The sequence below is a fragment of the Tachypleus tridentatus genome, chromosome 4 (genome assembly GCF_004210375.1).
Source record: "Tachypleus tridentatus isolate NWPU-2018 chromosome 4, ASM421037v1, whole genome shotgun sequence".
Classification (NCBI taxonomy): domain Eukaryota; kingdom Metazoa; phylum Arthropoda; class Merostomata; order Xiphosura; family Limulidae; genus Tachypleus; species Tachypleus tridentatus.
Window position 1 is genome coordinate 102,458,913 of NC_134828.1, and position 60,948 is coordinate 102,519,860.

Here is a 60,948-nt window from a genome sequence, read left to right on the forward strand (position 1 = left end):
TACCCAAAACAAAGGTTAATGAGAAATATTTAAAACAACGTCTTTGTGTGATAAAACTTACCCAAAACAAAGGTTAATGAGAAATATTTAAAACAATGTCTTTGTGTGATAGAACTTACCCAAAACAAAGGTTAATGAGAAATATTTAAAACAACGTCTTTGTGTGATAGAACGTAACCAAAACAAAGGTTAATGAAAAATATTTAAAACAACGTCTTTGTGTGATAGAACTTACTCAAAACAAAGGTTAATGAGATATATTTAAAAAGAACGTCTTTGTGTAATAGAACTTACCCAAAACAAAGGTTAATGAGAAATATTTAAAACAACGTCTTTGTGTGATAAAACTTACCCAAAACAAATGTTAATGCGAAATATTTGAAACAACGTCTTTGTGTGATAGAACTTACCCAAAACAAAGGTTAATGAGAAATATTTAAAACAACGTCTTTGTGTGATAGAACATAACCAAAACAAAGGTTAATGAGAAATATTTAAAACAACGTCTTTGTGTGATAGAACTTACCCAAAACAAAGGTTAATGAGAAATATTTAAAACAACGTCTTTGTGTGATAGAACTTACCCAAAACAAATGTTAATGAGAAATATTTAAAACAACGTCTTTGTGTGATAGAACGTAACCAAAACAAAGGTTAATGAGAAATATTTAACACAACGTCTTTGTGTGATAGAACGTAACCAAAACAAAGGTTAATGAGAAATATTTAAAACAACGTCTTTGTGTGATAGAACTTACCCAAAACAAAGGTTAATGAAAAATGTTTAAAACGTCTTTGTGTGATAGAACTTATCCAAAACAAAGGTTGATGAGAAATATTTAAAACAACGTCTTTGTGTGATAGAACTTACCCAAAACAAATGTTAATGCGAAATATTTGAAACAACGTCTTTGTGTGATAGAACTTACCCAAAACAAAGGTTAATGAGAAATATTTAAAACAACGTCTTTGTGTGATAGAACGTAACCAAAACAAAGGTTAATGAGAAATATTTAAAACAACGTCTTTGTGTGATAGAACTTACCCAAAACAAAGGTTAATGAAAAATGTTTAAAAAACGTCTTTGTGTGATAGAACTTATCCAAAACAAAGGTTAATGAGAAATATTTAAAACAACGTCTTTGTGTGATAAAACTTACCCAAAACAAATGTTAATGCGAAATATTTGAAACAACGTCTTTGTGTGATAGAACTTACCCAAAACAAAGGTTAATGAGAAATATTTAAAACAACGTCTTTGTGTGATAGAACATAACCAAAACAAAGGTTAATGAGAAATATTTAAAACAACGTCTTTGTGTGATAGAACTTACCCAAAACAAAGGTTAATGAGAAATATTTAAAACAACGTCTTTGTGTGATAGAACTTACCCAAAACAAATGTTAATGAGAAATATTTAAAACAACGTCTTTGTGTGATAGAACGTAACCAAAACAAAGGTTAATGAGAAATATTTAAAACAACGTCTTTGTGTGATAGAATTTATCCAAAACAAAGGTTAACGCGAAAAATGCAAGCACTTCTTTGTGTATGACGAAAGTTGCCTGAAATACAGGTATGAAAAATCTACACATTGAATATAATAGTAAAAATATTAATATTAAAGAAAGCTTAAAACTTAGGGCATGCAAAGTTCTGTGTCGTACAAACTGACTTGATAATTTTTAATAGCTCGTGAAAGTAATGGAGTATATCCATTTGAATCGGGAAACTAAGGGGTAAATATAAGTATGCGCCCTTACAGGGCTGCAACAATTCTTATCAAGTGGTCTTGTATTTCTCGATGTTATGACAGAATTTCCTCATTGTTACTAGGACTGTACTCAAAATGTATATGGATTTCAAACTTGAAGCCAGGATTTTTTCACTTAGTTGGAGTAACGTCCCTCTATCTTAAACTGTTCAAAAATATAATATTTCCTCCGGACAAAGTTACTGTTGAGATAATTAGAGCTCACAGTTTCATCAACTTGCCTTATATCATACATATGTATTTAATACAAAGGGAATACACAGAGTACCTTTGTTGACTGGTATTTTATGTTCAGACAGAAACAAAAGAAGTGGATAAACAAAGTAATATGGAATGACTTTAGACATCAGGTCCATCCCTAAATAAAATATACCCTAGACGTGGTAAGCAAAGTGCAATAAATGAAAATCCACAAACGCAAAATTCAGTTGAGAAACCCGTCCATGCGTCCAAGGGAAGACGACCAAAGAGGACCTCCCTCTGGAATCTAAACGAATAGGGTATGGGATCACTAAGAAAGCATCCAATCATAACGTCGCAAACCTCAAGCAAATGGAGAATGAAATTGCTCTTAAAACCCTATCGAGAACAAAAATATTACTGTCACTAAACCAGAAAAAGGTAACTGTATTATTATAATTAAGGAACAAAATAGTATATTAAGAAAACGAACAACCAACTCGGTATCTTTTGTAAATTAAACACTGACTTACTGTCTCCAACTTTTAAAACAGAAAATATGAATAGATTTTCGCAAGACCATTAAAGACCAAAAATTAACCCTGAAATAACTTTTCACCCCATTACCCCGTACGGTACAAAACTTGGTATTTTTAAACTACCCAAAATTGGATACACTTTCCGTCCTCTTTTCTCAGCCCTGATATCCCACAACTGAAACCTCTGTAAATTTACTGTTCTTGTACTTTCACCTCTAAATTTGAACAAGTTTTACTATTATCGATAATTTCACTTTTGCTTATGAAATCTCTATGATTTCCTCTACCGATGAAACTTCATCGTAGACCTTTTCTCAATGATTAGTATCTCAATTTCACTCGATTTTTCTTGTTACTTCTAAGAAGTTAAACCATTTCCTCTTTAAAAACGTTATACGTGATTAGACAGCTGGAATCGCCATGGGATCCTCACTGGTTCAAGGACAGACAGATTTTACACAGTACCATGAAAACAATAGACTTTAAGACTAACTGCCTGAACATAAACGTGTCATGTCTAACTGTGTTGTTGAATTTTTTTTATTCTTTCGACAATCTAAAGACGTTACCAGCTTTCTTATTCACCTAAATTCTCAACATCTTAATATCAAATTCACATCTGAATTCGAAGATACATTTCCTTCACATCAGGGCTCGTTAAAGGAATTTATAGGTTTTAACAGTTTTATCTCCAACCTTTCCAAAGGAAACCTGTTAAAGTTGAATTTTCAACAAATTTAATAATTGCCTTAGAAATTGTACTTTGGTTAGGTATAATTCCTGTGTGGTTGCCATATTTTTAAACACTTTACTTTTTGAGTAAAAAATGAAATAAAATATGCGGGTCCTCGAACTCAAGTTTCTCTCGGTTTTCGGCTGTTTCCGTGACGTTTTACAACTATGACGTAATAGTTGCCAAACACGCTTCGTTGCGCGCCGACCATTGTGTTCCTTTCAGTGCTGGTGTTTTATGTAAATCTATCGGTGCTTTTTTTGGATTACATACTTTGTGAAACTATTTTTTGTCTTGATATTACTACTTTATGTTTGTTTTATAATAACATGATTTACTGTGTTGCTTATGGTTGTAAAAACGGTTGGCATCGGGAAAAAGCTTCTTTTCGTTTCCGTGCAAGGAGAAGGAACCGGTAAGGTGGCAACAGTGGGTGCGGATGGTTAATAGGAAGAACTGGATACCTTCACACCATGCAAAGCTTTGTCAAGATCACTTTAAACGCATCATGTTTTGTGTCGGATCCTACTGTTTTGATTTCCGTGGGTTTCAAGCCAGGCAAGTTGAGAATGAAAAAACATCGGCAGTAGACAGGATCGTCCCCACCATCTTTCCTTGTGTAGAGCTGAGGACTGCTCTCAGCCTGCTGCGTACAGGTTCCACCCCTCTGAAGCCATCCCTTGCCATCACGGAAAGAACAAACTTAAAGGTATATGTGCAGTATAAAGCGATACACAATAACTAGTATAATATAATAATTTAAAAAGTACAAGAGTTTGAAGAACGTAACTAGACGTACACATTTCACATTCATGAACGTGTTTAGCATTTGTGGCATCTGAAAGTCAGTAAAACCTTGATTTCCTAGTCTAGACAGTGGACAAATCTACCCCAAATAGAGTATATTTCAAGTTTAAAAGCTGGTAGATCATTCTGTAGATGTTTTTGTATCATTTTATGAAAAAGTTTAAATAATTCCGTTTTTCAAATTTAATATTTCAATATAAATTGAAATAAGACTATGTCTTGAACATGTTGAAGTAACCAAGTACATGTTATGTATTTAAAAAAAATGTAGGCTTGTAAAAAATCAAATATAAACTCCATAACATATTTCCATAACTCATCATAATAAAATTAATCTTAACACAGTACTTTGACATTGTCATGTTAAATGTCAATCTCATAAACCTCATAAAGCATGTTATTTTAACATATAATCTTATTTCTTCAGCTTTTAGAGGAAAGTGCTGCTGATGACACAGTGCCTACTTCTGCAAAGGAGGTTGTGATTCAGTCCACCACTGATGATGACTGCCAAGACTCTAGAGCTGACTCATTTCAGATTGTGTCTGTTCAGACTCTTGTAAGTAGATCATGACTGTTAGATTAAACATTCATAAGTTGCAATAATTGATGTACGATTTTATTTATATTAATTTGAATCTAACCGTGAAAGAATGTTATTATTTCAATACCTAAATAAAAACCTATTGTTTTAGCCTATCCCAAGTATTCCAAAAGGGACACAGACTGGTATTCTGTTTCCAGAGGTGTACAGGTATTCCCATCTGGCTTGAAGACTGTAGCTACCCAGACAGAAAATCTTCTAACAATAGATTTTGCTTGTGGTACTGGTAGGTTAGTTTGAATCTGAATATGACATTTTTATTCATCATTTAACAATATTCAATAGTCAGATTAGTCTTGTTAATATTATTTTGATTATTTATTATAAAATATTGCTGGTAAACAGTACATTGTTTATATACATGTAATTCTTTCACTGATTTTTGTAGAATCATCACCTGCTGCTAAGAAGTCCTCTGTATCACAAGCGACAGATGCTGATGATGTTCATATGAGTGATGAAGATGCTGATCTTGACTAGAACTTGTCAGATCTGTGTTAAAAGTAACTGTTCTAGGTTCGTTCAGAGTAGGTTCGAATTGATATGGTGCTACTCAACACTATTCAGAACACTAAGTCAAAACAGACTCCGCCTCTGTTTCTCCGTATGCACTGGCCATGTTTATTTACATTCAACGCGCTGACGTTGGCGGTTTATTTGGCAACTATTACGTCACAGTACTTTTCCTAGCGGCAAACATAAAAACTAAAACATTCGGATGACGGCTCGGAAAGGACTCTTTCTGCACTAAAAAAGTTCTATGTTTCATTTATTAGCACATTTTTTATAAAAAAAATGTGAACCTGCAAAATTAATCAGTATGAGTAGTTCTTTTGACTGCAGTTTTTTTCTGTAAAATTCACCTTTAAGTAGAATTCTTAACCTTTGCAAAACCACCTGTTACACAATAGCCACTCGATCGATTTTTTTTTAACAAGAATTATTCGCAAACAAAAAAATTACAGTTACTCGCTACTTTCCACGCAGTCTCAAAATTTCCCTCGTTATCTTCAATCCTTTTATAGACTCATAAACGTTAAAAATTAAGACCAATCCTTTTCCTTAATAAAAAAAAAAACTTTTACTCTAAAGACCAGCTCAGGCTGGTCTATACAGATAGACTTTCCGAATTAAACACTTCAATATAAAGATCAAATACCATCACTTCTACGTTCACGGCTTTAAGTCACCTACATAGACTTAAAAAAAGCCACTTAAAAACCACATTCTGTAAACATGTAGTGGTATATGGCCGTCTATACATTATTTAAATTCAGTCAGTCAGCTACTTGTTCGCATGTTGAGACCCCAGATCAGAGTATCTCGCATAACGATTTATCTATTACTATTACTTCTAATCTTTAACTCTGCATAAAAGAAAGCTTAATTATTACAAAGGTGTACCCAACTTTTACGGTTTGCAAACATCCTAGACCTAAGACTATTCTAAACAGGCTTACTTAACCATCAGTCATATAATTGTAATTTGAAGTCCCGTGTAACTTTACTTCCTTCTGCTTACCACTTCCATAAATACTGTAGGTAAATTAGTTATTAAAGTTACTACTGCACAAGTTAAATATGGCTATATTATTTTCAGATTTCACTAAATATGTGTAATCCGAAACGTTCGAAGCTTCTGTAAATAAAATTTTCTTGTCTTCCACCGCCACCTCGATTGTTAGACTTCAAGTCCGTTTAAATACTTAACAAAATAAGCTACTTTTGACCATTTCAAATGTCTCGTTAAATATTAATCTGTAAAATGAATATTTTGAATATGAGAAAAATTGTCGTTAACTACTAGTATCTACTAAATGGAGTAGCTTTCGTTAGTGTTTTTATCCTACTATTATCATTTTTACAATACTGTGCACACAAATATAATGAATCCCTAAATTACATCAAGTTTATCGCGAAGCCGCCAGGGGGCGAATAGTTCGTTCTTATTTTGAAATGACATACAAGAATGAAGGCAAGCTAACTCACTTCACCCACTGTCAACACCAAGGGCTACTTTACGAAAATAGCGTGGTTTGATTGTGAACCTCATAGCGCACTATTCTACCGTAATAAGTTGCGAGCCACGAAACCTCGAATTCACAGTCCAACGAATGAACAACTAGACGTCCAGCCCTTGAAAGTAAAGAAATTATTATGGCGTTACACCAAATATTTTACTTCAAACATCCTGGAAACGTGTTTTAAAATAATTAACTGTTACCCTAGATTGGTTTTCGTATAAATAAATACCTCTTGCAAAACTGATTCAACACACCAATTTTATTACCAGCAAAAGGGGTACACACAATTCGCAATGCGTGAACACACATCTAATTATGCACACACCATATTACTGGGATAAATACATATCTATTGTGTATACACCACAGTAACATACTATTGTCTTAACGATGTAGAGAACTTTGAAATATTCTACAAATATCCTACGTTTTACATAGTAATAAAACAATAAAAGCTTTGCTAATCAGAAAGAACAGACTTTCACTCTGTGCACTGTGTGTGATGAATAGTAACACCACTACCACAATAAACATTTTAAACGTTTACTACTTAAAGTACACACGTCAGTCTAAAAAACAAATACCAAATAACTTACAGGTTTCTAACAAATTATATAAGCTACGTACGAATCAGTTGAATATTTAGTACTACGAGAACACTTACTTTTGTAATCATATAACAAGTTTCAAGTTCCATGGGGGAGGAAAAGAACAGAAATTTTTTTACTACGTATATATATGCTGGTGTCCAAGATTGATACATCCAAACCACAGTGACTTCACACAATTAGTTAAACTCACTGCTACGAGATGGCAGCACTAACAAACCAGATAAGTTTGATTAATAAACTGACAAATTTATATGCAAAAACGGCTCGTTTGGGCTGAGAAAACACTTTTACATACAAGAGCGAACAACGTTTCGACCTTCTTCGGTCATCGTCAGATTCACAAAGAAAGGGTAACTGACCGGAAGCTGACCACATGTTTGAAAGGGGTTGTGTAACTGTGTGTCGAAATGTAGAGGGCGGTATTAGATGTTTGAATATATAATTTTATTTATTTTATTTTATTAATATAGGTATAAAGGCGTTCCTTTATATTGGTTTATTTTGGGTTTAAGTTGCTGTATAAGTAAGGCTTCTTTAATTTTGCGTTTGTTTATGTTTGTTTCTTTATTTAGTATTTGAGTGTTTTCTATGGTTATGTTGTGTTTATTTGACTTGCAGTGTTCGAAAACGTGTGAAGGTGACTTTTATGTTCTTTGAATCTGGTTTCCATTTTCTACTTGTTTCTCAATATAGAAGTCGTGGCAGTTATCACATTGTATTTTATAAATAATGTTGGTGTGGTGTTTGTCAGTGTAGTTTTTACATAGTATAGACTTCAGTTTTGTGCCAGGTTTTTGAATAAATTTGGTGTTAATTGGAATGTCATATTTTGTTACTAATGGTTTCGTGGTTTTTTTTGCCAAATGTTGGTTATTTGTTTGCTGATGTCAGGAATATATGGTATACAGCAGTATATGGTTTCGTGGTTTTTTTTTTGATTCGTGAGCTGTATTTACTTTAGTTGGTTGATTTTGCTTTGATGTCTAGGTGTGTGCGTATCCCGCAAATTTTTTCTAACGGTTTGTAGGCCATTTGTTTGGAGGAAACTTATTGATGTTGGTGAAGTATTGTTTTATGCTAACTGGGTTAGTTGGAACTTCATGTTGAGTTTTGATATAACATATGAAACTGGCCATTAAGGCTTTATGATTAATTTTTGATTTAGATCAAGTCTGAAATTAAAAAAAATTAATCATAAAGCCTTAATGGCCAGTTTCGATGTTATATCCCTTTACAGAAGTTCCAACCACTGAAGCCTGCAAGATAGCCTTAGAACTCTATATCCGAGACCCTAACCCAACTATAGAAATTCCCAGTAACCAGTTAGCAACCCTCATAGAATTCACCACGATAAAGACAAACTTCATGTCCAACAACCAAAACTATATACAAACAAATGGCCTAAGCATGGGCAACCCAGTATCACCAGTTCTAGCCAATATTTTTATGACACAGTTTGAAACACAAGCAATTAACACAGCATTACATCCACCACTATACTGGTACAGATATGTAGATGACACGGTTGCGGGATTCAAATCTACAGAACACATACTTAAATTTTTCAATCACATTAACTCTATACATCCCAACATCAACTTCACATATGAACAGGAAGAAAACAATCAAATATCATTTCTTAACCTCAAAATTACAAGAACTGACACACAATTCAAAACAGAAATCCACCGAAAAATCACCCATACTGGACTATACATTCCTTGGGACTCAGCACATGAAACAAAACAAAAACTCAACATACTAAGAAACCAAATAAACACAGCCGTAAAACTATGCTCACCAGATAAAATTAACGATGAATTAGACAAAATAAAACAATACTTCACCAACATCAATAAGTTTCCTCCACAAACCGTAGAAAAAATTATACGCACACACCTAGACAGAAAGCAAAATCAACCAACTAAAGTAAATACAGCTCACGAATCAAAAAACCACGAAACCATATACTGCTGTATACCATATATTCCTGACATCAGCAAAAAAAATAACCAACATTTGGCAAAAATTAGTAACAAAATATGACATTCCAATTAATACCAAATTTATTCAAAAACCCGGCACAAAACTGAGGTCCATACTATGTAAAACTACACTGACAAACACCACACCAACATTATTTATAAAATACAATGTGATAACTGCCACGACTTCTATATTGAGAAACAAGTAGAAAATGGAAACCAGATTCAAAGAACATAAAAGTCACCTTCACACGTTTTCGAACACTGCAAGTCAAATAAACACAACATAACCATAGAAAACACTCAAATACTAAATAAAGAAACAAACATAAACAAACGCAAAATTAAAGAAGCCTTACTTATACAACAACTTAAACCCAAAATAAACCAATATAAAGGAACGCCTTTATACCTATATTAATAAAATAAAATAAATAAAATTATATATTCAAACATCTAATACCGCCCTCTACATTTCGACACACAGTTACACAACCCCTTTCAAACATGTGGTCAGCTTCCGGTCAGTTACCTCTTTCTTTGTGAACCTGACGATGACCGAAGAAGGTCGAAACGTTGTTCGCTCTTGTATGTAAAAGTGTTTTCTCAGCCCAAACGAGCCGTTTTTGCATATAAATTTCTCAACAAGTGGGTTTCTCGTCATCACTGATTAATAAACTGACAACTTAATCGCAGTGTATCAGATATTGGACTATGAATAAACAAGCGTTCTTAATTTACTGTCATATTCTACTATACATAAGTCAACAGCAAAGTTAACCATTTTATACCAATAAAAGCAGAAAATATTACAATAATATCTTAACTGTTCACTGTACAGCTTTCAAATAACTAAAATAAAACTTAACTGAAAAAAAACAAAATATCTACCAATAAAATGTAAAGTACTAAAAACAAGTTAAATTCTTTATTTTGTAAAAATATAATTCAGTTTTTAGAATTATTTTTTGACTAACGGATTTAACTGAAACTTCATTGTAAATAAAATTAATGTTTAACAACGTCTTTCCTATTTAACAACCAGTATGCAGAGAAAATAACAATCATCACTTTAATTTTTGGTCTACTTTATGTGCAAATGCACTAAGTTATTTCAAACCAAATAGGACAGAATCCTTCAATTTGATTTAAAAAAAAAAAAAAAAAACATGTTCTGGTGACCAAAAACTAAAAAGATACAAGGGTCACTTTAACTCGCAGAGTTTAAGAGACAAGATCAAAACTGATAAGGAATAATACACATCCAACAGTTTTCTATCTAATCACTAATCTGAGAGATAAAAACATGGAAGTTAATTGCTACACAAGTCTGATCCTAATATTACACAGATAACTAAGAGAGAAAGTAAATTATGTATTGTGGTGTTTATCTAAATAATCCAACAACAAGTGCTCATATTTTCATTTAGATACATAATACAGATAAAAAGGTATACAATGAATTTAGTTTTCTATGAAACCAATATACAATTCGATTTGGATAAAATCTACTCAACTAGGACTAAATGTTACATTTTAGTGCCTACACCTATTGAATTTTGAAACAAATAAATTCAAGTTCAGACATTTCAATTTGTCATCTTTCATTTCCATTTTCTAATTTTTTCTATTATCTTTTTCATTAGCAACTCCAACATCATTGCTTCTTTGCATGTTATCCACCTTGCATTTGACATGTTTACCAAATTTTACTGTTACCTTCACTAATAGAGAGTCATACCCAAATGCAGTCACATTATTAATATCTGAGAAATAATCACCTACAGCCATTTAACTACAGATAGAAATTCAAAACAGAAGCTAAATATTTTTAGTGTCCATTCTCTATGCAAATTGAAAGTTCTCTGAGCAAACATCAAATTCCATAACACTTAACCCTGAAGTGATACAAAAAACAGTTCATTAGCACTTTTATTTTTTAAAAGGTCATTTTATAGAACAGAAGAAAAAAAAGATGTCTTTCCAAACAATCCATGCAAGGCTTAACCAATATACAAGTTTAATGTTGATACTGATTAGCAAGATGAACGTAGTTCCGTCCATTTTAATATTCATTCCCATTTTGTTTGTTTTCTTAAGATTTCACATAGTTCAAATCTTTACTGTTGTCAGATAAGACAATCTTGTATATTCAAAATATAACGATCTTTAATAAAAATTACTGAAGTTGAGAACAGTTTTTTTTCCCTCTCTGCTGATAGGAATTTAGAATATTTCTGAAACTACGATGTAGCTTACATAAATAGCAAATTTGAATTAGTCAGCAAGTAAAATATTTAAAAATAAACTAAAAAAACTATTAAAAAGTCACACGACTTACACTTAAGCTCACATATTTACCTCACTTGCCAATCTAACAAAATTCATATTAGGAAGGAGGGAAGAAAAAAAATCACTAAACATTTATATAGGTTGTGAAATTGTAGTTTCATTAATCATATGTTTGAAAAGGTTGATTTTAAACTACAAAATATTAGACTTGTGCATAACATATAAACCAATGGTTTTTACTTCATCTAAATACTCTTATCTTCCATAGTACCAACAGTTAACCTGGAATGTTTGATCAATACTTACAAAATGCTCTGCAAAAATTAAGTGCTAAACAATTGGTCTTTTGCCATACTCAATTCTCAACACCTAGGCTCAAGGCTCAGAAACTTAGGTTACTTAGAGCAGTGGTTCTTGCACTTTTGTTTATTTGTGGATCATGACTTTTTGAAAAAGATTAACAATTATGTTATGTCTTCCCCTTTTTAATCACAATTATTCAACTTTTCCACAGACCATCTGTAGTGAGCCTATGGATCACAGAGTGAGAACTTTTGGCCTATAATCTGTTAAATTTCTTCATACATGTTAGTGTTCTTTGACAGTGTCTTAATTTAAGAAACTCTTTCTTGACCACTATGAAATACCATATTATCTAGTCTTCAGATTATTAGAGGCATATTTTATTTGTAACATTAAGCTGACTTCAAACTTACTACTTAACATATTCAGAACTCTCAAACTACAAACAAACTTCAATTAAAATAAAGTTCATTGGATTACATATACTCATCTAGTTTATTATTAAAATGTGTAACAACTACAAGTAAATTACCAGTAAGTGTGTGTGTGTGTGTTGGTGAAAACCAAAAGGAGAATTCAGGTTTAAAAAAAAACAAACTTTTCAGTATAATATCAATAAACATTAGAAATTAAAATCAACCCTGCATGGGCACTAAAATCAGCACCAAAAAATACACTGATAATACAGAAATACAAGAGTAAAAATCTGAGTTATATCAGTTACAGAAAATTGTACAACAACAGCAACTAAAAAGCACTTGGGATTTCCTGTTCTACTAATACCTATCAACTGCAGGTGTTTATTCCAAAATACTTATGACAAGCTCTCAGCATTTGAATTCCGAACTTCATCCATTGTCTACAAGCAGTTGTAGGCTGGAAAGTAATCTTCCTTAGTGCTTATATTAAAACTGAGTTTCAGGTATGGTATAATCCAATTATTTTTCAGCAGTGTGCATTGTACTTATTTCTTTGTGTGTGTAAACAAATTTGTTCATTGCTGTCCAGAAGTTAAGTTGCAAACTGTGTTTTGCGCAGTGATGTTTCACACCTTCACTTCTGAACAACAATGAACAAACTTGTTTACACACACAAAGTACAATACACACTACTGAAAAATAGCTGGTTTATAGCATACCTGACACCCACTTAAAGTATTCAGTTCCCTTAATATTTCATAGCTAAAAGATATACAAAATAAAAGTCACATTTATTCACAAAATCAACAGAAAATAGCAATCAATGTGTTCTATTTAAATGGAATACCAACAAGAGTCTATTTGGCATAGAATATCTGGACAACATTCTTTAAAAAAATGATTAATTAATATTTCCAACTTCCTAGTTGCTTTTATTCATCAAGACCTATGTTTTCAACTTGTACTGGCTTAACAAATAAACTGACCCTAGTTTAAATCAGACTAAGCAAATTAGGCCTCCTTTTATAGTTTTGCTTTCAATTCTAACTTATCTTTTACATTCAAGCTGTGATACATTTAAATTGTTAAACTACAAGTTAGGCTGGTTCTTTTAATTTCAATTTAAATTAACCCTTCACTAGCACTTAATCTGAAAAACGTAAATCAGGCATTAATCCAGACTTGGCTCATGACTTTAGTAAAGATATTGATCTACTGTGATTTTGTTGAGACATTACAGTAATAGTCTGGCTAATACAATACTGTTTTTCTCCAAAATATTAAAATATGAATTACTTAAATTGCCTAATACAAAAGGCTTCTAGGACAAACTAAATTCCAGGCTTACAAACATCGAGATAACTTGGCCCACTGTGATTCCTTTCAATTGAGGAACATTCCAAATACAGTCTTTACATAATTCCTTGGAAAACTAGAGTGAAGTTTTATCTTCCAAACACAACAATATACACATTACTATCTCTTTAGTTCTTAAATATTGTGTAGTAACATTCCATTCAGTACCTGTTTTACTTCAGCAGCATTACACACATATTTACATTTATATGACATAAAGATTTGTAAATAAATCTTTCTAATTTACTTAGAAGTATGGAACATGTATACTTCATTACACATTTGCATTACTATTATGACATCTAGGCCTTTTCAAGCCTCGAATAACCTTTTCCATATTCGGATTCAAGGTTCACTAAATTATTCCATTTCAAAACCTCTGATGTTGATTAATATTATCTATACAAATGAAATCATTCTAATTACATCCTTTTATCCAGATAAAATCATAAGTCACTAAAACAGATCCGGCTTATCCATGATCCATTTTACATACATAGTCAGGACAACTTTTAACATGCAGCAAGTATCTTTTACAGGTTATTAGCTGAAAAGAAAAAATAATTTAATGATTGTACCTCTTCTTACATACTTGTACAACATACAGTCATTGTAACTAGTCATGAAGATGAATCTTTACTCAACTTTTAGTTGTTAAATATTTTCAAAAAACTAAAATAGACTGAAACACTACCTTACAAGTAGTGTGTAATTATCTTTCATAGACTTTAAAAATGTTTTAATATTTCAAGATCTTAATTTTTGTATTACTGCAAAACAATTTAAAATAATCATGAACAAATAAAAATTGTTAATAAAAACATATATGATGAAAGAAAAAAAATATTTTTATTCAAAAAACAGCTAAAAACTGTTTATCATTGGAAACATTAAATACTGATATCGTTTTAACTACATAAACTTTCTGTGGCACTTACCGAGACATTTTAAGATTTTTATAAACTTGTATGTATAGCATTAAAATGTAAAACCACTGTAATCAAGTTATATGAAACATGTTATATGACAATGAACTGAAACAATATTTACATATACAAGTGCAAAAAAGTGTAAACTTAAGTAATTAAAACTTAAAACAACAATGAATTAGAATCAACAATGAAACCAAGTTAAATGAATTGAAATTCATAAGGTATTCTAAATATAGTAGTTAGAAATAGTGTTTCAAACATCGAGCCATTGTAAATGGAACTTAAAAATTAAAAAACAAATGATAATATAAAAAATAATAAAACAAAATGGACAGAAGTTAGCCAATAATAACTGTAACAGTAAAGTATTAAGATGACTTAGCCATTATACAAGAAATTTCAAATTTCTAAACATTTTATAACTGGTAAGTAAAATCTAAATTACAAAGAAAGGGGTAAAAATTAATTAGCAGTACTTTGTAGTGCCTTAAATATAAGATTTACAATTTTTATGAGCATTAGATAGTAAAAACATTATACAAGATTTCTTGAACTGTATTAATTTCTTTTTCTTAGAATTTTTATAGATGGTATCATGGCTATAAATTTATAAATGGTCTACTTCTTAAAGGTAACAAGTCTTACCTTTAATACTACTACTCAGAAAAGCATACACAAACACACCCACACACATTAAGTGCTGACATGGCGAACACCAAGAGTCCTCTCGCCATTGTTAATGCTGTTGTTAAAGTGGTGATGGTGCATTCCTGTGCTCCAGTCATGGTGACCCAGTGAAGTACGATAGTGTTTACTGGAGGTTTTGTTGAACACAGGCAGAAGCTCATTAGCCTCATCACAGAGAGCCTACAATAACAAGTTATTTGTATATCCTGTACAGGACTAATTTTAATTAAGTAATATATCAAAAATTCTACATCAAAAATTTCTTGTTATGCTATTTTCAGAAAGTTTGAGATAAAGTTAGTGACTTGATTTCAACAAACATCTTAAAACAGAATCAAATTTTCATTATGTGAAAAGTTAAACTAAATTAATTTAATGTGAGCATAAAGCTGTGATAAAAACTGTAATAGCGATTCTTAAATATTAGGCTTAACAATAAGTTTTGGCAATAGGCTACAAATACAATAGTTAAAAATAGCATTGAAATTAAGTATTCACAGTTTGTTAGATGTTACTGGTGTAATAAGTTGGTTTTTGTTGAGAACTATGGATTGGTATGTCATAACCAAACTAAAATGCTATACGTGATCTTGACAGAAAGTAAGATTTGTTTTACACATCTTTTGGAGAGAAACACTATTTTTATACAATCTTTAACTTAGCACTGAATAACTGAAAAGCTGTTTCATGGCCAAATCTATGCACTGAGAATTCTATAATGTACTGTTCTAATAAAACCATAGATGTATGAAAATGAAAACAGAAACAATTGTACGAACATTTCAAATTACCTTTGTTAGCTATAAGTTTGGGAACTTGGCACTGATCAAATTCACTTTTGGTGTGTCAAAACACTTGTTTTATCAGGTTATTTGGGGACAATATATTTCGAGATAAATTTTTTTTTTATTTTAAACTGACCAAGCATAAAAGAGCATTTATGAGTTCTGTTATATGTCTTAATTGTTATTAAACAAAGACTAATTAAAACAGTTTTGTCTGTCTGTCTGTCCATTATGAAACACTAAGAATTAGGAAATAGTTTCATTAAAAATAAATCATATAGGAATATAATATTTATTGCTTAGTTCTAAGAAAATAGATACTGTTTCTAGTTTTCTTCTCTCTAGTTTATCGTTTCAAAATTAGTTCCAACTACAGATGTGCAGATTATAGAAGATCAGGAAAATCAGTGAAACAGGAAATGAGGACATGAAAAAAGATGTTTAAGAAAATGCTGTCTGAAAATGTAAAAATTAACAGTAAGGATTTGTTTAAACATATTTAAAGTAAACAAAAATGTTAAGATGGGGAAGACTTGAGGGATGACAAATGAAGAGTCGTATCTGATGATTATAATTATTCTTCTTGATTGATTGATTTAGTGTTTTATGGCACAAAGCAGCTAGGCTATCTGCACCAAATATCTGGTAAAAAGGTAAAAGTAAATTCGGTAAAATTCATAAAAGGAAATTAAGGTAAAACAAAACAAAGTTAATAAATAAATAAATAGCATAAAACTAAATGTTTACATCTAGTCAACAACGTCAAGAGAAAAACTACAGTAATTCAAGTTGTAAAGGACTTTCCGTAGTGTGACTGTAATAATCATAATTTGCCAGGAAGACTAACAGGTAAATACAAAAAACCATTGTCAGTCACCTGGAGTTGGCCTTTCCAGTCCTGGTTTTGAGTTACTTAATGTTGCGGCCAGTTTCTAATATCAAATTCAATTAGATGAACTGTGATTTTTAAAAGGGAGCCACATTAAAAAGGAAAATGTATAAATTAAAAAACTTTAATAACATTAAAAAGATAAATGGCCTTTAAAAAACTAAAAACATTACCAAGGTGGACAATGTCACCATCACCAGTAACACTGTCTAACGTAGGACAAACGTTGGGACAGAACATGTTTAAAATGGTGCTGCATTGAAAGTTGTAACAACGGCAAGAAAGTAAAATGTGGCTTATAGTGATCCAAGTGTTACACAAAATACACACTGGTGCATCAGTTGTAGATAAACGAAAAGGATGAGTTAAAAAACTGTGACCAATGCGTAGTCTAGTTAGAACAACTTCCTCTTTCTGATCCTTATGGAAGCAAGACGGCCAAAGTCCAATATTTGGAAAAGAATGTTTTCATGTTGCTCACTCCAAGTCGACTGCCAGCTGGCACAGAACCTAGCCTTGAATACAAGACCATAGTTCATGTATGGGACAGGCACAGCAGTGATAGTGCCAGAGCAGATAGACTTATTCCTGCAAATACCAACGTAGTCCGGTATCCAGAAAAACTGGGCTAGTCAGTTTTAAATATCGGTGAGAACAGGGTATGAACCAACGTGAAGTGATACCAGAGCCAGTAGAGAACTTAGCAAGTCAGTATAAATCATGCAGTTTGAGTACTGCTTAGCTTCTATGTGATCCAGGGCAAGAGAAATGGCATACAGTTCAGCAGTGAACACAAAAGGTGTAGAGAAGATTCTGCATGCAACCACTGAACCACAACAAACCATGGCAGAGCCCACACAGTCACTTGATTTTGAACCATCTGTATAAATAGGAATGGTAGGATGGTTCGAAAATGTTCAGCAAATAGCAAACAGTATTTCCAATCAGGAGTGTCTACTTTTCTCAGATTACTTAAAGACAGGTCACAATTGGGGACTGTAAGAAGCCATGATGGGATGGGCTGACCAGTGGATACAGCAATGTTATCCAAGGACAGACCCAATTCATCCAACTGTGCTTGGATACAAAGGCCATAAGGAGCAATGACAGACCATCTGGTCTGAAAAAGCATGGCCCATTGAGGAAAGAAAACATAACCCCAGGTGGGATGCTTTGGTAAGGAATGAAATTTCAAAGCATATGGTAAAGACAGTTTCAAATGGCAGAGGTGCAAAGAAGGTTCATGAGACTATGCATGAGCTCTGAACTTGGGAAGTGCAGAAAGCCCCAGTTAGAGCCAAAGTCCTTGGTGATGAATAGGGTCTAGTATCTTTAAGACCAATGGTCTGGCAGAGCCACAGACCAGTGATCCGTAGTCAAGTTTAGATTGAATAGAATGATATATCTTTAGCACAGAATGTCGATCTGCTCCCCAAGTGGTGGAAAAGAGGACATGGAGGATGTTTAGTGCTCTTGTACATTTGACCTGTAGCTGCTTGATGTGTGGTATGAAGGTTAGCTTACAGTCAAAGATAAGCCCCAAGAATTTAGTCTCGGAGACCACAGGCAGCACAACTTCACCAATACAAAGTTCAGGATCAGGGTGAATACCCAGTTGGCAGCAGAAGCACATGCAAACGGTTTTAGAGAGAGAGAGAAATTAAAGCCATTTGCCATGGTCCACTTCAGTACATGATTGAGGGCATTTTGTAACTGCTGCTCAATATATCTCATGTTCGATGATTGACATGAGATGTGAAAGTCGTTGACATAGAGCCCATTTCCAACAGTGAGAGGGAGTTGTTGAGTGATGGCATTAATCTTGATACTGAAAAGTGTGACACTCAAAACACATCCCTGAGGGACTCCAAGTTCCTGTAGAAAAGAACAGGAATCTTCTATCCATTAAAGAATTTTTAATAAAAATGGGCAAATGGCCGTGTAACCCATATATATGGAGGTCTCGCAAAATGCCATACCTCCATGTTGTATCATAAGCCTTCTCAATGTCAAAGAATATTGACACAAGATGTTGTCATTTGAGAAAGGCTTTTCTGATTGACGTTTGAAGTCGAATCAGGTGATCCACGGTAGAGTGCTGTCGTCGGAACCTACACTGGGTGGGTGAGAGGAGGTTGTTTGATTCAAGGAACCAAACAAGACGAGCATTAACCATCCTCTCTCAGGTCTTACAGAGACAGCTTGTCAAAGCAATTGGATAGTAGTTTGAAAATCTTGGGATCCTTCCCAGGCTTGGAGAAAGGTAGGACAATAGCCTGGCACCAGGCATCAGGAGTCTTGATGGCTAAGAAGGTGGAAGAAGAAGCACAAGTGCTAGATATCCAACAAAAGCTTTCACCTAGTGTATTGGTGATGCTCTGAGTATCAGCCACTTCCTGGCCATCAGAGAGCAAGATCAAGAGGGGGGACAGAGTGATTGCGCACTGACCTTTCAAATCTTGTCCCAAATTACTTTGGAGCTGATGGTAGAGGATATGCTGGTTGTGAACTTAATCCAAGATTCATTCTGGCTTTGACATCTTACCCATCAAGCATGTGCACGAGCCTGCTGGAAAGTGATACAGTTTGAGAGTGTGGGATATCTACGGAAAGTATCCCAGGCTCGTTTTTGAGCCTTCCATGTCATGTGGCAGGCAAGATTCCACCACGGACGAGGACATAGTGGAAAATGTGTCGAGGTTTTAGGAATACATTGAGCAGCTGCTTGTATAATACAGTCAGTTACTGCTGCCACACAAGGTCTCATTAATCATATGTCTCTTCAGGTGACAGGTAAAGAGAACAAACAGTGACAGTATGACCCAAGGAAACACAGATGGCTGTGGCCTCAAAGGGTGTGTCAAGTGGCAAAGAAAAGTGGGCACATGCTGATCAACCAACAGTGCCACTCCTCTATGTGCTGGTCCATCACAGACTCTCAGTTCTGTATAAAGAAAACCACTGAAAGGTGACTGTATTGGCAGGTTTCAGAAATGTTTCCTGTAAGGAAAGACAAACAGGATGGTAGGACGCAATCAGTGTTTTGATGTCATCCAGATTAGAACAAACCTCAACAGTTCCCTTGTATCAGGGTGGCCATTTTTGTTTATGTGTAGGCGAATTGGGTGGAGAACCCTTCTGCTTACATCTTTTTCCTTACTTTCCTTATTCGATTGGGTGATTGAGCAGGTCTTTGCTGTTGGAAGGGAATTCCAGAGACTGAGGACGTGAACTAATGATTGTTTTGCATCTTAGGGTGAGAGAGGAAGATGGATCTGAGGAAATGCCTGTACCTGGGACCAAAAAATGTGGATCTTGGGGTTTGGTGGAATGTATATAAGGGACAGAGACAGGTGTTGAAGTTGATTCATCAACTTTTTTAACCATGGAGGTCAAAAAACTTTTCATTTGTTTGGAGAACAATTCTTTTGGAGGCACAAAGAGATCTGTCTGCAATTTCATAGTAACTGTGGAATGAAGTGCAGCAGTAAATATCAGAGATGAGATGATGGACAGCAATTTTCGAGCCTCAGGATAAGTAATGTTATGAACTGTTTTCAAATGCTGCACCTCTTTTTCTTCCAACCATTTAAGGCAAGAATGAAAATAGGACAGGTGAGAGCCATCGCAATTGATGCAATGAGGGTCCATTTCACACCCATAAGCATCATGGTCCTTGCCACTGCAACTAGCACATGTCAAGGAACCACAGCATGATGTCTTCGAGTGACTGAATCAGTGACAATGGAAACATTGGAGAGGGTTTGGAATGTATGGCTGTATTCTGCAATTAAGATAACCTGTCTTGATGGTGGCAGGCAGACGTGGTGACTTAAATTTCAGAATGAAGACTTTGGTCGGCACCATAATTCCATCTTTGTGAGTGGAGATATGCCTCACTGCAGAAACTCCTTGGGTGGAGAAACCAGCAAGAATCTCAGACTCTGGGATGTTCTTCAAATCCCTCTCAACAATAAGAGAATGTTGCTGATTTACCAAAGATTTCAGATCATTTAGTGAGTTGGGCAAGTAAATAGCAGATGGGTTTTAATTGCAAAAAATTCACACGGATTATCATAATTCAAATTATAATTTGGAAAGGATTAATCTTAAGAGTCATGATAGAAAGGGATTTTGGTGTAATAGTTTATCAGTCTCTTATGCTATGCAAACTCATTGCTTTTGCTAGTGGTGAGAAAAATAGAATATTTGGTTGTATCTTCAGAAAAATTGATAACAAGTCTGAAAAGGTTATAAATTATTTGTAGAGTTCACTGGTTAGACTATATTTGGAGTATTGTGTTCATTCTTGGATTCCTTGCCTTAGAAAGGGCACTGAATTATTGGAAAAGATTCAGAGGAAAGTTACTAGAATGGAGAGGTTGCCATAAGAGGAAAGGTTGAAATTTTAAACAATTTTCTTGGAGGGGAAGAGGGAAGAGAGAGGAGATCTGATTGATGTGTTTAACATTGTAAAAGTAATTGATAATGTAGATACATTATAATTTTTATCATACTTCACAGTAACAACAGTAGAACTAAGGGACACAAATATAAAATTTGGAAGATCAGGAGTCATCTTCAGCTGAGATAGTACTATTTTTTGATAAATTTATGGGAGTTTAAGAAAAAGCTTGATAACTATAAATGGTAAGGGCTGGCTCCAAGATTTTTATATTTTATTTATTTGATAGTTTAATTTAGTTCAGAAGATGATATAGCTAAGATAAACCAAAAGATTCCTTATTGTCACTAAAAATTATGATATTATGCATATATTAAAATAAAAAGTACCTTGCTAGCAAGTTAGTGGAACAACCTTTTATTAGTTAACTTGCTAGGAGCATTCTTTTGGCATGTAAGCAGTCATATTTAGAGCTAAATATATATGAATTACAACAAAAAATGTCTCCCATGAGCAAGATTGAGACTGGGATTACTTGCACAAAATACCAAATTCTTGCCTTATTAGAAACAAGATGCATCTTCAAGCTCTATCCCAGGGTTGGTGAACAATTGCTAGTAACTGGATGCACAATTTACTGTGACATTTTTGTCATTTCCTTGGTTAGAATAAAACCAGAGATTTCTGTGTGTTATTTATCATTTTAATTGAAAAGTGGTTTTTGTATATCTTGATATTAAAGAAATATATCAACAGTTTAAAAATGTTGCTTAAACAAATACTTGATACTACATATAAAAGAGACTTGTATGATATACTACCTTGAGATAAATAATAGCATCAGTACCATATCCATCGTACGAAGAAAGAACAAGGTCCCCTTGAAAATACCGGGCATACAGACGAGATAAAGGAAGACCATATCCATAGCCTGCCTGTTGTTAAACACAGTATTTCAGAAAACAAAATAAGACATCTTAATGTACAATTACCAAACAAAAGAGGTAGGATGGTGAAACAAGCTTATTAGTGAGCTGTTCCTTAATGAGATCAAAACTTAATACTAGATTCTCTTGACATACAATAAAAATATTGTAATTAATTACAAAAATATGTAATTAAACATTTTTTTAAATATTACACTGTAATATAATTAATATTTCCAAACATTAAGCAATGAGAAATACTTTAATTTCAAACACAAATGTTCACACATGTAAAAATTACTGAAGGAATATAATTAAAGTTTTAAAGTGCATCATAAAATAAAGATTTATTCAAAGCCAAACAAGAGAAACAAAATGTCATACTAGTGGTGCAGAGTTAGAGCCTGACAAGGATGGCTGTGGGGCTGTGGAAAACATGTACTGAAACAACAAGTCTGTGTGGGTACGTGGAATTCCACCTCCTCTATCAGACACCTAGAACAAAAATACATTAACACTAGACTAGCCATCATGTCTTCATTACTGGCAAATATTTTACTTATAAAACCAACAAAAAGGTGTGGCAGCAGTTTCCAAACTGTGATAGGGATATTGCAGAAGTTTCAGACAAATAACACAGAAAGTAAAATACAACCTGCATATGGCAATAAGGGTCAAACACAAATCAAAATAAGTGAGATAGTGTTAGTGATAAATGCTTGGTAACCACTACTGAAGGATAAGGCTTGAGACCAAACACAGAGATTCCCAAGATCCAAAAATGCTCATTTACCTAAATAGATAATGATTCTTTAAAATTATAAAAGCATATGAAAAAACTGCTGACTGCTCAGTATGAAAACAAAATTCCATTATCAACATTTATCAGTATTAGTCAATATCACCTAGTAATATTTCAAGTGGATAGAATTATAATATTCAAGAATGAGAAAATCAAAAGAAGATTAAAAACACAGAGAAACCTTTAACTGTTACACAACTGGGAGAGAAATGTATGAAGTACTTTGATACATTTTATTTTGAAATAAAATCTAGTTTGTCCAATTTCTGAACAAACAGAATACAACAGGTCTGGACAGAGAACTTCTTATAAATCATAAAAATGCTTTAACAATCAAGATAAATAGCTTTTTACTATTTCTTGGTTTCTGAACAGAATTTAAATAACTGTTACATGAATGATATTCTCTGATTGTAGTATGATGACCAGTCATGATGGGAAGTTTAAGGAACAAATATAGATACAAACCATTTGTGCTCTAAGTATTTCAGCAGTACAGCACTGGTCTTGTTAGCTAGAGATTCTATGTTCAAGTCCAACCCTAGAAGAACCTATTTATACTAATTATTACAATATTATCAACATCTTGCACAATCACATTCTTCACTGCTTACAAAGATGTCCTGTCCTCAGATTTTATCACATGCAAGATAATCCCTATTGGACATCAGGTTTTTCATGAAAAAAAGGTGAATTTAAAAACAATCAAATAAAACTGGATAAAATTCAAAATACACTGAACACAACATATAATCAAATAAAACCTGGCAATTATATAAGCTACAAAACCAAAACTACTACAGGAAATTGAATGAAACTACACAAAAATGAAACCTCAGAACTGAATTAAGTAAACACAATGGCAAAATGCAGAGCAAAATAAAACAGACATAACACAAAGTACAGTTACACACCTAAGAAACTACATTTACAAAATTATTTACATGTGAAAAAATCTGCTGTATTTGCCCAAATAACTAAAAGTGGAAATGAAGAGAAAGAAATAATGAGAAATCTATATAAATATAACAGATGTGTCTGTTGGATGTCCATGCTCCTACTTGTAGGGAGTGAATGGATCTCCATCAAAATTGGTATGGAGGTTCATTAGGTCCATGTAAGGGTACACACAAATTAACACTCCTATGAAATGTGGGGCCTAATAAGACCATTTTTTTAAATGGTACTTGTTTTTTACTACTACTTTGTCCCCTTGTGAAAGGATCTTCATCAAATTTGACATGAAGGTTTGTTGAGTCCATGAAGAGAAATGTGCAGATTTGCAGTTTTTATAAGATTTTTTTTTTTTTTTTTTTACAATTACATACAAGAAAAGGAAGTTTATATCCTAAGATAATATTTCATTAATCACAAATTTACATGACTTCCATCCAGGGAATGATTACTCCAGCTAGTTTGAAATAAGATGCAACAAAATTCAATATGGATAAACCCAAAATTACAGGATAAACTCAGGGCAGCTGAATTTTATACAGAACAATAAAGTTCCAAAAGTTATTAAACAGATACACCAAGAATATTAAACACATACATATGTACAAATAATTCACACTACACCTTTATAATAATGAAAGAAAACATCATAGTGCCTCACAGTTATCTTCTAAAGGAACCACTTAGCTCTTAATACATGCTGTTTCTAGCTTATGTCGTGTAATATTCAAAACTAATTCCTGTTCTTTTGTCATTTAACCATCCTTGCAGACAGTCTATTGCCCAATGGCATAGGGTCCATGATTCTGTTCATCAGGCCACTTGATCTTGATACTGACAGCAATATTCTCCATTCTTTAACAAACCAAACAGAAAGATTCCCTAGAATGGAAGTTGGAGCCCAATGAATGTCTTTAATGCTAATGATATGACCATTGATCTTTGTTATGTCCTCCCCTTCTCATTCTTTGCTCAGCAATAAGAAATTTTGATAAGAATGGTAACAGGTATCAAATCCTTCCCTACCAATGCTGATGTTATTGGTGTGGAAAATGATACTACAGATGTAATGGTAAGCAATCTGATTGATAAAACTGTTTCTTAGCCACATCCTGGGGTCATAGGCATCGGAATACACCAAGCAGTGACAACTAAAAATCTGCACCAAGTGAACCAGCAAATGAAAATTAAAAAAAAACAAAAAAACAGCAGCACTACTTAGTGCATAATGCACTAAGTTGTTAGTGTAATACTAACAACTCATTGTTCTGTATCATCCAAACACAGATTAAACATCTCAACAATTAATCACAATTAAATTTCAATTTTTTTGTTCATAAAATAACTGGTATTTAAAATCACTTAATTAGCAGTACACAATATATTGACTGACCATTGAGTCACATCAGATCTGTGTGTTGCTATCACATAGCATTCCACAGCAGAAAATAAAAATAGCAATGATACTTCTAATATACATCTCTCTACAATACTGCATTCCTGTAGTTAACAAAGTCCTCTAAAAATTTACTGAGAACAAACACTTGACAGCCTGTAATTACTAACTGCTAGCAGTTCTAAACACATTGTACAAAATTTCTCCAGACACTGTAGCTTAAGAGACGCATAAAAATGCAATACCTCACCCTTGCCCTTCGAGCATTTTCTTCTGAAACGTATGCTGATCTAAAATACAGTTCTGGATTTCTGCCACTAGCATCAAAATGCATACAAAAAAAAATTATGGACTTAAAGAAAAAGCATTCTTATACTTTGCAACTTAAAAAACCAACAACCACAGGAGTCATCCTACTAATAAAAGACCAATGTGACTAGCTTACATAAGAACTACTATTTAAACATCAACTTTCTAAGGTTAAAATAAAATGAATGAAATAATCTTTTTAATATACAGCTAGTAGTTTCAAACAAAGCCTCAATAATGTAATATCAATGATACTTTATTCTATGCTACAGAATGCTGAAATACTTATATTAAAAGATATTATTACTTTAGTAACTCAAATTCAACTGATAAAAGTTTTTGGTTTGTATCTCGAATATCTGACACTACACAAAGAATGTGATAAAATAAACATGTGATATTTGGTAGTTAGTTCTTTATCTTCAGATCTTTACACAGAAGTCAAAAGTTCTTTACCTTAATAGTTAAATCCTCTTTCCCTTTTATAAGAAGGACGACAATTGGTGGGTAGGTATCACATGCAGTTCCATGATATTCCACTACAGCACGCATGGAATTCTGTATGTAATATACAAAAGTCGCTTAGCGAATCATAGAAAAATACATGACATTCTCTTATTGTGGTCTATCAATATGTTTACATTTCAGTAATGTAAAATTCCATTATTAGTATGGATAATTTACATAACAAATTATTCTAGTAGACCTGATATACTTTTTCTTCACATTTTAAACAATTAGCTCAAGTTAAAAAGTCACCATCACAGTATACACAGCAGTCACTGTCTCCCACATACATGCCACTTTTTCAGCTATCAAGAGCATCCCAAAGACAAAAATGAGCAGACAGTCAAAACTGAGATTTCTTATTTTTGTTCATCTTTCATCAACAGGTCTAGTGCTTACCTACTTTAACAGTAACTATAATTTCATCATCATTTGTTAGAGCAAAGCAACCTTCAAAATCTTTGGCTACCTATTTTATTCTTATTATATGCAAAATATATAATGCTTTAGAATACACTCTATAACCCAATAATCCACGTACACCATATTATACAAAAAGTAAAGAAACAAGTATTAGCAAAAAATTATTTAAATAATAAAATCTAAGTATGGCTGGTTGATGAACTTGGGAAAAAAGGAAACAACAAGAAAAAGATGGAAATGGACATTACATGATCTGACCAATGACCAAACTAAGCCATCTCAACTTTACCAGAATAAAATCCTTACATTAATGGCTGATTTCTTCATTAGCACAACAATCAGAATCAGAACATAAAATTTTAAAACAGTCATAAAAATAGTATTTTAAAGTTAATTAAAAGAAAGACATGAAAAAGGAATCAGATTCTGTTCAAACACTAAGCTTTCAACAGACAAAGTGTTTCAATTATTAAAATGCTTAAAGTACATGAATGTAATTAATCTATGATAAAAGTTAAAGAGTGGATGGGTAGGAGGGTCAAATCAGTATTTCACTTTGTATTATGTATTTGATAACGGAATTATCAATTTTTCATTTTATCCTACACTACTGCTTTAGCAAAAGTTCATGGTAGACAACAGCAAATAGCAGATACAATGAAAAGAACAAACTGAAAAATAATTATGCATTCCAGAGGTTCTAGGAATTATACAAATACAATATATTAACTGAACAATGGACAAAAGTATTTTTCTTCTTCACGTGAACATCATCTTGAACTTTGGCTTGTTAGACTCAGAACCACACTGACTTCAGTGATTCACAAACACATCTTGAGGATAGCTATGCTAGAAACTCATCTAATTTTTTTGTTAACAGCAAACATGTGCCTTTCACTTAAACCTTGCCGCAATTTGTGTAGCTACACAGTAAATAAGAAATTAGTCAATATTCCAATATATATGCAAAAACGGCTTGTTTGGGTTGAGAAAATATTTTACATAGAAGGGCGAAACGTTGTTGCATATATATTTCTCTACAAGTGGGTTTTCTTGACATCACTAGTCAATATTCCCTTTCCAACCTGGGGTGAGTCCATTTAACCAATACTATTCCTACTTATTTAAAGGTACACAAGCCTTTTCAGATGGGGTTGGTATAAAATACATAACTTCATGTACAACATTTGCACACCTTAATTACTTGCAACTTTTAATGCAGTATGTGTACCTTTACAAAAGGTATCAGGCTTTCAGTAAACATTAGTTTTCACATTAAAAAATTATTTTTAATAAGCTAATAAAAGATTTGTCCCTGAGTATATCAAATATCTGTTTTGATTATTCCATGTGCAAAGTAATTTTCATTTTAAAATTATAACCACTTTCTTCACCTTAGAAACAAAAAATTAGATTTCATTTACGTTCTCTAAAACCTAAATACACTTCAAGTGTTTGTTTTCAATTAAACTTTACATTTTATATGTTATTTAAATACCTGAATCATATACAAGGTTGGTTAATTGAAGCAACTTTGTAATCATTAAAAAAAATCTAAGCTAGTTTTTCTTTCTAGAATGACTTCATATTGTAACAACTACATTCATCTATCCTAAGTAGCTTTATACTTGTAACAGTATGCCTTTATTAACACTTATATTTAATTGTTTTATTGTTCTGTAAATAATTTGGAGAACATAAGAGCTCATGTTATGCTATCAAAATTACCTTACCCACAAAGTACTCAAGTCCAAGCTCCTCTTGTGTGTGCCTCATGAAACATATTTTATGTTATTATTCACTTTACATAACTTAACTAATCTAAAGCAATCCCCATTTTTATGTTTTAGTTACATTTATAATAAAGAATAAACAAAAGAAACATAAAATAAAGCATTTGCCCTGGTCTTTTTGTTTCTTCTATTGACTATTAATAAAACTTAACCATATTTTTTTTCATTTTATATATAAAAACTAATGGCAGTAATGTACTACATTTTTATTTAATTAAACAATGCACCAAAGAGCATGAATAATAACACGCTAAAGGCAGACAATTTCCCCTTAGGAACGAAGCTTGTACTAAAAGAGAAATTCACAATCCTACATTTAAAATACAACATATCCCATTTGACAGATGAAGACTGAGTTTATTGGTTATACATAATTGAGAACTATTAACAAATTCTGAAAGAGATTGATTGGTTGTTTGGCATTTATTGGTGTAAAGCAATTAGGCTATCTGCACCATACAACTCGTAAAAATTAAGAAAGTAAAATTATAAAAACAAATAAATAGGAATCATGTTAAAACAAAACAGAGTCCAATTTTTACATCAAAAACTTAAGAGTTTAAAAGTCCAATGACCCTTAAAAATTTAAAACCACAACTGAGGGGGACAGTGTCACCATCATTAATGATACTACTCAATGTCAATGGTGAACCCATGGTAAAAATATGTCTAAAATGGCACCTTCATTCATGGTTGTAACAAAGTCACAACAGTAAAATGTGGACTATCATAAATTGATGTTCCAAAGACTGTACACTGGTGCATGAGTCCCAGATTAAAGAGAATAACATGTTAAAAACTGGCCAATGCATAGCCTAGCTGGGGCAACTTCCTCCTTCCGATCTTTACAGAAGCAAGATGACCAAAGAGCTAGAGAATGTTTGATCTAGAAAAGCTTGTTATCACGTTGCTCAATCCAAGTCAACTCCCAACTGGTGTGAAGCCAAGCCTTGAATGCAGGACTATAGTCCATTTATGGGAAAGGCAAAGTTGTGATAGCACCAGAGCAGATGGACTTAGCTACAATGTCAGTGAGCTTATTCCAGCAAATGCCAACGTGGCTTGGTGTCCAGAAAAGCTGGATAGAAATGTATGATAAAAAAAAACAAGCTAGTCGGTTTGGAATATCAACATGAGCAGGGCAAGAGCTAACATTAAGCAATTCCAGGGCCAGTAGGGAGCCAAGTGAATTGGTATAAATAGTATAGTTCGTGTACTGCATAGCTTCTATGTGATCCAGGGCAAGAAAAATGGCATACAGTTCAGCAGTAAACACAAAATCTAGAGAGGAACCTGTGTGCAACCACTGAACCATAACAGAGCCCACAGAGTTGCATGATTTCGAACCATCCTTCCATTCTCATTTACACAGATGTTTGGCAAATATAAAACATAAGGTACTTCCAATTGGGAGTATCTGCCTCCTTCTGATGACTCAAAGAAAAGCCTTATATGGGGATAGTAATACGCTGAGGTGGGATGGACTAACCAGTAGAAACCAACCAAATTCACCCAACTGCACCTGGATACAAAGGCCAAAAGGGGTAATGGCAGACCATCTATTCTGAAAAGCATGGCCCACTAAGGAAGAAAAACACAATCCCAAGTGGGATGCTGTGGTAAGGATCAAAGTTTTGCCACATACAGTAAAGGGAGTTGCTGATCAACCAGCAGTTCCACCCCTTCATGCACCTGTCCATCACACAATCAGTCCTTTCTATACAAAGAAAACTGCCAAAAGGTGACTGTATCAGTAGGTTTCAGAAATTGTTTCTTGTAAAGAAAGACACAGCATGGTAAGAATCAATTAACTCTTTGATGTCATCCAATTATAATGGAATTCTTGACAGTTCCACCATATTAAAGTGGCCATTTTTATTATGTGAAGGAGAACTGGATTGAGAGCCCTTCTGTTTTCAACCATGTTGTTTCTTTTTACTAAAAAGTCTATCGATCTCTATGGATACTGCCCTGGGTCAAGTGGGCAATCCTCTTTCAGCAGATGAAGATTGCAGTGACAGTACATGAATGAATAATTGTTCTGCATCTCAGAGCCAAAGGAGGTGGACCTGGAGAACCACTGGAAGGAATGTTGAGGATAGAGATAGGTACTGATGTTAACTATTAACCATGGAGGGCAAAAGGTTCTTCACATGGTTTAAAAATGACTCTGTCAGAGATATAGAGAAATCTGTCTGCACTACCACTGTAACAGTGGAACTGAGTGCAGCAGCATACATATGAGATGGAGTGTTGGACACTAACTTTTGAGCCTTGGGATAAAAAATGTTATGAACCATTTTCAAATGTTGTATGTCTTTATCCTCCACCCACTTAAGGCACGAACAAAATTAACAGAAGTGAAGGCCACTACAATTAGCATAAAGAGGGTCCATTTTGAACTTGTAGGCATTATGGTCCTTGTCACCACAATAAGCACACAACAAGAAACCATGACATGATGTCGAGTAACTGAACCACTGACATTGGAAACATCTGAGAGGGTTTTGAATATATGACTACACTATGCAATTTAGATAACCTGCCTTGATGGTTGCAGGTGGTCATGGTGATGTAAATGTCAAAATTATAAAGTTGGTCGGCATCATAATTCTATCTTTTTGAGTGGAGATACACCTTTCTGCAGAACTCCTTGGGTGAAGAAACCAGATAGGATCTCTGACTTCTGGATGCTTTTCAAATCTCTCTCAACAATAACTGCTCATTGTGAATTCAGAGTAGCATGGGGAGTAACCTCAATGGTTATATCCCCAATGGCCTTTCAATGTAAGAAGAGTTCACTCTCTCTTGGAATGAATGTTTCCACCAAGACATCTCTAGAAGTAGCTTTTTGACTGACTTAGGAGAACCAGCAAGCCCCTGAAGTCCTTTATGAATAATAAAGGGAGACATCTGGCCTAGAGATTTGTCTGATAAAAAATGTTATATCAGAAAATGAGTTACAGGTGATGAAGAAGTTGAATATTTCTGTTCAGAATCTTCAAGATATTGTTTACTTATGGCTTGTTTTTTATTATTTTATTTTTATTTTGTGTTGGGGGATCCATAATAAAGAAAGAATATTTGAGTGCCCACTGCCCCCACCCACCATGAAGCCCTACAAGGGGATGCACTACAATGCCAAATAAGGACATTGCAGAAATGCCAGAGTTTTGTGAGCACTATAATCAAACAACAACATCAGACACAATGCCCACAACACCTGTTGAAAACATCCAACACTGGTACTTGGTTGACCCTACCCCAAGTGGACCAGCCAACTGACCATACAGGAGGCCATCCAAAGACCAGCTGTCTACAGGAATTCAAAGTCAAAGTGGTGTGTTTCGGTTGGAACCCTCAACCACCAGAATCCTCTCCTCCCCTTTATAGGTCTCAACGCACAGCAAGCACGTGGATGGATGTTCAAATCTCAGATGAGGTAAACTGAAAGTACAGAACCTTCTCTAGGAGTTCCCTCAATATGCACAGGAATCTACTCCAATGGCTCCTGAAAAAAAGGATGTGGCTGGTGGACATCGAAGAATTAGTCTAATTTTCTATTTCATGGCCCTGTAACCACACAAAATTGGAGGCTATAAAAATTAAGATTTATCTAAACAATGACAATTTTACAGTGATTAATTAATATTATTACATTTCATACTTAATGGAGGGTGAAAGAAATAGAAAGTCTGGGGAAGATACGTTATATTTCTTACATTAAGAGGAATTTAGGGTTTTTTAAACATTTCCTTACAAAATTAAGAACTTGTATACAATTAAAATATGGATTATTAGATGTAATTATATGCTATACTCATTGGTATAACAAACAAAAAGAAGTTTTAATTAAATTTTGAAAACTTACTAAAACACTGACATGCACAGTTAACCCTTTTTTGATGGGTGGGTCTAATGTGTTTTGTATATAAAATCAATATGTTTAAAATGCTTTTAAAATTTACCATAACATTTTAACATCTAAAAATAACTCACTCTTTCCTTTATTTATAATGAGGGAAACATTTAAATATCATCTTTAAATTGCTCAGTTTTTTTCAAAAGGAATAACAAAAATTATTTAGTGAAACACTTGTAATTTTATTGTTTAAAATATAGATATGGAAAGAAAATGTCCTTTTATAAAACCTAAAATACAAACAGTATGTGCTAATTTCAAAATACATTGTCTTTTCCAAGTGCAAATGTCAATTAAAAATTAAATAAACATGAAACAAACAGCACATTTATACAAACAATTATAACAAAATATTCACAAAATAAATGAAAATACAATTTTATAATGTGAGCAATAGTAGAAAAGAAAAACAAACATCTGCATTGAGTAAAATTGCTTTATACTTTGCATACTTCTGCACAAGTGGCTGGAGAAAGTACCGAGGTATTTACTTAATTTTAAAAAGTTTGCAGCTTATGAAACTGGTACTGTGTTTGATGACTACGTTTTTTATTCCAGTTGTCTAAAATAGACAAAATTCTGTACAAGTCTCAAACTTTTTTTATATGATTTTTTTGCACTTCAGCAAAATTCTATCTTAAACATTTAATTAGCTTTACTGAATGAAGTGTGATGTTACAAATTATAAGTTTAGTGTGTCACACAACATCACTCACTTTTCTGTTAAAAAATTATGAATAACTAAAAAGTTAACAAAAAACTAAGTTTAATAAAAACTGAATTTTCCAAAATATATGAAACAAATAAGTTTTATCTTGAAGTAATTGAGAGATTTTATAACGTGATTATTTCAAAACATACATTTTACTTCCTCTACTTAAGATATAATATACTAATAACAGAAACATAATGCTTAACATACCTATTAAATTATTTGTGTCTTCAATTGGATGATGAACTTTAACCCTATGTGTACAAGTGGGTATTAATTGTCTATGCTCTGACTTTTTACAGTGCTATTCAACATTGTATTATGTATTTCATGTCAGAGTTAAGCATCTCATGTTACCCTACATTACTGATTTTACATCAATTTGTGTTAAAGGTAACTATTAGATACATTTCTAAGGAATTCTGATAAAAGTCTTCAAATATGCATTTAGGAGGTTGCAGAAGTTAAACAACTACAACTTTCAAAGTGAATAACAGATAAGTATATTATGTATTTCATGTCAGAGTTAAGCATCTCATGTTACCCTACATTACTGATTTTACATCAATTTGTGTTAAAGGTAACTATTAGATACATTTCTAAGGAATTCTGATAAAAGTCTTCAAATATGCATTTAGGAGGTTGCAGAAGTTAAACAACTACAACTTTCAAAGTGAATAACAGATAAGTATATTTATTCTTCATAATACATTACTTTACATTCCAACTTGATAGTCTAAATCAGACTGATAATATCAGTTAATAGACATATCTCGAGTACAAACACTTCTGTAACATGCCTGATGTTTTGACTGCAACAGACTTGAACATTTTACTAAAAGCCTTCTATACTCCAGAAAGATGTTTTGTAAATTTAGAATTATAGCCAATATTACTTCTCAAATTGTTTTTAGATGTCCAATTAATAACAAATTATTTATCAGTATCAAACATACTTGTGTACAAATAATTAATTTAATATCTGAGATTAATCATAAACACAAAGATATCGATTAATAATCATAAAATGTAAGAGACTTATAAATTAATATTAATAAAAAAAAAGATAGTATTGTTGAAATATAACTACTTCATGGGAACTCTTAAATGCAGAAAGAGACAGCAATCTCATATTGTTCAAAACTAGATAATTAACAGAAAAAGGCAGTAGGTGATACTTATCTAATCCAAGAGCATTTTTGATGCTCAAAACAATCCCATATCTTAATAGTATAATTTCTTCAAGGTCTCATCAACAAAATAAATGGTAGATGGTAGATAAACATTTTTCAGGTCCAGCATTTTAAATAGTGCAAGCAAAAATAAAGAAAATCAAATACCAAAATAGAAGGATAATTTTTTTTATTCATGTAATAGTTCCTGGTTAACTTAAAGCATACACCTTTTAGTTCTATTTTCTAACAGTACAAAATAAACATTAAAAGATTATTCTAAGATTTTAAATTAAAACAAACTCAAACCTCCAACTTTTTTTTTTTTATATTTCACACATATATAACAGCAAACAGGATAAATACAAGGTTTGCTTAAATGCAATCTCTGCACTACTAACCTTAAGCAGTTCAAACAGCATGTGGTATAGATGAGAAGGAACATACACCACTGAAATAGGAGCTCCAAGGTCAAGTGCTGAAAGAAATACAGTATGTTAGCAATGTTCAAGTTAGGTCAACACTTATAGGTCAACATGCACATAAAACTGATGCCTTATATTTCTGGATGAGTTTGGAAATATATTGATCCATGCTTGCAAAAAACAAATACAAATTTATATTTGTGTAATAAATATTTCTGACTTACAAATAGGTGAATTGAGGAATAATGCACTCAAGCTGAAGTGTCACTATCATTTAAGCGTGAACTGTGTGTGCACACTGCCAGTTGTTTGTTATAAAACAGAAGCCCTGTAAAATACTGTTGCATCACATGAAGGTATTAAACTTATATTTATAGCACTTTATAATCAAATAGAATTTTTTGTTATATTTTGGAAATGTCTTATTTTTAGAATAGGCTACAACACAATTCTTAGGAGTATCTTAGCTTATTTTATCTACAGTAGTGAAACTAGCCAGACTGGGTCACAACAGAAGTGTTCAGAGTATCTTGTATTATTTATCTTAAATAGCAAAACTAATGTACTAAGTCACAACACATTTTTGGGGTTATCCTAGTTCATCTGACATTAACATATAAAAAAACTGTTTCATGTGGATATTTGAAAAACCAGCAAATTTTCACATAACAAAAATGTTATATGATTTACTGATTTATTTGCATGAAACAAACACTGTAGTATTTAAAACACAAATATATTATAAACCTCTAAATGGATATTCTGTGAAACTTTGCACATTTTTTTCTGCATAACTGGAGACAGTTGTAGGACTTTTCACCACATCCATTAAAACAAATGGACCGACACTCAATTAGTAATAGGTATGATTCAGTTACTATAGTAACCACAACTGCATCTTTAGCAGCACGTCATCAGCTGACAAAAAACATTATGTAATGATATGCCTCCAGAAAAACATTTGAAAGTCCTTGTATTGTATTTGAAATCTTTATTCAAAGATTCTAAAAATGGGAACAAAGTGCACAAAAGCCACAACTCTTTAGAGAATGTCATTTAACATCGTATTATATATTTGATGCCAAAAGTTAAACTCTTCATTTTACTTTACATTTCTGATTTAGTGACAATTCAGGGTGGTGGAAAGTAATTACCATATAAACGTAGTGATACTGAGTGTTTCTATGAAAAGATACATCTTCATTCTTCACATGACTTACACCTTACACTCTAACTTATCAGTCTGAATCAGGTTGACATCTCAAGTATAAATACTTTTGTAACACGCTCAAGTTTTGTGTGCAACAAACAAGGGCATTTTACTAAATGATTATCATATCTTATTTAAATACACATGAATAAATTAGAAATATAGTCAATGTTACTTCTCCAACACTGAGTTGATTCAATGGACTGATCCTGCACATATTCTATCAACTCGAGTACTAATATCATAAAGATAACTATTTTGAAGTTGTTTCTCTTTGTAAGATGAAATTATTTTAGAAAAAAACTAAGAAATGCAGGAAACTCTTACTGAACAAACCCACATTTTATATTTGTTAATGCTTAGGCATTTCACATTACACATTACCAAGCACTTCACCTACAGTAATATATGATGTCAAAACATTTTTATTAAGTTACTTATGACTGTTCAATTCAAATTTTATAATCACACATTTTGGTAACCCTAGGATAGCTTAACTGAATAAGAGATTTCTATTAAGACAGATAATGACCTATATCTCCACAATGTATCTTTAGCTGCTCAATATTTTGCTATTATAGCTCCATTAGAAGCTACCAACTGGATTACTGAACATGAATGATATAACTCTTGGCGACAGTGAAAGAGCTAGCAAAATATTGTGGCTAATACAAAAACTTTCTGGAAACATAGGTCAATTTTAATTACATTAATAGAAATCATTTAAACTCAAGTTTGCATTAAATAGAGATAAGAATGAAAAAGACTGTTCAATGCAGACCTCATAATCATATATTTTTTAATTTAAAAAAGGTACATATTATTTTATACAAAATAAAGAGTAAAACTTGTTTTAAACTAAGCTTATTTTAATATGCTGTACAAGAAACCAGGCATTTAAAAATCACATTAGCCCATTAAATACAAGCCTTGTTCTTCTCTTCATGTCACAATGCTTATAGTTTTCACAGTTACACTCAGAATAGTTAAACAACTTTAATATTAATGTTATGCCAATAAAATTACCATCTGAGCACAGTGGAAAATTACAATTATTGTATCATTATTTTACTTCCTTAATTTAAATCAGAATACTTGAAATATTATAAATATTAATTTATTTATGTCATATCCCTTCTCAATTTTCCTATTTCAGCTTATATAATTTCAATATTATACCAAATACACTGACTTATCCTAAACACAATAAATAAACAATTCATAGTCTGACATGTAACTTTAATATCATAATTCCTCCTTGTAATGAGAAATCATCTCCACAACAGAAGCCAAATTCACATAGCCTTAACTTTAAAGGCAGTTTTGAAAACTTACCTGGTATGTGTTTACACCCAATAAAAAGAGCTCAATTTCAGCTCCAAACTTTCAATGACCCCTTTGAAATTGGTGATAAAAGATTGTAAATTTGTAAATATTTGATAAGTCGCATGTTGGTACGTGAATCGATGCTCTCAGCATTTAACAAATATATTTTTTATATGTTAAATAGTTTAGTTAGAAAAGAAGTTAATTTATAATTGTTTGTGGACATTCTATTTTAGAGATTTTATGTTTAAGTTTCAGAACATATATTTGTAAGGTAAATTATTAAATTTTCTGTCAAAAAAGCCTTAGAGAAAACAAAAATTAAACTTAAGTAACTATGAGGGTACAAATCCAAAGCTGAATGCATGCAGATGCAGTTATATGGCAACATACTGATATGTTGCTGATTAGGCATAGAAATAATTTAACATACAAAATGCTGCAAATCCATAAAATAAAATATATTTAAAGACAACAAACAGCTAAAATTACAAAGATAATGAAGTTGAACTTATGACAATAAATAATTTATTAAAGGAAGAAAAATACAGATTCTGTTGATTTTATTCCATAATTTTAAAGATTTATCACTATACTTTAATGATTTAGCTATAGATAATGTCAACATAGAAAATAACAAAAACAAAACTTATGATATTCATTTATGATATGAGTTTAAAGCAAATGAAATATGAAAACTATTAAAGTATTTTTATTCATAACATAAAAAGTTACACTGCACTCAAATTGATTCAGTAAAGACTCAAAAAATTCTAAGACAAGTTTCTACTGTATAAAGACTTTAATACAATTCAGATTTTGTGTACAACAGACTTGTAGTGTTTACCATTATCATGCCAAATTTCATAAATATAGAATTAGTAAAATCCACTTTTAGTAAGTAAAGAGTCAATTTTCTAGCTTGTATAAAGTGACCAACTCATGTTTTGTGAATTAAGACTTCTTAACCATTGTTCACAGAGTAAATATCAAAAATATTTTATTAACAGAATGTTAAAGTTAGCACTTCACTTAAAACATTGTAAAACAAAAGCAGAAAACTTAAGTAAAACAACTAAAGTATATAATTAATATTCTCTGGTTATTAGTTAATACTATTTTTTCAAAATAAATAAAATTTAATCACAATCTTACCATTATGTTCTTCTATGATAACATCTGGTGAGCCCAAATAATATTGATCGCAGAGAAACTTTGCATTCTCAAAAGCATCTAAGAGACCAAAGTATCATCTATTAATATTTAAAAACATCAACAACCACATCTAAATATCATAATGTATTCTATACAAATTATAGTCATTGGTAAATCAGTCACACAAAACGGAATTGAAAAAACATTTTTTGGTAAAATTAATTACCTTCCTTCCAATTTCAAAGAGTCTTTGTTAAGAATAATGTGAAATAACTTAAAAAATTGTGTCCACAAAAATAATGCTCAGAGTGAATAAAATACACCATTTCAACAGCACAAAAGCAAGCTTTATCTTAGCCTTTAAAGTTCTTTTAATTTACAAAAAATTTCACAGGACTGAAAGTTATAGTTGCCTTTTAAGTAAAAATAACATACTGTATACATCATTCATATTATGTATGGCAAAATACAGAGTGAAAGAGACAATTCTATTATAATAAAACAGTTTTTGTCTATCTTTAAAATGAAAGAGATACAAACATACACTTAACTTACATTTTTGGACAACTCAGAATTTATAGCAATATTCAAAGCACAGGCAAGTAGCCAATTGACTAAGAAATTTAAAACTAATCCAATGATAAAAAGAGGTAGAAAAATAATTTTGAAAGTGAACATCCTCATCTGCAAATTATGAAGAAAATTAAGTTACTCATTGTCTACAATTTATCTTCTCCGGATTATTCAAACTTCATCTTCACCATGATATCTTTATTATTATTAATTGAGAAATGAATTTCAAGTGTGAACCAATTTCAATCACAAACTGGTAAAAATCAGCTACATATATTATTTTATTTTTCACAGAAAAATGTTATAAAGGTTGAAAAAACATCTTCCTACACACACATACACGTGTGTGTGTATATATATATATGAAGAATGTACCATGAATGTACTATTTTATAGTTCTGTATTTTCTTTGTTAGTTGCGTAGAAAACGATTTTACACAAGAGTGATTCAGTCTCTCAACACTTTAAATCTTATGTTTAACCATTAGATTAGAACAACTGTATTTGATCTTTGTATACTTTGTTTTTAACATTAGTTACTTATTTAAACCAATAGTTATTTCTATGAATGTATAAAGAATTACTTAACATGCAGTGTTTAGTGTATTACTACTTCTGATATTATTATAATCTTCTCAAAGCAAAATACTTATATAGATTAGAACTAAAAAGTAACCCAGTAATTAATATCAAGTCTAATATACTGATTTACTTAGGAGCATACAGTCATATAACAAAAACTGTTAACAAGTAACATGCATTGACTTATCAGTTTAAAAGGTTCACTGCTAATGATATATTCAAATGTAATCCCAATAATATATCATGAGGTTTAGATAATTTGGCATACTTAAGTCAATGTACTATGCTAACACAAAATAATCATCATAAGTATATGCTAAATAGATAAAGTTATTAATTACATCTTGTATGTATATACAAAGTGTGAACATTACAAAAAGAATGGGCTTAAATCAATTCATAAGGTTTCAGATCCAAACCTTAAAGATATTTAAGCAATTTCACTAAGCCTTAAAATACATTAGGTTTCATTAGAAAGTAAGTAAGGGTATATGCATACTATTTAAATTCAGTACATTTTTATAATTATGTGATTTATTTCACTTTACAAGGGTTTTCTTTTACATTCATTTTACCTGTGATTTTTTTTTTTTTTTTTTTTGAGTTTGGATAACGATTGTTATTTACTCAAGTTTAATCAAGGATGTTTAAAATCTTGCTCTGGAGGCTAAATAATTACATTGTCTCTTTTAGTTTATAAAGATTTTTTTTTTATATAGACATCCAACATGTAAAAAACTGATAAATTATTGCAATTAAAAGAAAACAAATTTGCTTGTGTGTTTAATATATTGAGTAGAGAAGTACTATCTAATATTATCATAATAATCTGTTCTAAAATGTGCTCACATCTTAATACCTAAATGTGAACATGCTGCACTTCATTTAAACAGATGCAAATATAAATATATGTTGTGATAAAGAAAAACTTTATATATTTTATTGTGATCATGTATTTTCCAATATCTTTATTTCTGTATTCTGAATAGGTATTTGATTCTTCTTAGGTATCTAACTTTAGTTTAATACAGCCTTGTTTGTGATTGACTTTAATAGTTGTAGCACGAAAAATTATACCCAGTTTATCTGCCCTGAAAATGTGCAAATCTCAAATCAACATGTGTATGTGTTGCAGTTTATTTCAGATGTAAACAAATGGCAAGTGTAAATATACTGTAACAGAAATTTTGTACAAGGTATTAAGTCTTGAAATTGTTTCAAAAAATCCTACATTAAGTAGTAGGATAAAATAAGTCATTTACTGATAGTATTAAGTGTAGTAATGTTCATCCCTAACTCAACTAAAGCAACAAATGTACACAAGTTACTGTGGAAATTTCTCTTTATCAAATGAAGACTAGTTTATATATGCTTAACTAATGTCAGGGCTAAGACAAGTGGACTTATTTTGTATTAGTCTAGAAATCCTGTATTTAAAGAAGTACTGTTGCAATAAATATATTAATTTGGAAGCAAATGTTTTGAGGGTCTCTGCTAATAAATTATTATACAAAGAAAAACAAAACAAGTACCACTGAGAAAAGTAAATCATATTACAATACTTCACTTTAACAGTTTATCTTATGGGATCATGTGCAGCAATATTATTCCACACAGACACACAAAAGCTGTTGAATGTTTGGTTACATTTTACTTACTGGTAACTTTTTATAAAACAATTATCCTATTACTTGAGCATGTACTACTCAAAATTCATTATAATGAAAAACAAAAGTTAACAATTTAAATCATGAGAAGCTCGGTGGTAAATAAAATTTAAGGTAATAGTTCTCACCATGCACAAGAGCCACAATATCACAGTTAGGATCAATACAGCCTATATGACGAGGGTGCCCTGTTAGATTGGCCCCGAAGAGAGAAGCTAAAAGTCACAAAACATTTTTGCAAAATCTTGTCAGATACCACTTTTAAAAACAGACAAAAATATTAATATTCTTTAAGAAAACTAACCACCACTTATTATTAATTTATTTAATTGAGTTAAACATTAAATGTTTCTTTTAAAACTGTCAAAAGAGAAATAGCATCTACAGCATGAACCTAGTGAGCAAGCATAACCCCCGAAAAAATGTATTAATAACAAACCCATACATGTTTGTAATTAAACATAAAAAGAATCATCACTCTACTTTAGAATAAGTGAAATGAAACTCACACACATGTATTTTAACCTATACTAATCAGGGCTTTTGAGCTTTGACAATTACTCAAATTTTGTAGGAATGGCTTCAAAAAGATCTTCAATATTACAATTAGACTTTATCCATGATCTAACTTATGAGAAAAATTCACAAAACAGTATCCAAAAGTGTTCAAACAAGTACTAATATTTTTTTCAATTTAATACATTTATCTTCAATTATATAACAAATCTAGGAGGAAAACTTGTACTTTATGCAATATTTATTTCAATGCACCAAATTTACAAAATGTTAAAGCAAAGTCATATAAACAAGAAAAGACCTCTACCAAAGATAGATGTTATATGTATAAGAAATATTAAAGGGAATATAGCAAATTCAAATTATTTGAGCTGACAGAATAAAAACATGCATGTATATAACATCAACACAAAACAAAAATAACGGAAAATATAAATATATAAAACAAATATACACTGCACATTCTTATCCTTCCGTCTTTCCATTCACACTCGCATCTTTATCAATCAGTCAGGGAAAATCCTGTTTTTTAAGAAATTCCCTTCCAAAATAAGTATAGCTTACAGTGAATAACTATTAAAACTTGTATTAAAAGCCTTCTTTCAAAATTATCTTACATCTTAATGTAAATTCAGAATTTAAAGGAATTATAGTTAGCTTAATTGAAATACGAGTCTCTTTAATAATACTCTTAATGAATTTACTGAAGTTAATAAATATCAAAAAGGTAAACATACTGTGTTGGTTGATCAGCATCCGTATTGATATTCTACTCATGTAAAAACGGTCGAGAAAATACTGGATACTATGTTCTACCTGAGGGTGAACTTCGTAAGTCTCTTTCAGTTCAATAACACCTTGAGCCATAGTGGGAACTACATTTGTATGACGATTTCTGATCTTCAACAGAGTTTGACAAAAGCTATTAGCACCAAGCACCAAAGAGAAACACATGAATTTAAGATCTTTCAAACAGTAAATTTAAAAAACATTTTTAATTCTTTTACTAATTTCAGTAAGAAGTTAATTGCTTTTATACCATAACTACAGCTAATATTTTATTATTCAATTCAATAGGAAGAAATATATACATGTTTATATAAAACATTCAAAGCAAACAAATCAAATTAGACTATTATTAAAGAGTATATATTACAGAGTATTTACTCAACATACATCTGTTAGAACTTTGTTACTAGTTATTTGATGCAGTTACATTTTCACAATACCTTGAATAAGCTTTCTTTTTAATACAAGTGTTCTAAACATTTTTCAAATATATTCTAGATTAACGGGCAAAACAATTAATAGCTTAATATTTCCCCAATGAAGACACCTCGTAAGAGATTATGTTTATGGTGTAGATGTGGATAAAATTATAAGGTGTAAGCTTATATTTTCTATCAAAGGTAAATTTGGATAAATGTGTACACATTTGGTAACACACATGCACACTAATTCTCTTCACAATCACACTAAGATGAATAGACATTTAGTTAGCTTCATGCACTTTATGGAAAATATACATTCAGGTACATACAGGAGCTAGATTAGATGAATGAAATAGAGAAAAATAATCAGGAGCTACATTAGATGAATGAAATAGAGAAAAATAATAATATCTATGTTGTGTTTTTCTATATGTCCTACAATCTTAGCTTCAGAGTTGTTTATTTTAAACAAGTGAAATGCACTTTCAGAAAAGTGTTACATACAGCATACTGTACTTTCAAGAACACGCATAATAAAAACAGAATATTTTACAAAACAAAACAAGGTTCTTCCAGGCTGACTAGTTTCCTTTATTCAACTGACACTTCTTTTACATTCACTTAAAACTCAGCAAAATTAAGATGACTCGTGAAGATTTTGAAATAATGGCTTGATGTGTTACATCATTTTTCTTAATTACACAATTTCAAGCAATTTAGCAATCAATACATTTGCAAACCTTTAGAGTAACAATAATAAATTCATTGTTTAGTAAAACAGAAAGCTGCACAAATCTTTTAAATGTACTGATTTGTTTTTTAATAGTTTAATTGTGTCCATAAGGTAACTAGGATTTGAAGGACAGAGAACTTAATTTGAATTACTATAAGTTTGAAGAATGGAATCAGACCAGATAAGCGTTTATAGAATACTGGTTTTCACTTGAGCTATTTTACATACTTTGTAATTAAGCACAAGGCTACACAATGAGCAATCTGTGCTCTGCCCACCATGTGTATTGAAGCTCACATCCTAGCACTGCAAGTTCCCAGACATACTCTTATGCCACTGGGGCGCATTTCATTTAGATTTTCTTTTTTCTATATTCTTAATAAAGGAGATATACAATTTATCTGGAACAGCAACTAAAACTTTTTTTTTTATATTTTAATAAATGCAAATAGCTGGTGAGTAACATTATTTTATTTTGCTATGACTTTTCCAACAGTAAGCAAGTTCCAATTTAATCCTTGAAGAGTTACCTCTTATCCCTTGTTGTAAGATAGCAAAACAGTATATTATAAAAGCTTTTCTTTTTTGTAAAAAACAAAATTTGTACATTAAACTTTTCTATATATAAAATTCTATTTTAAAAATATACAAGAGTGAATGATATTTTGCAGCTGACAAAAATTAAAAATTACACTTAAAATTTACTGTAAAATGAAACTTAAATATGTATTTGTAATTATTATTCATTGTATAACTTCTTATGCTTTCTGTTACAGTTCCTAATTTTGAATCATGTCTCAAATGGAAGGTAGCCAGTCAGCAGCACACCATCACCCAAAACCAGAAAAAAAGAAAGAAAAAAAACAACAAACATTTCCAGCAAATACTATTAAAGATAAGGAAAAGGAAAGAAGCAATCATCAAAACTAATCAATTCTGATTTTAGTCTGTTGACGAATTCTAAAAATAATTTAGAAATTTACTTTTTCATATTTTAGATAAATTTAAAATTTATAAATACTAAAATACATTATATAACATTCACTTAAACCCAGCCTCCCTTAGTATATCTAATAATTGAAACTAAATCACTTAACATTATTAAAAAGGAAAATTCAATTGAACATACACATTTAAAATTAAACTAAAATATTAACATTCAAATTAAATTTGTGTACCTCCAAGAAAGTTTTAGGCTTAGAAAATGCCTATGTCATTACTTGAGTCACTTAATACATTCTTGTTAGCAGAGCAGTATACATAGTTATATACACTGTATTCTCCTTGAATATTAGGATAATAAAATTACTGCAGTATTTTTAAAACAAAGATTAAATGCTAAAAATCTGGCATGTTTGTTTTAGATGAATTTTTTTATAACAAAAGAAATTTCATTATGCTGCATACTGCTTGCAAACCATTCTTCAACTAACCTTTATTTTTGTTCTTTTTACATACAAAAACTCTATAGTAGTCAGAAATTTCACACAAATATAGTAACAGGTTACATATTTTGGTCTTTGGCTCCTAGTATTCAGAACCTCTCTCTAGTTCTCACTCATTCACAACTTGAATTCAGACAAAAGATACAAGCTTACCTTGTTTTTCTAGCTCAAAAAAAAAGTTAACTGACAACAACAATGTGTGAACTATACTACCTATTACTATATAAGTGGAAGTTAAAACTGATAATGTTTTGTTAACCACAAAGCAGTGACAGAAAACCAACACATTTTAGAAAACAGACAATTTTATAAATATTTCTGAAAAATACACAAACCTTTCTAAAACCAAGCCATCTTCAGAATCAACTTTTTCAAATTCCAATATTTCACTAAAACTTCTTTCATACCTTTCAAGACAAAAATTATGAAGTTTATTAGCTTTGGATCACCAACAATGAAAAAAGTTATTTTATAGCTATACAGTAATTAAAAATGTAATGTAAACTTTCAAAATTAAAAGTCTTGAAAAAAATTTGCAATCACAATTCTTTTATTTTACTGACCCCAAATATCCTCTCATTATCTGTTAACCTTTTCTTGGTTCTCAAAGTCTGAGAATTAATTTTTAAAAACAATCTACTCCAAAAGTAATTGTATTTAAAACTTCTAAATTCTAATTTAGGAGAGATGGTTTGTGGTAGAGTACAGTTAATAGTAGTTACTATACACTGGAGACACTGAAAAAGAATTGTGGTTACATACTTTGAAGGTACTAGAAGTTATGCAAATACAACATGCAAACTGTAAAATTAAAAAAATATATATTTGTATTTTACAAATAAACATCACCCTGCACAACCATCTGTCAGACTGATGTCAAATAATCACATTTGTAAATACTTTTATAAAACATTTAATTTGTTGTGTACAAGACTTCTACATTTGGCTAAAAGCCCACCACAATTTATAGTGATTCACACAGCAGTAAATTTAAAATTATAGTCAGCATTCTTACTCCAACATAGGATCAAGTCCAGTAGACCAACCCTGTGTACATTCAGTTGCTTTCTTAATAAAATTAATATACCAAAATATATTCATTTTTTACTCTTTGAACTAATACTTTTTTTTGTTAACCTGACATGAAAATGTACCTTAAGTTATCACAATTCTCTTAAAAATTCTAATTGGCTGAAACTTCTGGTTTGGCAAAGCTTTTGCACCTAGTTAAAATTCTTTCTTTCAAAGTTATTGTACTCTTAAAAACATGTTGAAAGTTGAGGTATTAATAACTTGTTCAAAATATAATCCAAGCAGGAAGTGGCAAGCAAAGCTCTACTATAAAACTTGTTTGAGTGTTCAAAAGGCCTTCTGTAATTACTATTCAAGACTGAAGATAAAAATACAATAAAAAAAACATACAAGTTATTACATATTGGCATACAGTCCTTTTAATTAAGCCTTCCAACAGCACTAAAACTGAAGGACTTTGATTTCTTGTATCAAATTACTAATCACCACAGACCCACAACCCAAGTGCACTTAAACCTATAAATGAATCTAACAGTTACTTATATGAAGCACAAGAATACAGGCAAAACTTTACCAGACTTGAAACCTGACAACATTTTAGATTTTAAAACAAAACTGTTACAGTATGAAAAATATTGATTAAAACCCTTAATGATTTAAACGATACAAAAATTATAATAATCCTTATCATCTGAATGTCAAATTAGGGTCATAATATGAGAAATAAATATGAAATACAAAAGAATTATTTCACAATTTCAAATATACACACAAGACATTTGTCTGAACTAAGAAGAAAAACAGAACTTAAATCAAGCAATATTACTGTTTGAAAAAACTACTTTAAAAATTGTTTCACATACCAGCTTTTCACTAAAACCACAGATGGCATCTGCAGCAAATGTTCAGGGAGAAGTTGAATCTCTTTCATAATATTGGCTAATCTAACTGGAAGCTCTTTTCTCAAGAAAATAAATGATGTCTTCTCACATGCTTTCTGACCTGTTTTACAATGTAGGTGAACAAAAAATGATATAGTATGCCTTTTAGGTATGTATTAAACATGGATAGAATGCACAATTTATATTTTGCACAATACAAAATTATTGAATTCTGCAGGGTCCTTTACAAAGAAATACAGAACTCACTTTTGCCCAAGTAAAGAGCATTCAAGTCTGACATGAAAGTCCAGAAATACGTAATGTATGTGTTCCAACATGCTGAAAAGGACTGAGAAAAAATAAAGTTCTTGTTCAATTACATGTATACTAAAACAAAACTGTAACAAAGTTAGGGTATTTTACAGAAGTTATTTGAGTTTAATAGAAGATACTGCTAATTATTAGTCTGCAAGTTTATAACAGTTTAATCAAATGAGAAATGACTTAAAAGTGCAACCATAAACAGGGACATTTTCATCCTTCAACACTGTATTTTAAATCCACCTTTAAGAAAACAATTTCAAACCCACCTTTCTCAATTATAAGAAAACTTCAATCTCCTTCTGGTCAAGTAATTCATGATGGTGAGAAATTCACTTGAATTAAAAATGTAATCTCAAGACAGTTGGGTATGGGTATTATAACTTTAATTAAAATAAAGTACAGAACAACATTTTGACCTTCTTAGGTCATCTTCAGGTTAACAAAGAGTTTGCAAACTCTTGCCATCTTGAAAATACATTTTTTTTCAATTTCCTTTTTAAACATCTGTAAAATGCTGGCCTATAATCCTCATTTTCCCTCTTAAACTTACACAAGAATCCAGGCTACACTACTGCAAAAACCAACTAATATCTTAAGTGTAGCCTAACAGTCTTCACATTAAACATTACATAAAACTCTGAAAGTTTAGCCATTTCTTTCATAGAAAATGGTTATGGATAAAACTCCCTTTAATCTCAATCATTTATCTCACCAAGGAAGAACCATCATCAGCAAAGCACTTCAATCTAGGTTACAATATGCAAAATCACAAACAAGAGAATATTCCTTGACTGTACTACAGTTCCTATCAGAAATAATCAACAATTGATACATTTTGTCTCCTTCTGAAACTTATGAGACAATATCTTTCACAAAGTGATGAAACAATCTTTGTTACAGAGGAACGTTTAAGGCAAGACAGCTTTATTTGTCACTGATTCTTAGTTGAGGATGATAATCTGTTGAAACATTGTACAATGATAAGTTTTGTTTTTCATCATCCAGTTAAGCTACCTCCAAACTTTTACTTTGTAAAAAGCAAGTTCCCTGTCAGCAAACCTACTCTTATTCTTCACCATATCACTCCTATATTTAAATGTACATTTGTGATTCTAAAGATTCACATGCCAAAGAAACTAATAAATAAACTCAGGAAATCACTGGTGGTGTTATCAAACACTACTATAATGACTTGAAAATACAAGATAATCTCACTAAAAAGGAAGTTTTAATCCAAAGAGATATCAAAATTATTTCAGTTAATATCATGAACATTTAGTAACAGCAACTTCATGAATTATTAGAAGACAACAAGTGATTAATTGTAAGTACAAAGTGAGTTTTACATTTCCTTCTGTAGAAGTGAGTGTACAATTTTGTATGTCCTACTTCATTTAGAAAGTAACCTCATTTTACCCTCAGGCTTCAAAATTTACTGAGTAGCTGTTTTGACGATTGCCTGAATTACAGTTGTTATGGTAAATGAGCCCGTTTTTGGTAAAGTTATTGTTTAGTACAATTACTAAAACTGTTAGAAATTAGACAAGTACAAGCTCAAGTGGAACTTACACTCTTACATAAACCCATTGTAAAATAGTTGTAAGTGCTCTATTAGACAAATAGTTTCTCTAACAAGACAACCCAAACAAGGATATGGAAGGACTAATTACACTACATCAGGACTGAATTCTAAAAAACAAGACTAAGGAATAGTTGGTCTACAAATCATGGATTCAATAAAGATTATGTCAAAAACTAGAACGATTACTCTTTAATAAACAGTATAAAGTTAAGAAGACTTGCTTTGGCCTCACTGTTAACCCCACAAGTTGTATGAAATTCCATGAAGATAACCAGAGTTGACATTGCCACAGAAACATCCCTAAACCCTACATATTCTTTACAAACAAGTTTATATTTCATTTATTCACAGTTCAGAGATTTACATCTAGACATGAATGATGCATTTCATGCAACAACATTTAATTTATTTACAGTACCTATTCAGTTGTAGCATGGTGTAATAAAAATATACATAGATGTAAAGTGTTTCCAATGGACAAATATTTTGCTTGACAATATGGAGGCACGGTACTTAACTTACTGATATAACCTTTCAAGTCTGGAAATGAGCCAAACGGTCTCTTGCAGCAGTATTAAACAAAAAATCATAAAAATGTCACAAAACGACAGACATGTAGCATTGACCTACTTTTTATATAATAACTCTGGGCGTTCTTTGAATACAAAATAAGCCAATAGCCACCACATAAAACAAGAACGTTTCCCTGTTTTCCTCTATACTTCCTGTTTGAGGAATAATAAAAAAATTCCTTACTGACTTACCAGAAGAATGAGTATCTTGCAAATGCATGGACTGCTTTAATACTAGAGAAGATCTTGATGTAACTATCAGAAACATTGATTTGGTCAGATATGAGCTCCGACAACTAAAAGTTTAAATAGTTCATGTTCCACAAATAGTTAGTTAAAGGGTGTTGCCAATCTACAAATTATTTAACTTCACATTCACTGAACAACTGGTAGCCCTAAAATATAATTTCAGTTCTATTTGTCCAATAAATAAAAAAACCTAAAATCATGCCTCTTTTTTTTTTTAACAGTATATTTAAAACTTAGAGCAAGGACAGCAGCAGCTCTAATAATCATAAATCTTGTACAAAGATAACAATAGTAAGAACAGAAATACAAAACATTTACACACAGTTCCAAGACCAGTAATACTACAAATGTTGTAGAGGTTATTACATATGCATGAATGATTATATGTCATTCCCTGTAACATTAAAAACTGTAAAAATGGTTTTAAAAAAAACAAAAAAACTGAAAATTTGGTTCATGCTACACACCTTGCTTTCAAGTAAAATTTAATGGCTATCATATTGTCATTATAAAAATAAAACATTAGAGGCTACTCTACAAAGTTAACAAATGTTCTTAACACCATAACACTATTATTAGAATACAGTTTAGTTTTAACCTCATGGCAAAGGTGCTCAACTGTCAGAGAACTGCAAGACCAAAGGCCACAAAACAAGCTCAAGCTTGATGGAGGCATCATAATGTGATGGTTAATTCACCTTGTTAATCAAGATTAGCCAAATAGTTTAGTTGGCAATGCTGCTGCTGTTGTTTTGAATTAAGCTATCTGTGCTCTGCCCACTACAGGTATCGAAACCCGGTTTGTAGCGTGAAAGTCCACAGACAAACTGGGGGGCATTGGTAATGCCAATCATTTATTTTCCCTTTGGTCGGTTCAAAATTAGGAACAGTGGTAAGTATTCATAAATAAACCAGCTCGCTTTAGTTCTCTTCTTATTCTCCCCCTAACAGTTTCATACATTGTGTTTTAATTACAAAAAATGTTCTTTCATAAAGTATACATTATTCAAATTTAATATTCTTTAACTTTAAACCAATTGTAGAATATATGAAATACTAGCTTTTTACTTTCACTAAATGTTAATTTGCACAGTGAATAAAATTTATGATTATTCATTTCCTTAAACTGGTTACAAATAATTTGTAAAACTGTAGTTATATAAACAAAACCTAATATCCTTACATTATGATAACTTGTGAGCATTTAAAGTATTACTGAATTGTCCAGAAAAGTACACACAACATTTTTTGCAGCTGATAACTAATACAGAGATGTTATTGTTTCAACATCTTCAATGCATGAATTCTGCATACAGCTTTAGATGATTATTATCCTTTATACCACTGTGCACATGTTGGATGTTCCGATATTCAGTAGTAGGCACTGTAGGTAACATATTACTGTTTATTTGTTACCTTAGTTAATGTGAAAAAATGTTGTGAAATAAAGCAATTATTTTGATAGAATATGTTACAAAGTAGGTGACAGGCTGAAAGCATACACTTTTAGAAAGCACTTGTTTAGAAAATGATTTCTTTAAGGTTAGCATAATATCTGAAACAAAGCAACAAAATATAAAAATATAAATTGCTGTATATTCTGCAAAAAATTCTCATAATATAACTACTAAATCAAACCTATAGAAAGTTTATGCCCTATTTACATCAATAGGTACAGGTAGGTATAAGTTATCAACAGCCTGAAGTTTCCCCTATAATTTGTCATGCCCTAATTTTCTACTTCCTACATTGTTCAAAAAGGACAAAAAGCTCAGAAAATTCCATTAGTAGCAGCTGAAAGAAAACTATCAAGCTGTTAAGTGATTAACTTAACAAACGAGTTTTATAAATTAGTATCATAGCAGTATTTTAATGTTTTATATATAGAACACCTACACTATTTATGAACCCAGATTTTTGTAACATTTTGTTATATCTAATAAAAATGACAAACAGCAGCCACATAAACCTAAAACAAAATGTTAAAATGCAAGTGATGTTTCTCAACCTGTTAATGTGCTAATACACTTACTTGTCTCTTTAAATTCCTACTAAATAAAACAGCCAACATTAGAACAGATGTTCCAGACAACTGTTTCTACAAAGCGCAGAGTTCAACTACGGTTTAAATTTTATACAAGCAGCACAATTTTTACTGAAGTGTAATATAGGGAAAACTACAGAGAAACCAAATTTTACAAAAGCATAGCATTGCATAGCTGAATCACTGTCACAGTACCAACAACATGCAAATGACATTAGCAACTTATTAAATCACAAAATTAATAAAATGTAAGGAATTTTCTATTAAATACTATTCAATAATGTGATAGAAAATTGTTTTACTATAACTACTTTAACAGCAAAAATAAACAAATGAAAGCTGTGTTTATGGAACACCAATGTTATTGTGTCTGATGTATTTTAGTTTGATGTGGTATCCATGCACAAAACTGTAGCAGATTTCTCAAATACAACTGACCTTTTGACCATTTTATTTCATTTTCAAAAGTCACTCAGGTCTAGAACTTTGTTGGTAGTACTTGTCATACAAGTTTGGTCAATATCCATTAATTCTATATTGATATATCATGTTCACAACATTAGTACACAGACAATTATCCCTAATAATTTTTTTTTCACTTTTAATCGATGACCTACAGAACCTGATCATGTTTAGAACTTTATAGGCAATACATGTTGCACAAGTTACATTAAACTCCATTTATCTATTTCAGATTTCTGTATGGACAGGGGCAAACTAATGTGTCCCATCATGCAATGATTCTTAACAGAAGTATAAAAATTTGGAAAACAACAATAGATTAAACTTGTTATATATTACTTGTTACATATTGCTTCTGAAGTTTAATTCCCTATCAACAATTATTTTCAGATTTAGAAGCCTGCCCACAAACTCAGGAACCAGGTGCAAGTGACCTAACTTCACATCTGTTTGTGCTGAGAAATGAGGGGCTACAATAATGCTTTGATTACTCATGCCTCCATTATTTACAATCCTCATTTATCCAATTTTTCCTCAAATTTTCCAAATTAATTTTGTCATTACTATTCTAGACAATAATTTATATGTTTGGAGAAACTGGCCTCAGATATTAATTTTAGTTGCAAAAGTTCAAATGTTGCACAATAATCAGGGTTACTGCATGCATGTTCTGGCACATGTTCAAATCATAAGTTGGACACTTCAAGCCAAGCTTTGCCTCTTATTTTTAGACAGGGATAGAAAATTTGTAGCTTGGTTAACTTTGATTAGTGATTGAAAACACAGAGTACAAACATACAAAATACATGTTAAGGTTTCTAAAACTTTAACAACTTTAGTTGTTATCTGTTGTTCTATGCTGTATAGCAATCATCCTTAATCATAGGTACATGGTTAGGTTGTACTGAAGTATCACTCAGTTACATGCTGTCCTCTTACCTGCAAATAATTGGCACCCTAAGTTTGTTCTAACAAAAAACTTGTGTAATAATTCCAAAGCATAGATTTGAACTAGTTTTTGTTTTATTTATTTTTCATAGGCTATGAATTTACTTCTATAGTTAGAGCAGAAAAAAACCTGCCAAAGTTTAGGAGCTCCTTATGACTATGTTAGCAATTAAATTTAAGTAAAACAGGAGCAAATAATCAAAATAGGAAGTATTATGGGAGAAAAGGTTGAACTAGACTCATGTAACTTGCAAAATTGAAAAATTGAGCATGACTGACTGACTGACCAACCAACACTTATGATTATAACATTATAATATTATGACAATGTGATTAAGTAACAGTGAAATATTATAATTTAAAACAAGGAACTTGAATATATAGAAAAATTATTTAAACAATGGGCTAACCAACAAGATAATCAATCCAACAGCACATATTTATCAACTTTCACACCAACGAGTGCATGCCAACAATCACATAATATTAACAACTACTTGACAGTATACCTAAACTGACAGCCTTTTGTTCCATCTAAGTCTAAACATGTGGACTAATTGGTTGAATTGACAGAAAGAAGAAAGCCAAAACAGCCAAAACAATATGAAGTGCTGAATCTGCTATTAAAACCCTAAAAACAAAAATGGAGTTAGGATTCAAAGAATGCAAAAATAGATCTGAACTTGCAAGAGTCCAGAACAATTCTATTAAATACAGCCATACACACATAAAATGGAAGAAAATAAGTGACACAGTGAAATGTTTAGTCAGTAATATAAACAGGGTTTATTGAAGTCTGAACTAAATACAAAGACAATAAAATGTAAAGAAAAGTTTAGCATAAGAAATGAGTATAAAAGTATTTCTACAGATTGGCTTAACTGTTACTATTGTAATGCAAGAAGTATAAGAAAAAATTATTAAGGCACTGGGAAGAATGGAAGATTTTGATATAATTATGGAACACTTAGGTGCAAATTTTCATTGCTTTATTATGTTGCATATGGAGATAATAATAATATTTTGGTTAAAATTTCAATAAAGCAAGTTTTGAAGGGATATGAATTATCTGTTGTGAATTGAGCAACTAAGTTATTTAGAGATGCTAATTAACTGTGTACATTTTGATGTTAAATTTTTAAATATTCAATGTAAATGTATTTCATATAGAGAGAAAAGGATGGTTGCAAGTAAAAATAGTTTAACTCAAAGGCCTTTAGAAATATTTTTTTTAAAGAAGCATCAAATTTTAAGAGATTTAAATTCACTGGTACAGTGGAAATTTAGAAAATAATAGATGATCAAGAATGTTGGTCAAACAGGACATGAACACTTAGGACTTCTTTAACTACAGTGTGTATAAACAAAATGTTAGGATTGGGTTAGGACTTTTGAAGAATAATAAAGGAAGACTTTATCTGACGACTAGGATGGTGGCATTATTAAATTCTGTTTTTTTTAATTCACTTTTTAATAATGAAAGTTTCAGAAGTATTCCTCACCCTGAACAGTTGATAGTGGACAACTGGGGCAGACAATATGACTGAGCTTGTTAAAAAACATTAGGAATTGTGAAAAATACAGCTCCTGAACCAGATAATAATACTTCCTCAAAGATTTTGAAGGAGTTTAAGGATTGAATGAGTGAGCTATATACTAGTATAATTTTTTGCAAGTTCTTCAACAGTGGACAGGTACCAAAGGATTGGAAGTTAACATCACTCCTCTTTTCAAGAGATGTAATAACTGAATTAATTATAGGCCTATTAGACTTACAGCAGTTGTAGGAAAAGATTTGGAAAGTGATCAAAAATGCTTTGAAAAGTAATTTAACAAAGTTTATAGATTTATTTAACAATCAACATGGTTTCACTGAGAGAAATTCTTCTGACACTCTTTGAAAAGATTGCTGCTTATGTAGATGAGGATAAGGGTATATATTTGTTGTACCTGAATTTTCAGAAAACATTTGACAAGGTGCCATATCAAAGGCTTGTTTAAAAAAAATTATCTCTTTAGATATAAGGAACAAATTAGCAAGTTGGATAGAAGAGTGGCCAAATGAAGTTCAGGCAGACTGAATTAATGTCACAAGTGGGGTACTTTAGGGCTCAGTCTTAGGACCTTTGCTCTTTTATTTACATGAATGACATGAAAAAACAGTTGATAAATTACTGAAATTTGCAAATGATATTAAGAACTTGGGTGTTGCTAGCTGTAAAAAGGATCTCACTGATTTACAAAAGGTTATTTAGTGAGCTGAGAAATAAATGATAGATGGGTTTTAGTTACAATAAGTGCAAGATAATGCATGTGGGTTATAATATAAAGAGGTTATAATTTCATTGTACAGGGTGGCCCGTACGTCCCTACCCATCCATCTATCTTATGTATCTAGTGTATCTGTGTGCTGTCCCTCATTCTCGCTGCATAATATTATTCGATGCGAGACATTTTCAAGTGTAAATGGGCTTAAATCGGCCATATTTCTCTGAAAAAAATAAAAAAATAATAATACATGCATAATTGAATATAACACGATAACTACACGGGCCACCCTGTATAGTTCACTGATTAGGCCACATTTGTTGGAGTATTGTGTTCAATCTTGGGATTCGTCCTGCGGTAGGGCACTGAACTGTTAAAGGGCTCAAGAATTGGGTACCTCACTGGTATCTGTGAGACGAGGTTAAAATCTGAAACTGTTTTCTTTTTTTTTTAATACCTCTGACTGAGGTGTTTAATAGTGTAAAGAGAACCGGCAGTGTTGATGCAGTATTTTTTATATATATATTTAACAGTGAGAACAGTGAAACTAGGGGACAAAAAAAATTTTTGGTAGAGTAGAAGTCGTATTCAGCTAAGACAGTTTTATTTTTCTAACGAGGTGGATGGCTTCTGTTATGGAATGTCGTTGGATGTCATGGAGGTAGTGTATTCACAAGAATTTAAGAGAAAGTTTAATAACTATGCAAATGATAATTACTGATGTTAAGATTTTTATTTATTTATTTAATAATTTTAGTTTGTTTCGTTTAGAGAATGGGTCAGGCCAGGTGGATCAAGAAGCCCCTTGTCATCCCTGAACATTGCATGTTATTTCGTAATAGAAATAAACTAAGATACAATAGTTACTACTTACACTATCACACAAAATGGATTTTTTCAACACTACGGGATCTTCTAAATAGAAGTAGTAAATAATTTAATATAAAAAGCAGGCATTTATTATATTACTGTATAATTCTATCATGTATTTTTTCAATTATTAAGTGTGTTCAAAAGCGAATTTCAAAATAAACGTTAAAGATAAAAAAAAAAAAGAAAGTAAAATCGTGATGCTAAATCAACCAAACTCCACTTGGTGGACTCGGCAGATAACCCGATCTGACTTTGCTTTAAGGACACACGTGTCTAGGTTGTACGTGTACAACGTGTATTTACGCGACCAAGTTGCACAGTGACCTTCAAGTTCCACTTCCGTCACATGACACGTGACGTTTCTTCCAAACATTCACCAAGTCTTGTGCAATGAAAATCCTAACTTTAAAGTTAAAGATGAAGAAATGGATGCTATAATTAAGCTAAGATTTTAAGGTGGCATAAACAACTATACAATTAGAAACACGAGATGCGTCATAGTTTTGGCTGCAGTCACGTACTTACATTACGAAACTTTCGGTTGGTTGATTCAGTGTATCCTATTTTACACTCTTTCACACTTGCTTTATTTATTGAATACTCTATAAAATGTTTTATTATGAAGTATACAATAAATATTAATAAATAGGAAGTTTATACTTTGCCAAAAAAAAATTAAGCACGTGCAAACGGTTCAGTTTAGGCTGTTGTTCAGTTCAATTTAAAAAGACTTATCAGAAGGTTCCACAAAATCACACAGAAATCTTTGCTACAGATTACATTCATTTTAACAGACGTTTTGATCTGATACAATGTTCATCGGAAATTTCCTTACTGATTAGCTAACTCTTACTGCATAACTTTAGTGAATTATAAATTTCACTGTTTTTACTCATATTTATGAACCAATTTAGTTGCATTGGCGTCCGCAGGGAAGGAACATAGGGACGTTCATTAGGTATTAGTCGAATGTTAGTTACTCTTACATCATCACGATTAACAGCTCTCTAGTCAATATCGAAATTAAAGTTTGAAACACTGAAATATAGCTTGTTTGTGTGTGTGTGCGCACGCGGTGTGAACACTTTTTAATCTAAAAATACCTTATGCAGAATTTGATCTGTAAATTTGGTATTAATTTCTCTTTGTTGGTAGTCTTTTGAAATAAATGAAAGTTTGCATGTCACAAATATTAATTTACAAGTCGCTAACTGACGAAGTTCCGTTACTTCTAAAATGGTTTATAGTTCATACAACAATCTATGTGATATAATATTTATAATAACTTTTAAATACTGAGCCTTTCTACGTTTTCAAATTGCATATTTGTAAGAGCAAGTTAATAAAAGGAGCGTTAAGTAGGACGAAAGAAACAAGTTGTCTGAAAAGAAATCCACGAATGCTAATTAAAAGTGACCTTCGAACATGTTATCAACATCGTAAACCAAACAAGAACGACGCATTAGAAGAAAAAATCAAACGAAGACACACCCTTACTAACCTCCACTTACAACCAATCATAAATCGGGTGTGTTTATAGTCGACCAGCGAGCTCAAGCTCAAATTTACTTTGGTTTGCTGCGTAATGACATCACTTCTGATTTAACGCTGACTGTAAATATAGAACGTATTGTTAACTGTGTTGCCAATTTCAGACGAAGGTATGGCAAAACAAACACGTTTTTAAAAGGGCTAGAATTCGTATAACTTTCTGCGAAAATACAGTGAACCTAAAATAACAAGGAAAATGCAATATTCAAACAAATTATTTCGTTTAGCTAGATTTCATTTTCTCACCGCGCATGAGGAAGGATTGCTCGAAACGTACGTAGCTAGATGAAATAAACGTGTTCCTTTTTACAGTGATTGTATTTTAAAAGTTGTTGTATCCAAATCGACAGTAAATCATCTATCACGACACAGGTGTACAGATTGATATCAAAATAAAACTACAAAGCTATATCACAGTGGCTGTGCTTAAAGTAGCTAAGGCTTCGGTAAAAATTAAAATAATCAGAATACGTGAAAGGTCTGTGAATAGACTGAAAATAGATCATATGTATTTACCACGCCACATCATAATACTTTTTGCATAAAAGCATTTACTGGATCACGACTGGCCGTCAATATTTACAGATGGGTCCCGAGCTAAAAAAAAAAAATGGTTAAGAAACTGTAATACTGAACGTCTAAAATGGTTTATACACTTTCCTGTCGAGCATATTTTCACTTATGTAAGTACACCATTTAAATGAATAAAATAATACGATAATGAACTGAATCTATGAAATATACAATGACAAATAACGGTAAAGGGAGAGATTTGAACACACATTTAAACTTGTTTATTACTACAATATGTTGACACTAACGTAAGAAATGTAACATTAATCAGAATAATGACAGCATTAAAGTACAACTTTTAATTAATTTTAAATGCAATTTTGAACTAGAACCTTATCCTCTTGAAAATCTTATTAATTGTTATAACTCACTAAACAACCTACAACTAAAATCCTTGTCGATTTCAGCATACAAGAAAAAAGATTATTAAATCGATAACGTATGTAACGTAAAAAATATAGACTTACCGAAATCGATGAACTGTTTTATTGACAAAGATGAAGGGTTAAATCCAGAGTAAAAGTCCAACATTCTGGTTATCTGCTTGAACAAAGCTAAAGTGCACCGCATGTTGATATCGGTAATTTGACGAAAATTCACGCAATAATTGTTTTGTAATTTGAAACGATATCTTTATTTAAAGTATTTATTCAGCTGTTCGTTACACAGACCGGTACCTGTTCGTACAGCAGGAAAGCCTATGGAAAGAAATAAAAAAGTCACACCAGCGAAAATATTTCGAAACTAAAATTAAATTAGATATAATTCATGATTAAAGAGTGAAATAAAATTATAAAACTATTTGCGCGAATCAAATTAACAATAGCATCCTTCTGTCATCTGGTACGTTGTTATCCGATGAACTTGTCCGCTAATAGGGCAAAAAGATTGCAAAATGTATATTTTAACGAAGTGAGAGATCACTTGTCTCCAGCTCTTGACGTATTTTTATTAAAAGTTATAATATCATCTAAATAAAGGTTAGTGTTTAACCGTCACTCTCAACAGTGCACCCATGGCTCTAAAGTCTAAGTACACTGGTGCATTTAATAAAATTACATAAAATAGAAAATAAAATAATTTTCACTTTTCTTTTTCTTTATACCTTACAGAAACGACCCAGGTAATTGTACTAGATTTACTTACGTTAATTAATTTAGTCTAATCTTTTTAAGGTCACATAATATGACATCAACATCTTCTTCAGTCAAAACCCACCTTTTGTAAACAGAAAAAAATATATCACGTTCTGACGCAATCAGATCATTCAGCATTACCAATTTTCAAAATAGCACTTTGTACTGTGTATACACGTTCTTGAGCCTAAACCTGCACTTGGAAGGTACCCGGTTCGTCGAGAAAATCTGTAAACAGGAAAACTATTAACATTGGCCTAACCCCGTTCCACAATGACAGAACTGATAATTAGCAGGAATAAGACAATATCACAGCTGCCTTCTATTCCATACAGATGGAAACACACGTGTAACAAACAGCAATATTTACAGCTCATTAAAACCGACCTTCGTACAGTTACGACTACACCAGCAGTACCAAAGTAACTGTATTACTAAAATTGTTAGCGGCAGTAAATGTAGCATTCGCTAGCGTCTCCAGTTTAACTTTCCCGAGGCATTTTATACTCTATGTATCAGGGTACCAGAAAGTACAGTTAATACTGCCTAAAACGTATTCTATCAATAGAGCACCCTGGTTCGCGTATACATATCAGAAACTAGAGTCATTGCAGTGAAATAATATAAAAACCTTCAATGACGTCATGGAAAGCGCAAATAAAATCCACTAATTATGCCACCTAGCAGTATCAAATCAAATTAATTTTTCAATGTGCTTCTAATTTATTTACTTTTTTATTTTATTTAAATTTACATTTACTCAAGTTACAATAAATGGTGAAACTGGTTAAACAATAATTTAAAAGTATGTTTAATCAAACGTAAATACAGTACAATAAAAATAAAATAAAATGGAAATGTATGTAAAACCCCAGTAAGTGCACATTTCTCTAATATATTTTATTAAACGAAATTAATTCGCAGTTTAAGTAAGTTACGGATTTAGATGTTAAAATATACAAAATTTTAATATTTTTCAACCTAAGTGGCAAATTATACGACGTTTAAGATAAATTTCAAGATTAGTATCTCATGAGACTCAGCAATAGCCGTCCATATTTTATAATGGCTAACTAATGAGTTGCAAACGCTGTCAATATAATGTTACTTTTAGAAAAGAATGGGTGCTCTGACTTCCGGTGATGTTACTCCTCCCCTCCAGAATACCCGCCATGGAAGACTATAAAATAACGACGACAGTTACAATTAAAAGACCTCTAAAATTCAAAATGCAAAGCGTGTTTCACAGCAAATTGGAGCTGAAATTTGAACCTTACGATACGCAGCTTGGCATGACATTACTAGGAACCGTCCAATACAACAAATATATTTACAAAAAAGCATAAATATACCTATATAAAATGAATA

The 60,948-nt window shown here is 31.6% G+C and overlaps 1 protein-coding gene across 1 annotated transcript; it reads right to left on the bottom strand.

The window, feature by feature from the left end:
* Positions 1-10,411: 10,411 nt before the first annotated feature.
* Positions 10,412-60,034, bottom strand: Pdk (pyruvate dehydrogenase kinase). The gene is made up of 13 exons (XM_076500233.1): positions 59,663-60,034; positions 58,912-59,142; positions 46,981-47,119; positions 45,421-45,492; positions 42,434-42,618; positions 41,309-41,395; positions 38,359-38,436; positions 34,644-34,720; positions 26,170-26,271; positions 22,637-22,747; positions 22,148-22,261; positions 15,206-15,427; positions 10,412-14,175 (listed from the first exon to the last, which is right to left on the bottom strand). The coding sequence occupies exons 2-12, from the start codon at positions 59,012-59,014 to the stop codon at positions 15,254-15,256; spliced, it is 1,242 nt and encodes a 413-aa protein (XP_076356348.1). The 5' UTR covers positions 59,015-59,142; positions 59,663-60,034; the 3' UTR covers positions 10,412-14,175; positions 15,206-15,253.
* Positions 60,035-60,948: the final 914 nt, after the last annotated feature.

What these genes read in the sequence shown, in the direction of transcription:
- Pdk (XM_076500233.1), bottom strand. Translation starts at nt 59,014, where the DNA reads ATGCGGTGCACTTTAGCTTTGTTCAAGCAGATAACCAGAATGTTGGAC. An exon ending in GATGCTGATCAACCAACACA is followed by an intron (nt 41,396 to 42,433) that starts GTATGTTTACCT and finishes TGTGACTTTTAG; the next exon opens with CTTCTCTCTTCGGGGCCAAT. An exon ending in TATTGTGGCTCTTGTGCATG is followed by an intron (nt 38,437 to 41,308) that starts GTGAGAACTATT and finishes TTGGTCTCTTAG; the next exon opens with ATGCTTTTGAGAATGCAAAG.